This window comes from Pagrus pagrus (genome assembly GCF_965226575.1).
Source record: "Pagrus pagrus genome assembly, chromosome: 4".
Classification (NCBI taxonomy): Eukaryota; Metazoa; Chordata; class Actinopteri; order Spariformes; family Sparidae; genus Pagrus; species Pagrus pagrus.
The window spans coordinates 12,526,378-12,597,923 of NC_140188.1; the positions used below are offsets into that span (position 1 = coordinate 12,526,378).

The following is a 71,546-nucleotide window of genomic DNA, read 5'->3' on the forward strand; positions in this document are numbered from 1 at the left end:
ACAATAATTACTTTATCTGATTTGAGGACTAGACTTGATAAAAACTCAGAGAATTCAGATAAAAATTCTGAGTAAGGACCAGGTGCTCGATACACTACAACAAATAGAACTGGCTGTAAAGTTTTCCACGTTGGATGTGAAAGACTCAGAACAAGGCTTTCAAATGAGTTATAATTTAATTTAGGTTTAGGAATGATTGACAGACTTAAGTCATAAATAGCTGCAACACCACCTCCTCGGCCGGAGCCTCGAGGAATGTGAGTATTAATGTGACTGGGTGGAGTGGATTCATTCAGGCTGACATATTCTTCAGGATGCAGCCAAGTTTCAGTAAGACAGAATAAATCAATATTACAATCTGAAATTAAGTCATTTACTAGTACAGCTTTCGATGACAGGGATCTGATATTTAGGAGTCCGCATTTAATTCTCTTGTCTTGTTTTGAGATTGCAGAGTTGCTGTTAATTTTTATTAGATTTTCATGCACAACTCCTCTTCTGTGGACTTTTGATTTGATTAATTTAATTAATTTAGGTGGTCGGGGGGCAGACACAGTCTCAATGAAGTTTTGGGTGTGCAACTGATCTAATGGAAGCTCAGAGAAGCGTGTTAGACTGCAGCTCTGCCTCCTGGTCTCAACTCTGGGTTGTCAGGTTGGTTGTTGGCTAATGAAATGGGTTAAATTTCTAGAGATGAGAGCCGCTCCGTCCAAAGTGGGATGGATGCCGTCTCTCCTAATGAGACCAGGTTTTCCCCAGAAAGTCCGCCAATTATCAACAAAGCCCACATCGTTTGCTGGACACCACCTCGACAGCCAGCGGTTGAATGATGACATGCGGCTGAACATGTCATCACTGGTTAGGTTTGGCAGGGGCCCAGAGAAAACTACGGAGTCCGACATTGTTTTGGCATAGTTACACACCGACTCAACATTAATCTTAGTGACTTCCGACTGGCGTCGCCGGCAGTCATTACCGCCGACATGTATTATGATCTTACTATATTTACGTTTAGCTTTAGCCAGCAGTTTCAAATTTGATTCGATGTCGCCCGCTCTGGCCCCTGGGAAGCATTTCACTATGGTCGCTGGTGCCGCTAACTTCACGTTTCGTACTATGGAGCTGCCAATAACCAGAGTTTGTTTCTCAGCGGGTGTGTCGCTGAGTGGGGAAAATTTGTTTGAAACGTGAAGCGGTTGGTGGTGTAACGTGGGCTTTGGTTTGGTATTATGCTTCCTTCGTTCAGTCACCCAGCCGCCCTGCTGTCCCGGCTGCTCGGGAGTTGCCGAGGGACGGCTAGCTGAAGCTACAGTTGCTCGGTCCGCACTAGCTAAGTGGCTAACTGCAGCAGTTACAGTCGGAGTTTCCATGCTGCGGAGCCGAGCCTCCAACTCACTGAGCCTCGCCTCCAACACTACAAATAAACTACACTTAATACATGTACCAGTATCACTAAGGGAGGCAGAGGTGTAACTGAACATCTGGCACACTGAGCAAGAGAAAAGAGGAGAGCGAGAGGGAGAGAGAGAAGCCATCGCTAGCTGATAGTGGCTAAGCTAGGACACGATAGATTAGCCAGCAGAGCTAAGAGAGCTACAGACAGCAGCAAGCCCGGCGACCAAGCTATAAACACAGAGTATTGTTGAATGCCTTAGTGGACCAGCAAGTGCCCGATCACAAGCGGGATCTCGGTCGCTGCAGAAAGGAATACAACAATAATCTGCTTGGACGAGCCGGAGCAGCACAGTTACGCTATCAGTCAGTAACACAACAACAGGAAATGACGCAATGACGCAACACGCTTACCGTAGTACGTAGATCAGTCCACCAGCGAGTTGTTAGGTTGCCACCACAACAGGCACCAATGACCACAGCTCCTAGCAGCTGCCTCTACAATAGATACTTTTGACATGGCCTTCTCAGATTCCACATCCTCATCCTCCCCTGTGATGAGCGTGAAACTCATCCAGAGATGGGAGTTGAAGACACAACGGACCAGGTCCTTAGCCAGACGTTCCAAGTTCACCTTCACAACTTGTTTCGGTTGATCAAGTCTGTCCGGCAGCCTCCCCCGCCATCTGATCCAACTTACTTGACAATTCAGCTCCTGTCTTCACCCAATTGTCCAAGACATATGGCCACAAATCTGGTGACATGACCACAAAGTCATCTGCCTTTGGGATCGAGGAGCCTAGTACCAAGTACACTTACGGACAGTCTTATGCTCAGACTTGGTGTTTGCTATGGCCAATCTGACACTACTCCCGAGATGGCACCCCTTCCACAACGCCACCCAATCAAGGACTCCCAGAAAGTCGGGTATTCAGAGCTTCCATTCAGTGCATAAGAACAAACAACAGTCAGAGCTTTCCCCTAAGCGACTTTCAGTCACACAAAGGCAACCTTCTCATTCGCCTAGTAGCACTCCAACACTGCGATGTCCAGCTGGGGCCTTATTAGTATCCCCACACTTGCCCAGCACCTCTCACCCTAGGCAACTCCTGAAAAGGAGAGTCCAGCCCCTCTCCAGGAGTTTGGTTTCTGTGAGTGGAGGTGAGTCCATCTTTTTCTACTTGGTACCTCTCTACCCTCTGCACCAATTCTGGCTCCTCCCCCGCCAGAGAGGTGACATCACTTACCAAGAGCTAGTCTGCGAAGCCAGGGGTCAGGACGCCCAGGTCCCTGCCCTCACCCATCGCCCGTCACACACTGCACCCAACCCAATTTATCTCCACTTCAGGTGGTCAGTCCACAGAGGGCCAGCTCTATGTTCTTTCTTTGGATTGAGAACAACGAGGACTCATGAGCTAAGGCCTGGCAACCAGGCGCTGGCTGGCTGCCCTGCATGAGGGGGCCCCGATGGTTTTAGATTTGTTTTACTGAATACAGCTTGTTACGACTGATGGGAGTAAAAGTGAATTCAACAGTAAAGTTTCCTGCCTTACCATCAAAGAATGAACAACAGATGGACTAGTGTTGTGAGACATAAAAAAATACATTACCCTTCTGTTAATATCTCAAATACAGTACAAAATACACAATTAAACTAAAATATATAACCTCAACAATATTTATATGTTTTACATTTCCATACTTCTGGGATGGGTGCTCTGGATGAAATCATAGATCCCCCCAATAGCAAGATCATCATCCTGAGCCAATTCAGCTAGTAGTGCTGAGCTTTGCAGTTGTCGGGATTTCTTGTCCCCATTAGCAAAACCAAAAGAAACAGCCTTAGATTCAGATTGGGTCAATCAGCTATACAGCTAACGTTGGGATTTGACAGCAAGGGGCAAGTTCTCATTGTTAAAATTAAGCTACAGGAGTCAATATGAAACCATAGAAGTCAATTTCATTCTTTGATCACAATCCAAAAAACATGACAGCTGGCGAATATGTAAGGAATTATGGGTTGTGTTTTTCTTACATCTTTTTTACTTAATTATATGTATTGGTTAATAGGAATATGTAAAACATTTCTTTAAATTCTGTCAGAGTGATACAATGCAAGTCCTCAATGAAATGAAGTCTGGTTACCAATTATTCTGTACAAAATTATGATGGTAATAGAAATACTTTGTCACCACATTATTTAGAGTTTTCTGACTTATTTTGGTGCGCCCTTCCACATCATGTTCTTTTTTGTATTTTTCTGTGGTTTCAGTAAGATAATGTAACATTTTGGAATAAAAATGCAAATGAGCAGTCCAAAACTTGAAGCCAGAATAGCAAATATCTCCACAGCAACACTGAACTTCCCAGGAGAGCTGACATACGCTGGGATAAAAGTGATCCATACTGCACAAAATATCAGCATGCTAAAGGTGATAAATTTGGCCTCATTGAAATTATCAGGCAGTTTCCGAGCCAGAAAAGCAAGAATAAAACATAACATGGCCAGAAGTCCAATGTACCCAAGTACAGCCCAAAAGCCTACAGCTGAGCCCAGAGCGCACTCTAAGATGATTTTGTCCTTGAATTCCTTAAAATTCTTAAAGGGAAAAGGAGGAGAAATTGTTAACCAGAGGATACATATGACAACTTGTATCAGAGTGAAGCCAAGAACAGTGAGTTTCTGCTGTGCAGGCCCAAACCATTTCATCACATTACTACCTGGGAGGGTGGCCCTGAAGGCCATTAACACCACTATTGTTTTCCCCAGAACACAAGAGATACAGAGGACAAAGGTGATGCCGAATGCTGTGTGTCGCAGCATGCAGGACCACTCAGAGGGCCGGCCGATGAAGGTCAGAGAACACAGGAAACACAGAGTCAAGGAGAAGAGCAGCAGGAAGCTCAGCTCAGAGTTGTTGGCCCTGACAATAGGAGTTTGCCTGTATCTGAAGAAAATGAATGCCACAACAGCAGTCATGCATGTTCCAAAGAGAGAAGCTGCAGTGAGCAGTGCGCCCATAATCTCTTCATATGAGAGAAACTCTGCCTCCTTCTGTACACAGGTATCTCTTCTTTCAGTCGACCAGAACTCAGGGTGGCATCGCACGCAGGTGATAGAATCTGAATAATAATATAAAAGCACATTTAAGACTTGCTCATTACATTTGAATTGTCCTTTGCCTATGATTTTACTTTTTCCATAAAAAGTTGTAGTGGCACTGTGCAAAGTCTCATTAAATCAGGATGCAAAAGTTTGCATCCTCTTCGATATATATTGAACAGAAACCAGATCAAAGACAATGTACTGTATGTAATGTTTCACCTCATCATCTTCATATATTTGAGAAAATATATGCTATTTCTGAATTTGAAGCCAGCGATATGTTTCAAAATAGTTAAAAAATACTGGGAAGGTTGAGGAATGCATAATGTAGGAATGTACAAAACTCTTGTGCAGCACATTCTATATGTAAACTGGTTGATTGTTAAAAAGGAGGTTGTATCATGATTGGGTATGAAAGCGGAATCCTCAAAAGACTTTCATTTGGGGTACTTGGGGGCGAGGTTCACCAGTTTGTGAAAAAGTATGTGTGGAAACACACGTGATCTAAGAACATTAACAACATGTACAATTGCAAGGGATTCACCATCTACAATCCAAAATAATCTTAAAAGATTAAAAGTATAGTTTTTAAAATATACACTGGATGGCTGCAACGCGTTACCAACAAGTTGAATGGTGAACATGAAAACTTATAGCTTTTTGATTTGTCTTGCATTAATTATGACTACACCTGTAATGTTGCTGATTTCTCCCTCTGCACATCTTAAACAGTCATAGCAGCAGACAGGCTTTCCTTTTTGGAGAATCTTGCGAGTTCCTGGGGGACATTTCTCACTGCAAACTGACAAAGGCACCTGTGTGGATGAAATAGCAATAAAAAAAGAAAAACTGTCTGTGCATTCACTTTGACAACAGGTTTTCATTGCAAATATTAATTATACATTTGAATTATGATGTATGGATGAAATTATGACACAGTGACAATACCTACGTATATAATCAATTCAGAATATCGACAGATTATAACTTGCCTGTTGTGAGTTCTGTGCCCAAATTAAAGGCTTATTTTGCAGTTTCATCTGATTGTCTGCAGGTAAAGAAGCATCATAAAGACCAACTGTGACAAAGTCCACAATGCCATTTTCTGTTGGCTGCCAGTTTATAATTTCATATTTTGCGGCTGGGTCTCCAGTCTCAGTAAAGTAAACTTCATCTCCTTCCTTTGTTGTGAACTGAATCTTTCTTATGTGCTGTAAAATCTAAGCAAATTTGAATGAATGTAGTTCATTATCCAACAAATATTTTGTGGATCTACTGTCTCAATAACAACAATTTATTTTTCAAAAATATAAAGTATTTTTTGGGTTGTTGATGTGATTCAATGTATAAACTGATTGAAGCATCAACTCACCATAAATGGATCTAACTGCACCTTGTTGTTACATGTTTTATTACAGCTGAGAATATTATGAAGTGCATGGGCCACAGCATACACTCCTTTATAGATATTGTTAAAGATAGGCATGAGCGACATATCAGTGAAGCTGTTTTGGACTTCAGTCACATCTTCATGTCCAGTACATTCTCTCTGATTCCCGTCTGAGGACTCTGACAGCTTGAACTTGCAGTCAAACAATTTCTCCCAAAACTTTGTAAACAATTCATTACTAGATGAATTGAGTGGCTTCACATCCAAAATGAACTCTCTCATGCCACTGACATGTGCTTTCGGGATGGACAGGCCAATGGCACCATCCAGAATGTGATGCCTGTCCATGGCTGCAGTGTGGAAATCAAAGATCCAGCCTTCATTACCTACCCACTGGTACCCAGTCAAGTTGTGGAGAGACAACTCCTGTATTATCACATACAAATCCGTGGGGGAGAGGAAAGTGACAATCACCTTGGAAGTGGAAGACTTGATAATGTCAACAATCTGTCGTATTTTGTCTGGTGGATCTGTTCTAAAGACAGATATAGAGTACTCCAGACAGATGCCCAGCTGCTGGGCAGTTTCTGTGAATGTGGCCATGCCATTATTGCCATAATCATCATTTGTTCTAATAGTTCCAACCCAAGTCCAACCAAAGTACTTGACCAACTGGGCCAGGGCTCTGCTCTGGTAGTAGTCACTGGGTATTGTTCTGAGGAATGATGGGTACTTGCTTTTGTCACTGAGACAAGCACAAGTAGCAAAGTGGCTGATCTAAAAAAAATAAAAAAGATATCCCATGATAAGATTCAAAACATTTAAAAAGCACAATACAATTATTTTAAAACCTGTTTTGCTATGACCATCCAGCAGAATAATAATCAATTTCCACAAGTATAATTGAATTTCTACCAATACCCACCAGCGGAATATAAAAAGGTCCGATAACAGTAGATATAGCCATAGAAGGAGATGAAAAGGTCTCTCCCATAATGGCCTGCACTTGGGCAGGTCTGGTACATCCTCCCATGGAGGGTGCAAATACTACTTCATTACCATTAGCCAAGGCCAGTGCAACTGTGACACCTCTGGCAATGGAGGCACATGCATCATGGATCTTATATCCCAGAGAGATGCCAGGCAGTAGGTCTGTGCTGTTATTAATCTCCTCTACGGCAAAGAGCATAGCCTGGGCAAACTGGAACCCTCTGAAATTTAAGCTTCATGTGGAACGATATATTTAGTTGGAATTGCAGGCAATTTGTCTTTTGAATGAAACAATAGCACAATAAATGAAAACATTTGATGGTATTAATACACACAAAACAGAAAACATCTAATTCTAATACTCAGTTTAATTATCCCTTTTGTAGCTGTTTTAAATACTCAGTTGCTTTTACATATTTGAAATCTAAATAGAATTTTTACAGTATAATTTACCTGGTGCATTGCAGTGGCAGTGGTTTGTGCATGTATGTATCCTGTCGGTCCCTCCACTTGTTGTGGAAAGAGAAAATTCCCCCCAATATGATGTCCCCATCCTTAGATAGCTGTGGATTCTCTGGATCCCCTCTCCTCCTGCATGGCAGCTCCTCAGCCTGAGCGACAGACGCCACCAACAACAGTTGAAAGAGTACCCAGCCCTTCTCTGACCACCCATGTGTGGACGTCATAATGTCTAAGAGAGCTAAACTACTGGGTTGCCTCACATGTACCATAATTTAATCAAATGTTCCCTCTGATATTTATACATTTCAGAGTGGCATAAAACAGATTGGAACAGTGATGTTATATCTCTGTGGACATACCAGGTGGATTGAGAGGAGGGAGATGGCCTGACACAGTCTTGGGCCATAGCCTATAATTTATTCTAGCCTATTTTATTTTGGGTTCAGAACAAGTTCAAGATCTGGAAAATTAGAATTTGGATCATCAACACTATAGTGGGATTATGGAAAAATTTAAATTAGAGCCAACAGTACACTTATGTCACTCATGAAAATATTAGAACAAGAAGCTAATCTGGGAATAGAATGACTGAAAGTCTGTCTGTGAAACAGTGGATTTTATTATTTCATTACAACTGTATTAATATTTGTGAAATCTCAGTATATTGGTATGATGGTATGGTGAAATGATTGTATATTATATCGTATTAAATTCTGTCATGTTACAAATACCATGATATACAGTGTAAAATAGTACAGGTGTACAGTTTGAGAAAATGAAGGTAGAGAACTGGACAAACATTGCCTAGTCTGGCCATCTTGATTTCTGAATGAATGTGTAGCCGACGATCATGCCAACATGGACCAGAATCTCAAAGGAACATTTGCAGTACACAAAGATTCAGGCTGTCCCAGGGGAACATGGAGACGTACGCATGATTAGAAAGGTGTACCTAATAAAGTGGCCACTAAGTGTATGTCTTTGTTTTAAAGCATTCAGGTGGATTTTGGTGCAACCTTCCCCATCATATTCTTTTTTGTATTCTTCTCTGGTTTCAGTAAGATAATATAACATTTTGGAGTAAAAATGCAAATGAGCAGTCCAAAACTTGAGGCCAGAATAGCAAATATCTCCACAGCAACACTGAACTTCCCAGGAGAGCTGACATACGCTGGGATAAAAGTGATCCATACTGCACAGAATATCAGCATGCTAAAGGTGATAAATTTGGCCTCATTGAAATTATCAGGCAGTTTCCGAGCCAAAAAAGCAAGACTAAAACACAATATGGCCAGAAGTCCTATGTACCCAAGTACAGCCCAAAAGCCTACAGCTGAGCCAAGAGCACACTCTAAGATGATTTTGTCCTTGAAAGTCTTAAAATTCTTAAAGGGAAAAGGAGGAGAAATTGTTAACCAGAGGATACATATGATAACTTGGATAAGAGTGAAACCCAGGACACTGAGTTTCTGCTGTGCAGGCCCAAACCATTTCATCACATTACTACCTGGAAGTGTGGCCCTGAAGGCCATTAATACCACTATTGTTTTCCCCAGAACACAAGAGATACAGAGGACAAAGGTGATGCCGAATGCTGTGTGTCGCAGCATGCAGGACCACTCAGAGGGCCGGCCGATAAAGGTCAGAGAACACAGGAAACACAGACTCAAGGAGAAGAGCAGCAGGAAGCTCAGCTCAGAGTTGTTGGCCCTGACAACAGGAGTCTGTCTGTATCTGAAGAAAATGAACGCCACAACAGCAGTCATGCATGTTCCAAATAGAGAAGCTGCAGTGAGCAGCGCTCCCATAATCTCTTCATATGAGAGAAACTCTGCCTCCTTCTTTACACAGGCATCTCTTCTCTCATTTGACCAGAACTCAGGGTGGCATCGCACACAGGTGATGGAATCTGAAAAATAATATCAAAGCAGTTGTTAGACTAGCTAATGACATTTATCTCTATTTTGCATCTTTTCTGTCCATACAAGACAGACACCACATGATTACTAGCCAATGAATGGAATCACTGACAGTTTGATCAGTCGCTGGAGAGATTGTCTATTCACTCCCTGTTGTATCCCTATTCCCTATTGTATCACGACTAACTATCCACTCCATTACATAGTCCTATGTCCAGGGTAACTATAAGTGTGAGGAGAGAATGCTGTCCGCAAACAAGGGTGACCCAAGGAAACCAATAAAGGCCCTGAAAGACACAAAGACCAAACCTTCAACTGGCCACTCAGGAATGCCAGCAAGCCTGACGAAGGGAGACAACAAAATGGTGAAGAATATGGAGCCCACATGGCCTAGTCATCTACAGGCCCTGAACCCTATTGCTCCCTGAAGGAGGGACTAGCTGCTACATTTACAGTAGAACCTCAACAGTATTGACTGGCAGCCATAACAGAAGTCAAGTGCATCGAAGCCTCTGAATTGTGTCCACGACCTGATAAGACAGCCTAGGTTTTAACAAAGGTCTGCCCAAATGACTGGATTCGAAGTCAAATGCTTGCCAGTCTTCCTCTGGGCCATTGTGAAAAGGCCCTGACAGGGCATTGAATTGACTGGTGCCGCTCAACCTCCTGTCCTCCCTCAGGAGAGGAGAGTACCTGCAGCTTGGCTTGCTGGGTCAGGTGGAACTTAGCTATTTGTTATTTGAGTAAACTGACCCTTTAATTTCTTTTTCAAAGCTTTCATTGCAATATTAATTCAAATATATTATAATAAACTTTACGGTTAGTCATCTCAACCTCATGGCTTATAGTTGCTAGAACCAGCAATTCATGCCACAACCCCTTCCCTCTCCCATGGACGTGACGCAAGACGCCTGAGAATGAACGGGCTGGAAACATAACAGACTGCACCAATCTTGCTCAGGATTTTCTGATTTCTCTTTAAACAATTAAAATTGGAGTAATTTTAAGTATACTTAATTTATATAAGAGTTTCACATAGGGCTTTAACCTTCCAAGACTGCATACATTTATATCACTAATCTCGGAAATATGTTTGAATATATGTTTAGGATATTTTATGCATTAATTTTAGATGCAATGATTTAGTTTGATAAAAAAATAAAAATACACAATCACTATGCAATCCCTACAGGGGCTCCCCTAATGCTTTTGAAATAACATTACTAAATACAAAACTGTGCCATTCTTTAACATTTGCACGTGAACGTGGCAAATTTTTTCTCGCATTTAATATTATTACACCTGTATCGTTGCTTATTTCTCCCTCTGCACATCTTAAACAGTCATAGCAGCAGACAGGCCTTCCTTTCTGGAGAACCTTACGAGTTCCTGGGGGACATTTCTCACTGCAAACTGACAAAGGCACCTGCATGAACAAAAAGAAAATGAGAAAAAATGTGTGGGCATTCACTTTGACTTTGTTTTTAAAAGCATGTACTGTTAATACAGATACAGCGGAACAAACCTTATATATCCAGTTACATCAACTATTCTAATAATTATTATGACAATTAAAATAGATCAACATAAACAATTACAGTAATCACATGGTAGCTTACCTGTAGCGAGTTCTGTGCCCAAATAAGAGACTTATTTAGCAGATTCAGCTGTTTGTCTGCAGGTAAAGATGTATCATGAAGACCAACTGTGACAAAGTCCACAATGCCATTTTCTGTTGGCTGCCAGTTTATGATTTCATACTTTGCTGCTGGGTCTCCGTTCTCATTAAAATAGACCTCATCTCCTTCCTTTGTTGTGAACCGAATCTTTCTTATGTGCTGTAATATCTAAGAAAATATGCATCAATGTAGATCATCAGCTGATATATTGTGGGTCTACTTTTCCAAGAGAATGAGAGACAGATTGCAAATATTTAAACCTTTTTCTTTGTTGACATAACTGAAAGTAGAAATTGAGTCATGGTGTTCAACTCACCGTAAATGGATCTAGTTGCACCTTGTTGTTACATGTTTTATTACAGCCAAGAATATTATGAAGTGCATGGGCCACAGCATACACTCCTTTATAAACATTGTAAAAGATAGGCATGAGCGACATATCAGTAAATGTGTTTTGCACTCCAGTCACATCTTCATGCCCAGTACATTCTCTCTGATTCCCTGCTGAGGACCTTGACAGCATAAACTTACAGTCAAACAATGTCTCCCAGAACTCTGTAAACAATTCATTTCTAGATGAATTGAGTGGCTTTACATCCAAAATGAACTCTCTCATCCCACTGACATGTGCATTGGGGATGGACAGGCCTATGGCACCATCCAGAATATGATGCCTATCCATGCTCGCTGTTTGGAAATCAAAGATCCAGCTCTCAGTGCCCACCCACTGGTACCCAGTCAAGTTGTGGCGAGACAGCTCGTGTATTAAGATGTCTATGTCCATGTGAGCAAGGAAAGTGACAATCACCTTGGAAGTGGAAGTTTTGATAATGTCAACTATATATTTTATTTTGTCTGGTGGATCGGTTTTATAGAAAGATACAGAGTACTCCAGACAGATGTCCAGCTGCTGGGCAGTTTCTGTAAATATGGCCATGCCATTATTGCCGTAATCATTATTTGATCTAATAGCTCCAACCCAAGTCCAACCAAAGTACTTGACCAACTGGGCCAGGGCTCTGCTCTGGTAGTAGTCACTGGGTATTGTTCTGAGGAATGATGGGTACTTTGTTTTATCACTGAGACAAGCACAAGTAGCATAGTGGCTGATCTAAAAGGGAAAAAAAAGACATCCCATGATAAACATATAGATAATATATAATATATATATAAAATATTGACCCAACTCACAACATTTCCTTTAAATCTCCTTATGCTATGACCAACTGGAAGAACACACTCACAATTACAATTTAATTTTCACCAACTTACCCACCAGTGGGATATGAAAGGGTCCAATGACAGTAGAGATAGCCATGGAAGGAGTGGAATGACCTACACCCACAATGGCCTGCACTTGACCAGGTCTTGTACATGCTTCATCAGAGGCGGCAGATATCTCTTCATTACCATTAGTCAAGGCCAGTGTGACCCCCACTCCTCTTGAAATGGAGCCACAGATATCATAGATCTTATATCCCAGAGAGATGCCAGGCAGCAGGTCTGTGCTACTATTAATCTCTTCTATGGCTAATAGCATAGCCTGGGTATACTGGATCCCTCTTAAATTGAAACTTGATGCAGACAATTATGAAAAAAATAAAAATAAATTAAACAATTTGTTCTTGAAAGAGAAACAAGAGCACAGTAAATGAAAGCATTCTGATTGTATTAACACACACAGCATGTTAATCCTCAGTTTGATAACCATTTTGTACCTTTTCTATCTGCACTCCCTTCTTCTTAGATATTTCAAATCTAAATATATTTCTCTAGTATAATTTACCTTGTGCATTGCAGCGGCAGTGGTTTATGCATGTAGGTATCCATTCTGCCTTTCCATTTGCTGTGGAAAAAAAACATCCCCCCCAACATAATGTCCCCATCTTTAGATAGCTGTGGGTTCTCTGGATCTGATCTTCGCCTACAGACTGGCTCCACAGCCTGAGAGACAGACACCACCAACAAAAGCTGTAAGAGTGCCCAACCCTTCTCTGACCGGCTCTGAGTGGGCGTCATACTGTCTAAGAAAGGTTAACCAGTGGGTGACCTTACATAAACCATAATGTAAGTCATGAACTCGCTCTGATATTTATACATTTTGGAGCAGCATGAAACAGAATGGAACAGTGATGTTTTATCTCTGGGGACATACTGGGTCAATTGAGAGGAGGGAGATGGCCTAACACAGTTTTTTTCTTTTTTTTGTATTTGGAGTTGGGAACAAGTATAAAAAAAATCTGAATTTGGATCTTCAATACAATGGTGGTGGATAATGGAACATTTTAAATTGTGCTAACAATACACTCATGTCATGTTTTTAGTAAAATTGAGATCCTCAAATGACCTAGACATGAAATAGCGGAAATACAAAATACAAAGCTCTGTAGATTCCACAGGAAATTGAGGTCAAAGTGAGAACAGGGGAGAATTAGCATTGATCCTGTCTTGTTTTTCCGAGTGCTGCTCTGAAGGACTCTCCATCTAACGTTTTCTTCGGCTTAGAAAAGAAAAAATGGACAGAGCAGGCCAAGCCATGCCCTGCACTCTGAAACAGGAGAGGTGTTGACTAAGCCTATTGCTATACCATTGAGAGCTGTGAATTTCCACAGTCGGCTGTATGCCAGTGAATATGAAGATGACCTGCTGTTTGACTCTCTTTGCAAAAATCTCTTAAATTGCTGACAAAAAGTCAGTTTGGAAATAGAATCTCTGAGTCTGTCTGTGAAACCGTGAATTTTATTCTTTCATTGCAACCTTATGAGTTATTGTGATATCTCTATATATTGGTTGATATGATTGTTTATTACACTGTATTAAAGTATGTCATCTCAATATGATCTGTTGCAAATATAATCATATACTGTGGAAAAATATTACAGTGGTACCACTAGATAAAATGAAGATAGAAGTCCACTTGTCAGTCAATTGCCACTCTTTAGCTGTACATCTTCTCATTAATGCAAATATCTAATCAGACAATAATATGGCAGCAACTCAAATGCATGAAGGCGTGCAGATGTGGTCAAGAGGTTGAGTTATTGTTCAGAGAAAACACCAGGATGGAGACGAAATGTGATCAAAATGATTTGGACTGTGGAATGATTGTTGGTGTAAGACAGGTAGGCGTGAGTATTTCAGTAGCAACTAATGTCCTGGAATTTTATGGCACAGCATTCTCTGGAGTTTACAAAGAATGGTATTGTTCATACATTTTTGTTCATCTGACCAATCCAGGTGAGAAACGAGACTTAGGAGACGTGATGCCTTAAGTTGAAGTATTCACTGAAGCCCGATAGAGGAGAACAGGCTGGACACTACATGTAGTAACACAGTGTACTGCCCTGCCAGTTCTGAAGGACACTTCTCCGTCTGTGACAACTTAAGCTTAGTGAAGAATATGCATATAAGGCTATGCCTGAACCCCAAATATATCATAAAACCGCTACAGAATACTATGTGGAAACGTGGTTACCTAAGTCACATTGTAATTGATGGGAGTATATGGAGTTTGGTCTATCGTGGAGCCAGTGCTTCTCTCGTATGAGATATGGTGAAGGTTATAATGCAAGAAGAACAGGATTGTGACCTCGGTTTTTTGGGAGACAGCACATCTTATCGGCCCAGCTGCCACAGCAACTGTTCCTCTTCTCCACTACAGATGAGATACGGTGTAGGGTGGGGAAGAGGAACCTCTGCACAAACAGAAAACCTGTGACCCTGAGCATGACCTCAGGGTAACTCTACCTCCAAGGAGAACAGAGTGGGAGACATACTTTATATCGACACATTTACGTACGGCGATGAACTTATGCGACTTAACATATGGAAATTGCTTTATAGTAGGACAAAAAAAGTTATCCTCTGAGCGAGACTTCGGTGGGAAAAAACGCTTTGTAATGAGAGTTCAGCGGAGAATGGCCTTACTGATGAAAGCTGATTGGAAGGCGACAATGACCCAAATATCCATGCCTTACAGCAATGCTATACAAAAGACCATCTCTAAACACACAACACACTTGGTGTGTATTGGCTTCAGCAGCAGAAAATCTTGTAACTGAGTTAATGCCTAGCTGGTGATCATGTCAACATGGACCAGAAACTCAAAGTAACATTTCCAGTCTTATTGAAACCATGTCACAAAGATTATAGCTGCTCCAGGACAAAAGGGAGTCCTACCCATGATTAGAAAGGTGTTCCTAATAAAGTGGCCCCACCAAGTGTATGCCTTTGTTTCAAGCCTTCAGGAAGATTTTTGTGCCCCCTTTCCCATCATATTCTTTTTAGTATTCTTCTCTGGTTTCAGTAAGATTATATAACATTTTGGAATAAAAATGCAAATGAGCAGTCCAAAACTTGAAGCCAGAATTGCAAATATCTCCACAGCGACACTGAACTTCCCAGGGGAGCTGACATATGCTGGGATAAAAGTTATCCATACTGCACAAAATATCAGCATGCTAAAGGTGATAAATTTGGCTTCATTGAAATTATCAGGCAGTTTCCGAGCCAGAAAAGCAAGAATAAAACATAACATGGCCAGAAGTCCTATGTACCCAAGTACAGCCCAAAAGCCTACAGCTGAGCCGAGAGCACACTCTAAGATGATTTTATCGTTGAACTTTTTAAAATTCTTAAATGGAAAAGGAGGAGAAATTGTTAACCAGAGGATACATATGATAACTTGTATCAGAGTGAAACCCAGAACACTGAGTTTCTGCTGTGCAGGCCCAAACCATTTCATCACATCACTACCTGGGAGTGTGGCCCTGAAGGCCATTAACACCACTATTGTTTTCCCCAGAACACAAGAGATACAGAGGACAAAGGTGATGCCGAATGCTGTGTGTCGCAGCATGCAGGACCACTCAGAGGGCCGGCCGATGAAGGTCAGAGAACACAGGAAACACAGAGTCAAGGAGAAGAGCAGCAGGAAGCTCAGCTCAGAGTTGTTAGCCCTGACAATAGGAGTCTGTCTGTATCTGAAGAAAATGAACGCCACAACAGCAGTCATGCATGTTCCAAATAGAGAAGCTGCAGTGAGCAGTGCTCCCATAATCTCTTCATATGAGAGAAACTCTGCCTTCTTCTTTACACAGGCATCTCTTCTCTCATTTGACCAGAATTCAGGGTGGCATATCACACAAGTGATAGAATCTGAAAAACAATGAAAACAGGTGTTAGACTTGCTCATGAATTTGTCTCTATTTTGCATCATTGCTGTCAAGACAGACACTGCACCAATACTTGATTTATAGAAGTGCTTCACACTGGGGCTTTAACCTTGACACACACACACACACACACACACACACATATGTATATATATATATATTTTAGACTAAAAAAACGACATAATCGCTATACAATGCCTGCCCCTGCAGGGGACTACCTCGATGCTTTTGAACTCAGATGATAAATCTATGACATTCCTTAACGTTTTCATGTGGTCATGGCAACTTTTTGTCATATAACTAATATTACCACACCTGTGGTGTTGCTCATTTCTCCCTCTGCACACCTTAAACAGTCATAGCAGCAGACAGGCTTTCCTTTCTGAAGAACCTTTCGAGTTCCCGGCGGACATTTCTCACTGCAAACTGACAAAGGCACCTGCATGAACACAATGACAATGAGAAATATGTATGTGCCTTCACTTTGACAAGGGGTCTGTGTAAGCATATACTGTTGACGCAGATGCAGCAAAACAAAACATTGTTTATCCAGTGATATATTATTTAAATTAAAATAAATTAATATTAACAATTACAGTAATCACATGGTAGCTTACCTGCTGTGAGTTCTGTGCCCAAATTAAAGACTTATTTTGCAGTTTTAGCTGTTTGTCTTCCGACAAAGAAGCATCATAGAGACCAACTGTGACAAAGTCCACAATGCCATTTTCTGTTGGCTGCCAGTTTATAATTTCATATTTTGCTGCTGGGTCTCCATTCTCGTTAAAGTAAACTTCATCTCCTTCCTTTGTTGTGAACCGAATCTTTCTTATGTGCTGTAAAATCTAAGAACATATGGATCAATGTAGGTCATCATCTGACAAACTTTATATAGGACTCTTGATCATTCAGAATGATAGACAGCAACCATTTTTAAAAATGAACTTAAACCATTTTCTTTCTCAGCATGACTAGATGTAAAAATTAAGTCTTTGGTGTTCAACTAACCGTAAATGGATCTAGCTGCACCTTGTTGTTACATGTTTTATTACAGCTCAGAATATTATGAAGTGCATGGGCCACAGCATATACTCCTTTGTAAACATTGTAAAAGATAGGCATGAGTGACATATCAGTATATGTGTTTTGCACTCCAGTCACATCTTCATGTCCAGTACATTCTTTTTGACTTTCTGCTGATGACTTTGAATGCTTGAACTTACAGTCAAATAATGTCTCCCAGAAATCTGAAAACAATTCATTTCTAGTTGAATTGAGTGGCTTCACATTCAAAATGAACTCTCTCATGCCACTGACATGTGCTTTTGGGATGGACAGGCCTATGGCACCATCCAGAATATGATGCCTATCCATAGCTGCTGTTTGGGAATCAAAGATCCAGGCCTCAGTGCCTACCCACTGATACCCAGTCAAGTTGTGGCGAGACAGCTCATGTATTAGCATGTCTATGTCCATGTGAGCGAGGAAAGTGACAATCACCTTGGAAGTGGAAGTTTTGATAATGTCAACTATCTTTTTTATTTTGTCTGGTGGATCTGTTCTATAGAAAGATACAGAGTACTCCAGACAGATACCCAGCTGCTGGGCGGCTTCTGTGAATGTGGCCATGCCATCATTGCCATAATCATCATTTGATCTAATAGCTCCAACCCAAGTCCAACCAAAGTACTTGACCAACTGGGCCAGGGCTCTGCTTTGGTAGTAGTCACTGGGTATTGTTCTGAGGAATGATGGGTACTTTGTTTTATCACTGAGACAAGCACAAGTAGCAAAGTGGCTGATCTAAAAGAAAAAAGATATGATATTCCAAGAAGACTATTATATAAAACTCACAGCAACTTTTTCAAATCTCCTTATTATTACCAACTGGAAGGACACACTCAGACATGCAATTTAATTTTCACCAACTTACCCACCAGTGGGATATGAAAGGGTCCAATGACAGTAGAGATAGCCATGGAAGGAGTTGAATGACCTACACCCACAATGGCCTGCACTTGGCCAGGTCTTGTACATGCTTCATCAGAGGCGGCAGATATCTCTTCATTACCATTAGTCAAGGCCAGTGTGACCCCCACTCCTCTTGAAATGGAGCCACAGATATCATAGATCTTATATCCCAGAGAGATGCCAGGCAGTAGGTCTGTGCTATTATTAATCTCTTCTATGGCTAATAGCATAGCCTGGGTATACTGGATCCCTCTTAAATTGAAACTTGATGCAGACAATTATGAAAAAAAAAGAAATTTTAAACAATTTGTTCTTGAAAGAGAAACAAGAGCACAGTAAATGAAAGCATTCTGATTGTATTAACACACACAGCAATGGATATCTTAATCCTCAGTTTGATAATCATTTTGTACCTTTTTTATCTGCACTCCCTGCTTCTTATATATCTTACATCTATGTATATATATATATGTTTCCAGTGTAATTTACCTTGTGCATTGCAGTGGCAGTGGTTTATGCATGTAGGTATCCATTCTGCCTTCCCATTTGCTGTGGAAAGAAAAGACTCCCCCCAACATAATGTCCCCATCTTTAGATAATTGCGGGGTCTCTGGATCTGCTCTTCGCCTGCACACCGGTTCTTCAGCCTGAGAGATGGACGCCACCAAAAAAAGTAGTAAGAGTGCCCAACCCTTCTCTGACCACCTCTGTGTGGACGTCATACTGTTATCAAAGAACATCATCTGTACCAATAGCATAAATCAAAATATCTCCCTGGTATTTATACATTTTGGAGAACCTTAAAAAAATAATGGATGTCTTATCTCTGTGGATCCAGAAGGTGGAGCGAGAGGAGGGAGGTGCCCAAACAGGCCTCATCCTAGTTCAAATATCTAAACTGTGTATGCTGTAAAATAGGAATATTTAATTGTGCTTCACAAAAGTTTTTTTTAATTTTTTTATTTTCTACATAACATTTCAACATTATTGGGGCACAATCTGCACTTTAAATCAATAATAATATAGAATGATGGTGATGTGAAGTTGATTATTAGACTCAGTGGGCTAAATAAAATGCCCCACTGTAACAAAGGTTCAGTTCTCGGCCCTTTATTAAGTACTGTACACATAAATTGCCCTGGACAGAATATTCCAAACTGAGCCTTTTTATTTCAACACTGATAATACAGTACAAGTACAGCTTTGACAACTCCAACTTAATGCAGATAAAACAAAACCTGTTTTCTGTACCACTTGAAAAACAGTAAGATCTACATTGTCTGAGAAAAATGTGACCAGAACAACAAATTGAGTTGCAACCCACTTGGGGTCTCATTTATAAAACTCTGTGGAGAATCCACACTTAATGTTTTTGTACGTTCAAATGATTAAATGTACGTTCGACAAAAAAAGTTCTGATTTATAAAACCTGGCATTCCTTTTATAAATCCCAAATCAACTTGGAAATGTTCGCACATGGATCCGCCCCTTATCCCACTCTCTCCACACCCACCTTCCACCATAAATGGTCAATGCAAAGGGCCTTATCAATGTTAATGCATGGAACTGAGCCTATTTGATGGTTCTTTACAGTGAATCATGGCCACAACCGAGAGGAAGGAGAGAGAAAGAAGAAATCGCACAGAAAACGAGGTGTTTGTGGATGAGGCAGACATTAAAAAGCACACATTGTTAACTCTTTCATTAACGTAGTCCTCCAGCCGTACAAGGACACTGAAAGCGTGCGCATCCATCACGCACAAGTGTATTTATATGTGTACAGCGATCATACCCGCCAAAATGACCACGACAATCAGTGGTAACCCCCACCCTAGGATATCATTTGAAAATGTAAGTTTGATGCTTGAATACAATTTATTTATTAAGTTTAGTTATGATAAACTCGGCCTGCATTAGATTAGGACTCACAATGAGGATTTGGAGTGTAACGATTGTGTGAGAGGGCCGTCACTGACTTTATTCCAGGCTTCGACAATTTATACAATCCATTCAGTGTGCTCCGGTTGCCTGACAGCAGTCATGTTTATCCCAGCAATTTTACACACAAAACTACATGGACACTAAAATTCTATTTAGCAGTATATCCACAGTATTAGAAGATATTATTAATTCTAATTAATATCTAGCGGTATTAGGGTGATTTGATATCAGGCTTTGCTTACATCGTTTACAATTGAAAGGTGGTTTTGGAATAAAAATAGCGCAAGTACACATAATGCGGCTGGTTTTAATGTTCATCATGAAGTGGATCTACGCTTAATGTTTGATATTAAGTGGGATTAAATGTGTGAGGCATCATTTTACAATCTGGCTTTAATTCACCAACTCGCCATATGCGTCAACAATACCCCTCATCTCCAAATATTCATATGCATGGGTCAGAGTTTGCTTACAGGTGCGCACATTCTCCCATTTTGTTTTTATAGATCACAGCTTTTGCGTTGGAGGTGGCGTACGCCTCTTTGAGGCTCCATTTTGTGCATACACAATGTTTCGAAATGAGACCCCAAGGCTTTTTGTTCGATAACTACTAGTCTTTTAAGTCGCATGTCCAACGTATTAAAAAAAGCTATTAGGATTCCATTATAGAAACAAGTCTTGTGAGCACAAGGCGCTAGTTAACTACTGTCAACTACTGAAATTACAAATAATTTGGGGCCCGACAGGATTTTCTTTTCTTTTTTTTTTATTTTACCGTTACTTCTCTACTGTAATTGAACCCCAATCTTTTATGATGTCACATTCATGGCTGACTACCAATATAATTTATTGAATGTCTGCTTTTGCCAATGGAACAATTAAAATGTGTCCAGTATTTAGCTGCAAATGATAAATCACACAGATTAATTCTGCTAAAACGTGAGATGGCTCTTGATTATATTTTGGCAAAAACTGGAGGTCTATGCATGGCATTAAACTTAACAGGTGAGGCATGTGTCACACTTATCCCTGATAATTCAGACAATATCACCAGTGTGATCACAGTGCTTGAGAAGATTTGCGATGCATATGGTCCTTCTGAATCAGCAGTTTTTAGTGTCAACAAATTGTTCCTGGTATTACTTTATGCTTTTGTACCTGTGTGCCGACGCGTATGCAAGCCCTTATGTATAGATTGATAGGCAGAGTAGTTGGAGGAGGAAAGACATCATTATATCTTAAATTAGCACTTCAATCAACCAATGATAGCGAACCAGATTTTCATTCCATGTCAGAATAGGCCCCAGGAAACCCATATAATGATTCAGATGATGAGTTGGCATAGTAAGGCTTTGTTCTTCTAGTGTGATTTGTTTGTTGTTGTATTTTTCCTTGTATTGTTGCAGAAAGTCATACAATATTGAGTTCCAATTGAATGTCTGTAGAGTAGTATGGAATTATATGAGCTGTGATATTTTAACCAAACATTAAGTGCTGAAATTTTTGTTTTATTGAAATCTTGATCGAATTCCTAAATATGTTGTGTTGACACTTTATGTCAAAAGGGGGGAATATGGGAATGTAACATTATTTTAGATTTAGAAACCAATGCATGGATTATAACAAGTCAGGAATTCAGATGAGGGGCAGTTATCTTGGCCTTAGGTGTGGGGAGTTGTCAGGAAGTCAGATGAGAAATCATTCTCTTTGCCTAAAGTGTTGTCAGATGTTAGATAAGCTCATGGTCATCATCTTGCAAAATATCAGAGGGTCATTGCCGTGGGGAAGGCATGTCAGGAGGTCTGCATCTGTTGTCCTGTTGTTATCTGACAGTATATACGTGAAGACAATCTGAAAGTCTACAACATTCTGCTTGGGTCTTCTCTCCATGCTGCATGAATTAAAGAGATCTGATTCAGTGTATGTATTATGTATTATATAAACATTATGATGTCATGGCTAAAATATTGTTATAAGTCTTCACAATGATTTTGGTGCCCCTTTCCCCATCATGTTCTTTTTTGTATTCTTCTCTGGTTTCAGTAAGATAATATAACATTTTGGAATAAAAATACAAATGAGCAGTCCAAAACTTGAAGCCAGAATTGCAAATATCTCCACAGCAACACTGAACTTCCCAGGAGAACTGACATACGCTGGGATAAAAGTGATCCATACTGCACAGAATATCAGCATGCTAAAGGTGATAAATTTGGCTTCATTGAAATTATCAGGAAGTTTCCGAGCCAGAAATGCAAGAAAAAAACACAACATGGCCAGAAGTCCAATGTACCCAAGTACAGCCCAAAAGCCTACAGCTGAGCCCAGAGCGCACTCTAAGATGATTTTGTCCTTGAACTGTTGAAAATTTTTAAATGGAAAAGGAGGAGAAATAGTTAACCATAGGATACATATGATAACTTGTATGAGAGTGAAACCCAGGACACTGAGTTTCTGCTGTGCAGGCCCAAACCATTTCATCACATTACTACCTGGAAGTGTGGCCCTGAAGGCCATTAACACCACTATTGTTTTCCCCAGCACACAAGAGATACAGAGGACAAATGTGATGCCGAATGCTGTGTGTCGCAGCATGCAGGACCACTCAGAGGGCCGGCCGATGAAGGTCAGAGAACACAGGAAACACAGAGTCAAGGAGAAGAGCAGCAGGAAGCTCAGCTCAGAGTTGTTGGCCCTGACAATAGGAGTCTGTCTGTATCTGAAGAAAATGAACGCCACAACAGCAGTCATGCATGTTCCAAACAGAGAAGCTGCAGTGAGCAGTGCTCCCATAATCTCTTCATATGAGAGAAACTCTGCCTCCTTCTTTACACAGGCATCTCTTCTCTCATTTGACCAGAACTCGGGGTGGCATCGTATACAGGTGATAGAATCTGAAAAATAATATCTAAGCAGGTATTAGATTAGCTCACTGAATTTGCTTTTTTTGTGTGTTGATTTTGCATCTTCTCTGTGCCTATGAGACATGAATTCTAAAAATATAATAACCTCACGACAGCTACATGGGATCATCATGAATGGCTTAGATCACATAAAGAGTAATATCTATGCCCCCATGCTGGTGATAGCTGAGACCGGTGGCATTATGTTTTCAGGTCTTCCGTCCATCCGATCCATTCTTGTGAACACTCAAGGACTTAAAGGTCCTATTTGTAAGAAAAGTTGATTTTTGAATTTCGATTCCCAACTCTTCAAATAATGATGCTTTGGGATTATAAAACAGGCTACCATCCCAAATAGTCAGTTTTTGACGAGTTGGGAGTGAGACTCGAAAATATTTTTTTGTTACAAATAGGGATAAGCTGATTAGATTTTGGTGGTCAAAAAGTCGCTGTGACCTCATGGTATCTCATTCTCATGAACAATATATCTCAGGAATACCCTGAAGTGATAGTTCAGGTCTTTTGATGTGGGGTTATATGATGTATTCATCCCTCATCAGAGTATTACCTGCACTAGATGACCATCAGCTCTCCCCCTGTGTGGAGAAGTAGCTCATAGCACCAACAGGGAAGCAAAGCATTGTACTGCTGTGCCTGCCACGCACTGTATTATGGCCCAGATCAGCTGTTTGGTTTGCACTTTCAGCAGCTGTCTGAGGCGAGGGATAAGTACCTCATCCAACCTCACATCAAAAGACCTGAACTATCGCTTTAAGGGATTTTTTTAACTCAAATTTGCCGCAAACATCCACTTGGGTGAGCTGATTAGAATTTGGTGGTCAAAGAGCAATGTCACTGTGAACTCACAAAACTTTTTATTCTCTTAAAATATTACTACACCTGTGGTGTTGCTGATTTCTCCGTCTGCACATCTTAAACAGTCATAGCAGCAGACAGGCTTTCCTTTCTGCAGAACCCTGCGAGTTCCTGGGGGACATTTCTCACTGCAAACTGACAAAGGCACCTGTAAAAAGGAAAATACTGTGAGAATAAAATATATGGCAAGCATTTATTACTAAGTTTGATTCATCATAACGAAAATGGATGTGATGTGATGACAGTGAACGAATGCTAACAGTGATCAGATGGTACCTGTTGTGAGTTCTGTGCCCAAATTAGAGACTTATTTTGCAGTTTCAGCTGTTTGTCTGCAGGTAAAGATGCATCATAAAGACCAACTGTGACAAAGTCCACAATGCCATTTTCAGCTGGCTGCCAGTTTATAATTTCATACTTTGCTGCTGGGTCTCCATTCTCATCAAAGTAAACCTCATCTCCATCCTTTGTTTTGAACCAAATCTTTTTTATGTGCTGTAAAATCTAAAAAGAAATGCATCATTGTAGATCATTATCTAACTGCAACAAATTATTTGTCAAAATTTAAACAATTAGATAATCTGATTTAACAACTTTAATCTAAAATCTTTGCTGTTCGACTCACTGTAAATGGATCTAGCTGCACCTTTTTGTTACATGTTTCATTACAGCTGAGAATATTATGAAGTGCATGGGCCACAGCATACACTCCTTTATAAACATTGTAAAAGATAGGCATGAGTGACATATCAGTGAAGCTGTTTTGCACCCCACTCAGATCTTCATGTCCAGTACATTCTCTCTGATTCCCTGATGATGACTTTGACTGTCTGAACTGACAGCTAAATAATTTCTCCCAAAACGTTGTAAACAATTCATTGCTAGATGAATTGAGTGGCTTCACATCCAACATGAACTCTCTCATGCCACTGACATGTGCTTTGGGGATGGACAGGCCGATGGCACCATCCAGAATGTGATGCTTGTCCAAGGCTGCAGTGTGGGAATCAAAGATCCAGCCTTCATTGCCTACCCACTGATACGCAGTCAAGTTGTGGTGAGACAATTCATGTATTACCATGTACAAATCCATGGGGGAGAGGAAAGTGACAATCACCTTGGAAGTGGAAGCCTTGATAATGTCAACTATCTGTTTCATTTTGTGTGGTGGATCCGTTCTTAAGACAGATACAGAGTACTCCAGACAGATACCCAGCTGCTGGGCAGTTTCTGTGAATGTCGCCATGCCATTATTACCATAATCATCATTTGTTCTAATAGCTCCAACCCAAGTCCAATCAAAGTACTTGACCAACTGGGCCAGGGCTCTGCTCTGGTAGTAGTCACTGGGTATTGTTCTGAGGAATGATGGGTACTTGGTTTTATCACTGAGACAAGCACAAGTTGCAAAGTGGCTGATCTAAAAGAAAAAGAAATGATATCCCAAGATAAATACATACAATTTTAAAAACTTTGACAGCACAATCCATGCAATCTGTCTCTTAATCTGTTAAAACCCATTTTTGTTATGAAAAATTCCAGAATAATACTTATGTTTCACAAATCTATATGTTTTACCCACCAGTGGGATGTGAAAGGGTCCAATGACAGTTGATATAGCCATGCAGGGAGAGGAAGAGGTCTCTCCCATAATGGCCTGTACTTGGGCAGGTCTTGTACATGGTGCTTCGGAAGGTGCAAATGCCAATTCATTACCATTTACCTAGGCCAGTGCCACCCTCACACCTCTGGCAATGGAGCCACAGGCATCATAGATCATATAGCCCAGAGAGATGCCAGGCAGTAGGTTTGTGCTGTTATTAATCTCCTCTATGGCAAAGAGCATAGCCTGGGCAAACTGGAACCCTCTGAAATGCAAACTAGATGTGGACAGCAAAAAGTAGTTTGAATATCAACAAATTTGTCCCTGAAATACAAACAATAGCATTTTGAATAATAGCCTCTGATGGTATTAATACACACAATAATCAATATTTCTTATTTAACTCTCAGTTTAATAACGTTTGTGCACCACTTTTGTCTCTACAGTAAACTCCCTTTCAGATATTCTAAATCTACATAGATTCTTACCGCATTATTTACCTGGTGCATTCCAGTTGCAATGGTTTATGCATATAGGCATCCTGTCTGTGTTTCCAGCTGCTGTGAAAATAGAAGATTCCTCCCAACATAATTTCCCCATCTTTAGATAGCTGTGGATTCTCATGATCCCCTCTCCGCTTGCATACTGACTCCTCAGCATGAGAGACAGACACCACCAACAATAACTGTAAGAGTGCCCAACCCTGTTCTGGCCAACTCAGTGTCGACATCATACTATCTGAAAGAACTAAACCACTCAGTTGCATTACATATACCTTAATGGAAATGACAAGCTTGCACTGGTATTTATACATTTTGGAGAAGCATAAAGAATGATAATAGAACTGTAATGTTTTATCACTGTGGACCTACAAGCAGGGCGAGAGGAGGGAGGTGTCCAAACAGAAAACGAGTTTTCGGACTTAGCCTATTTTAAACATCTTAACTATAGATACTGTCAAACAGGAATAGCTATTAAATTGTGCTAAACGTTTTTCCATTCCCAAATGAATAGTTTACTATTAACGAAGCACAATTTCAAAAAAGTAATAAAATATGTTTGCTTATTTATGCATCAAGCACACCCAGAGCAATATTAGCATTGATTTGAAATCATGTTTATGTCAACCTGATGAATGTAAATCCAATATTCACTCTTTTTTCAGCTATGTTTTGGTCTCCATCAACTCTTGCGCTGCAAATTGCTCTTCCATTTTCATCACAAATGTGCCAACTCTCTATGCAACATTTGGTGCAGGTAGTTTACACTTGGTTTTTAGATTTGTTATAAGTAGGCCTACAGCCTGCTACAGCTTAAAGTAGGGGTTTCACCATCTAGTCAATTAGTTGGCTAGTCAACCACTTTAATCACTAGTCGGCGCTGTAGGCAGCAGTCAACTAGTCGTGGACAAAACTGGCGGCTATCACAGTAAAGGGTACTGATGTGCAGCTAAAGCCTCTGGCTAAACAGGCTCGACATTCATACGTATCAAAGTACTTCACTGAAGATGACACAAGTTCCACAGCGTGTTGCTTGTGTACAGCTGTATTGATGTATAACAATAGCACTTCTGCCATGCATAACCAACTAAAGATGAAACACCTGATTCCAACAGCAAGCACTAGCAGTAACATTAGCACCAGCGAACAACGCATTGTAGCATACAGAGGGAGACAAGCCTCCATCCCTCCCAAGTTAATGCCCTTATTTTTCTTAACGCTTACCAAAAAGATGGCAGGATGGACGTTAAATGTGAGCAGGAAAATGACAGCAAGTCATGTGTTATTATTGACCATCATACTGGATTTATTGTGCTCTTTAAGTTACCACCACAGAGTTTGGCAACTCAAGTCCAGTTTCTGTTCTTATTGCTGTGGAAATTAACTCATTTCCCTGGTGAGAAATAAACATAGATTCTGACACAAACTATCATTCTGGTTATCTATTAAGGAATATGTTTACAGAGTAATCAGGTTTCAGCTGAAAGGACAGAGCTCATGCATCCAAGATGAGTGTCTGAGGTCTCTTTTCCCCATTGGCAGAACCAAGATGATTAGCCTGAACAATGATATACAGTAGCTCTGCTCTGCTCTTCAGGCCAGGCCAGTCAGCTCTACAGTGTCATCTCAATATGCTATGTCAAAGATTATAATGCGAAAATACTACAGGAGTACAATGGGATTCAACAAAATGAAGAAAGATGTCTACTTGACAGTTTGGTTATAAAATAAGTATGAATTAATTGTGTTCGCAATAGAATGTCCAAGCCAAAACATTATTTTAAGTTTTCACAATTATTTCGGTGCCCCCTTTCCCATCATATTCTTTTTTGTATTCTCCTCTGGTTTCAGTAAGATAATATAACATTTTGGAACGAAAATACAAATGAGCAGTCCATAACTTGAAGCTAGAATAGCAAATATTTCCACAGCAACACTGAACTTCCCAGGAGAGCTGACATATGCTGGGATAAAAGTGATCCATACTGCACAGAATATCAGCATGCTAAAGGTGATAAATTTGGCTTCATTGAAATTATCAGGCAGTTTCCGAGCCAGAAAAGCAAGAATAAAACATAACATGGCCAGAAGTCCTATGTACCCAAGTACAGCCCAAAAGCCTACAGCTGAGCCCAGAGCACACTCTAAGATGATTTTGCTCTTGAACTTCTTAAAATTTTTAAAGGGAAAAGGAGGAGAAATTGTTAACCAGAGGATACATATGATAACTTGTATAAGAGTGAAACCCAGGACACTGAGTTTCTGCTGTGCAGGCCCAAAATATTTCATCACATCACTACCTGGGAGTGTGGCCCTGAAGGCCATTAACACCACTATTGTTTTCCCCAGAACACAAGAGATACAGAGGACAAAGGTGATGCCGAATGCTGTGTGTCGCAGCATGCAGGACCACTGAGAGGGCCGGCCGATGAAGGTCAGAGAACACAGGAAACACAGAGTCAAGGAGAAGAGCAGCAGGAAGCTCAGCTCAGAGTTGTTGGCTCTGACAACAGGAGTCTGTCTGTATCTGAAGAAAATGAACGCCACAACAGCAGTCATGCATGTTCCAAAGAGAGAAGCTGCAGTGAGCAGTGCTCCCATAATCTCTTCATATGAGAGAAACTCTGCCTCCTTCTTTACACAGGCATCTCTTCTCTCATTTGACCAGAACTCAGGGTGGCATCGCACACAGGTGATAGAATCTGAAAAATAATTAAAACAGGTGTTGGACTTGCTCAGGTCATTTGTCCTTTGCTGTCTCAACATTCCCTATTTTTTAGGCTTGCAAGTATGAGATACAGTACAGTATAAAGAGGTATTACTTGTTAATCTTTGTTTGGCAACAACAACTTAAATGAATACATGTTGCCAAGTTTCCTTAGGGTCTCTGGAATGTTCAGGACAAATTTCAACCCAATCCAGTGAAAAATAAGCAATTGGTGAAGCTTTGAATAAAAATACAAAGAATCACAAAAATGCTGAAATTTTGCTCAGGGTGCCAAACCTCAAACATTTCATAACTTAAACAATATTTGGAGTACAGCAAGAAGATTTTGTAAGGTCCCATGAATTAAATGGAAGTCTCAACATGATTTTTTTCAAGAAAATCCATGACATACACTGGGAGGCCCGAGATGAGTTGGTTTGGAATGACCCATAAGCTAGTAGGCAACGACATTCACGGTGGGTGTTAGTGTCTGTGTGTTTGTGTTCAGTTTAGCCTCTGACTAAAGTTGCCTCTCACCAGAAACCACAGTTATATCTGTTATCCTGCCTTTTCTTTTCTCTCCTTTTTAAATTTGTGATGTGCCAAATCTAACTTGCCTGGGGTTACGTTTGAATCTCAGGTTTCAGGGAAGTGCACAGATATCCCCCTTCAGTAGAGGAATGTGAAAACACCTCCGTAGTGAGAAACATTGCACAGATAAGCCAGTATAGTCAAGGCCAGACAAATTAGGGTGCTAACCTTCACATGCATTTCTGAGAGTTTGCAAAAATGTATGTACCTGTTTCCAACTCATGTATCCTTATTTGATTAGTGTGTTCAGACATTTAGTGTGATTTTTAATATGGTGATATTTTGAGTTTTGGTTTGTATAAAAGAATTCATTAAAATTTGCATAGGAACATGACAATTTTTACATGTTTTGTTGTCTATCATTAAATATTACTATACCTGTAATGCTGCTTATTTCTCCCTCTGCACATCTTAAACAGTCATAGCAGCAGACAGGCTTTCCTTTCTGCAGGACCTTGCGAGTTCCTGGAGGACATTTCTCACTGCAAACTGACAAAGGCACCTGCATGAACAAAATAACAATGAAAAAGAAAATGTAAAGGCTTTCACGTTGATGCAATTAAAAAATATTCAATTTTAACAATTCAAATTTCAGTAACAATTAGTGATCACATAGTAGCTTGCCTGTGGTGAGTTCTGGGCCCAAAATAAAGACTTATTTAGCAGATTCAGCTGTTTGTCTGCAGGTAAAGATGCATCATAGAGACCGACTGCAACAAAGTCCACAATGCCATTTTCAGCTGGCTGCCAGTTTATAATTTCATACTTTGCTGCTGGATCTCCATTCTCATTAAAGTAAACCTCATCTCCTTCCTTTGTTGTGAACCGAATCTTTTTTATATGCTGTAAAATCTAAGAAGATATGCATCAATGTAGATCATTAGCTGACTAACTTTAATAGGTCTACTGTCTCAACAGCTTGATAGATAGACTGCAACAGTGTATTTACCATAATATACACCGTTTAATTTATCAATGTAATTCAATGTAGAAACTATCATTAAGGAGTTCAACTCACCATGAAAGGATCTAGCTGCACCTTTTTGTTACATGTTTTATTACAACTCAGAATATTATGAAGTGCATGGGCCACAGCATACACTCCTTTATAAATATTGTAAAAGATAGGCATGAGTGACATATCAGTATATGTGTTTTGCACTCCAGTCACATCTTCATGTCCAGTACATTCTCTCTGCTTCTCTGCTGATGACTTTGACTGCTTGAACTTACAGCTAAAAAATGTCTCCCAAAACTCTGTAAACAATTTATTACTAGTTGAATTGAGAGGCTTCACATTCAAAATGAACTCTCTCATGCCACTGACATGTGCTTTGGGGATGGACAGGCCTATGGCACCATCCAGAATGTGATGCCTGTCCCTTGCTGCAGTTTCAGAATCAAATATCCAGGCCTCAGTGCCGACCCACTGGTATCCTGTCAAGTTGTGGAGAAAGAACTCGTGCATTAACACATACAACTCAGTGGGGGAGATGAAAGTGACAATGACCTTTGAGGTGGAAGCCTTGATAATGTCAACTATCTTTTGTATTTTGTCTGGTGGATCTGCTCTGAAAACAGATACAGAGTACTCCAGACAGATGCCCAGCTGCTGGGCAGTTTCTGTGAATGTGGCCATGCCATTATTGCCATAATCATCATTTGTTCTAATAGCTCCAACCCAAGTCCAACCAAAGTACTTGACCAATTGGGCCAGGGCTCTACTCTGGTGGTAGTCACTGGGTATTGTTCTGAGGAATGATGGGTACTTTGTTTTATCACTGAGACAAGCACAAGTAGCAAAGTGGCTGATCTACAAGAAAAAGAAATGATATCTCACAATAAACAGAGAGAGGTTTTTATAGAAATATTTTCAGAAATGTAATTTCTTTTTTTTATCAATTTTACCCACCAGTGGGATGTTAAAGGGTCCAATGACTGTAGATATTGCCATGCAGGATGAGGAAAAGCTCTCTCCCATAATGGCTTGCACTTGGGCAGGTCTGATGCATGGTGCCTCAGAGGGTGCAAATACCACTTCATTACTATTAGCCAAGGCCAGTGCAACCCTCACACCTCTGGCAATGGAGGCACAGGCATCATAGATCTTATACCCCAGAGAGATGCCAGGCAGTAATTCTGTGCTGTTGTTAATCTCCTCTATGGCAAAGAGTATAACCTGGGCATACTGGAATGCTCTAAAATTCAAACTTGATATGGAAAGAAGTGTAAAGTGCAATCAATTTCTCCTTAAAACAGAAACAATAACCATAAAAAAAAAAATGGATGGTATTCATACACACAAGCAATTATTCTTATTTTTAAATCTCAGTTTAAGAACCTTTTTGCAAATGTTAAATGCCGATTTTATGTGATTTTTGTGGTATGATTTACCTGATGCATTGCAGTGGCAATGGTTTGTCCATGTAAGTATCCTGTCTGTTTTTCCACCGCAAGTGGAAAGATATGATTCCCCCAATCATAATGTCTTCATCCTTCGATAGCAATGGAATCTCAGGATCCCCTCTCAGCCTGCACCTCGGCTCCTCAATTGAAAAAACAGAAACAGAAGCCACCAACAACAGCTGTAACAGTGCCCAACCCCTCTCTCGCCACCTCTGTGTGAGTGCCATACCGTCCAAGAACAACAGCTGTGCTATGATGTGATCAAAACCTCTCACTGGTATTTATACATTTTGGAGTGCCATCAAAAATAATAATAGAACGGGGATGGCTGAGGGGGGAGAGGAGGAAGGTGCACAAGCAGAAAAAGAGTTTTCGGCTTTAGCCTCCCAGTGGACAATTTCTAATCTAAAAGACGTAAAAAAAAATCTTAAAGATATGCCTAGACTTAAATTGGGTTAAATGTGGTTAAAAAGTTAAAGTTTAATCGAGGTCTAGATCACACCTAGCTGTCTTTTTAACATCATTTCAGTGGCTATACATTTAAATAAATCAGAAGAAAGGATACTAAAGAAACAGCTAAGCTACGATATACAGTAGACGTCTATTAAACATTCACTTTTGAACCACATTTAACCCAATTTTTGCCTAAACGTTTACTAGACACTGTTTAGATTTCTAATTTAAAATATATTTATTTTACAGCCTCACAATGCACTCAACAATCTTCTGTGCAACAGCCTGCATGAAATGCATATCTCCATTTCTTTTGATCGAAAGATGAATTATATCTGGGAGGATAGTTACATCAGGCATCGTCACTGACCATACCTGGATGCCTCTAACAAAAGAGGCCTTTCACATTATGTTCTGATGAATATATCAATAAAAAATGTAATATTATTTTGGTGTCCAATGTTGGAATTAATGGTAGGGCAGGTGTTGTTATTGGAAATGAATAATTATTCATACTAATTATTAAAATCAAATTAACACAAATTCATGATCAACGTTATTATAATGTTAGCAAACTGATCAAATCAATAATACTCCAATCAATAAAAATCCATCATTCAACTACAGCAGCTAAACTATGAAACTAAAACACTAAGACAAACTCAAGCACAAACAAGCATGCAGTGTGTGTGTATGTGTGTGTGTGTGTGTGTGTGTGTGTGTGTGTGTGTGTGTGTGTGTGTGTGAGTGTGTGTGTGTGTCAGAGGGACAAAGAAAAAAAGCCAAGATGGCGAGCGTGGAGAAAGAGAGCCAAGATGGTGAAGAGCCAAGATGGCTGACGCGATCTCTTGGAAGCTCTTGGTTAATTCTGAAAATTTAAGTATAATGCTGGGCGTTGCAGCGCTGTTCAAACAGCAGCGTTGACATGGGCAAAGAAAACGGGTCAAAGCGGGCGTCTTCTGAGGGGAAACCTCCTCCTGCAGGAATGAGAGACTGGGTTGCGCAGGTCTTCTCTGGATCCGGAACATGTTAAACACGAGGCAGTTTTGGCTCGTCCAGCAAGGTTAAAGACTGCGGCCTAGGTGGGTTAAATCCAAGCGTTTGTGTGCTTCCTTTTAGTAATGGCTGCACAGGCGAAAGCTGATGCTTCCAGCGACACGTTACGAAGGGACTGCTATGAAACGGATGTGCAGTTGTTTTTATTTTCCCTGTGTATCCGGCTGCTGCAGAACTGACTATGTGTTCAGGTGCACCCTCAGACAATGGGAGATGGAAGTTTTCAAACCTGGGGGGACTGTGACAATCAGGAGCCACCTATTGGACATTAGGGTCGGTGTACTTTCCTTTGCTTACCAGGCTTTGTTAGTGCAAGGAGGACACATCTGAGCTTTGGCCTACATGCAGGCCGCTCTATTGTCAGAACCATGTTGGTGAGGGTCCCAACACCGACTTGATCTGGTTAGTGGAAAAATTATTTGCCAGTGTTTACTTTACTACTACACAGAAATTAGTAATGATCACCAATGGTTATAGAAGCTATGTTTGAAGAGAACATCCAATGCAAGGCCTCTTTTGCAGCTCCTTCTTGCCAAGCATCCCTCTGCATGACATTAATTTGTGAATTAAATAGTGGAATTAAAACTATTGCCCATTTTTGACGGGGATCCCCTCCAAAAACTTTGTCAATGATATCAGCCCAGGCCTCAGTGTTCTTTCCAAGTATATACATTACACTTCGACGGCTTCCCTTTTTCCCCTCAAGCAAGCGTGTGTTGTGGGCCATTTTAAATATCTGAACTGTATATTTGCCAGCCGTGACAGCTTGGCTGGTGTTTTTACCCATTTGTGTGTGTATCATCATGTGTTCCAGGAGAACCCTATCTTAGTGGAAACTACCACAGAACCAGTTTTGAGTGCTTTGCCAGGACTTCACGTCTGTTTGTGGACAAACTATGTTTTTGTCAGCGTGATAGCGTGACAACTGTGTGAGATGCAGTCACCAGTGTGTAGGTGCTGTCCAAACAAAGGCAGAGCTAGAAAATGTGGTCCGAACAAGGGTGCCGGAAGTGCAGGTGGATAGGAAGTACATATTGGGCCGATGGCTCCCTTCACTTTATACCCCTGACCTGCTTTCATTTTCAGGCAACTTTTACAAAGACCTAGTTGGAAGATGGGCATGGTCTCACTGTTGTGTATACTGAGTACTGAGGGGCCTATACTCATATAATAATAGAGAAGAAGAGATTTGCATATGATTTCTTAGCTCTAGGTCAAGGTAGGCATATTATTTGACTAATTGTTTCAGCAGTAGTGTAATTTTAATTGTGCTATTTGTAAGTACAACCTAAACAACAGCCTGATCAAACTGTCTGACATGCAACGTTAAGAAGTTTCTGGCTTGAAAAAGGTCTTTGTGACCGAAATGTCTTTATAAATAAATGAATGCGGATGTTGAAAAAAAAAATAAAAATGTTAGCAGGAATTACTATTTTTCATTCAAATGAAAAAGTTGCCATGGGTCAGGTCATGTGGTTGTGCTGAGTCTTGAAGTTTGCACAGAGTCTCCTTTCTTTATCAGCAGAACCAAGGTGGTCAGGCTAAACAATTTCATGTTCTGCTCTGGTATTCAGTCAGGGTCAGTCAGCTCTATAGCTCATGACAGGGCTTTATACACATTCAACAAGTACAAAGTTATGATTGTTAAACTTTATAGGAAATAAAAGGAAACCAAACAAGTCAGACCAAAGAGTGATTGCGTATTACATGCTGTTATCTCGATATTCTATGTCATGAATGGCATGATATACAGTGAAAAGACATGTGGAAGTGCAATGCAGTTCTTTACGAAAATGAAGATAGGTGTTTGCTCTAGACTTTGGTTGACAAATTAATATGTTAAAAAATATGTTTGCAGTAGAATGCCCATGCCATCACATTATTTGAAGCCTTCACAATGATTTTGGTGCCCCCTTTCCCATCATATTCTTTTTTGTATTCTTCTCTGGTTTCAGCAAGATAATGTAACATTTTGGAATAAAAATACAAATGAGCAGTCCAAAACTTGAGGCCAGAATAGCAAATATCTCCACAGCAACACTGAACTTCCCAGGAGAGCTGACATACGCTGGGATAAAAGTGATCCATACTGCACAGAATATCAGTATGCTAAAGGTGATAAATTTGGCTTCATTGAAATTATCAGGCAGTTTCCGAGCCAGAAAAGCAAGAATAAAACACAACATGGCCAGAAGTCCTATGTACCCAAGTACAGCCCAAAAGCCTACAGCTGAGCCCAGAGCACACTCTAAGATGATTTTGTTCTTGAACTTCTTAAAATTTTTAAATGGAAAAGGAGGAGAAATTGTTAACCAGAGGATACATATGATAACTTGTATGAGAGTGAAACCCAGAACACTGAGTTTCTGCTGTGCAGGCCCAAACCATTTCATCACATCACTACCTGGGAGTGTGGCCCTGAAGGCCATTAACACCACTATTGTTTTCCCCAGAACACAAGAGATACAGAGGACAAAGGTGATGCCGAATGCTGTGTGTCGCAGCATGCAGGACCACTGAGAGGGCCGGCCGATGAAGGTCAGAGAACACAGGAAACACAAAGTCAAGGAGAAGAGCAGCAGGAAGCTCAGCTCAGAGTTGTTGGCCCTGACAATAGGAGTCTGTCTGTATCTGAAGAAAATGAACGCCACAACAGCAGTCATGCATGTTCCAAAGAGAGAAGCTGCAGTGAGCAGTGCTCCCATAATCTCTTCATATGAGAGAAACTCTGTCTCTTTCTTTACACAGGCATCTCTTCTCTCATTTGACCAGAACTCAGGGTGGCATCGCACACAGGTGATAGAATCTGAAAAATAATAAAACAGGTGTTGGACTTGCTCAGTACATTTGTCCTTTGTTGTCTCAATATTCCCTATTTTCTATGCTTGCAAGTACAAGATACAGTACAGTATAAATTGGCATTATTTATTAATCATGATTCATTTGATTTGTTTTATAAGTTCCCTCCCAAACATGAAAAAAAAGAAGAAAAACTCTGAAAAGAGGCTGATATTGACTGTAGTTGGCAGAGCTATCATGACTTCACCCATGTTTCTTTGAATAGCCAATGTCAAGCTCAAAGTGGGCGGCTCTGGCTGTCCCCATATTTGCTGTGCCTCACTGAATTTGGGCAAGGAGGTGGAGCATGTGTGGAGCAAAGATGTGCTGAATGAATACTGGATACTGAATCATGCAGAACCCTTGTATTAATTTGAGTTACTCAAGTGAGTTTGGCTGTGTGTTAATTCATCCCGAACAGCCAGAACATTTCATGGGTCATTCCATGCCAACTCACTCAAAATCCAGAACTTTTCCCAGTTCATGTCATGGATTTTCCCCAAAAATTGCATGTTGAAATGTATATCAAATTCATGGGACCAACTTCTTTTATGATTTTTTTAACTTTGGCCCTCTGAGCTAAATGTGCTTATAATTAACAGTTTTTTATTGAAATTTGTCCAGAACAGACAAGAGACCCCAAGGAAAGTTTCCAACATGTATTCATTTAAATAGTTGTTGCTGAATGGTTACAATAATTCATAATTCTACAATGAATGTATAATTTTCAAAAATTCATACCTTTTCACTGCATAAAAAATGAATGCCACAGAATTTGTACAGAACAGTACTTTTCACTGGTTGTAATGTTACATTCAGTGTTTTTATTTCATCTGTAGATATTTTAACTGTGTTGACTTTAAGGTTTTCCATCTGTGTGTTACCCATTGAGCCTGTTTTTTATTGGGTTCTGGAAATTTGCAAGTTAAAGTTTGAAATGGCTTGGTTTCTTACAGCGATTATTTCATCCTGTTCTGTGTGAACACAATGTCAGAAAGTTTGAAATTTTGAAATAATGTGTGTATTGAGCTATACATTCATGTTTGGGTCTGTGTGTTTGTGTTCAGTTTTGCCCTCTGACTGAAGTTAGCTCTCACCAGAAACCACAGTTATATACACTGTAAACCCGAATAAGTTAGCAGTACTCAAAAAAAGTGAGGTAATCAGTTGCCACAATTTTTTTGAGTTCATAAACTCAAACATTTGAGTATATCAGAACTTATATATTTGGAGTTTATGGTAAATGTAATTTTAAATTATAATGAAATTAAATTTACTGATTAAGCCAACTCAAATATTTTCAGGTTCTGCTACTTAGAATATTTATTTATCTTTCTCATTGCAATAACTGAAGTGAACTTAATAATTTCAAGCATGAAAACTCAGGATTTTTATGTTTCATGAACTTAACATTTATTAGTTTTTTCAATCAATCTTTTGATTACTCATAACTCAAAAACATAGACTTGCACAAATCAAAATCATTTACCTCCAAACGTAAAATATTTGTGGCAACTGATTGCCTTAAACATAATAAGTACACTTGACTTAAAAGTCAAACAAAAGAAACCCACATCAAATTAAAAGGTTTTTTTTTTCTATTCAGATGTTTAGTATAAAATTTTCTTGCCCAGACTCTTAGCAAAAAAAATGAAATAAAAAAACAAACAAATAAATAAATGCATAAATGAAAAATAAAAATGATCAAGTCTACTTCTGGCCTTTTTGTTTATACTTTAAGATGAACCATGTAATAGTAGACAATATTCAAACTCAGAAAAGCTAAAATTCGATTAAGAAAATATCTTTATGTCACAAATAGCTTATAAACTGTTAATACAACATTACCTGGGGGGCATCAGCCCCCCAGGTAATGTCAACATGGACCTGACATTACATATTCTCATTGTGGACTGTGCTCTAACAGAGTGAGCCATCAGAATCCACCACTCCTTATTGGATCTTGAGTTACACATACAACATCAGGTCATTTTTAAGAGTCTGCAGCTTGGGTGACAGTTTAGAGTCATCAAGACCAAGTACGATTTTCTGTGTGAACTCAAAAGTGTTTGTCAGTCCCTTGGGATAACTGAGATGTAATGCATAGATCAGGCCGAACATTACCAGGAAGGCATCAGCAAGCCTGGGGAGGCTGACAACCACATCACCCTCTAGGACGACAGAGACTCTCACTGGGTGGTAGTGAACTGGGCTTGTTGCATCATCGCTGACGGTTGTAAGGAGGACCACTGATGCATCCCCCAGGCCTGGCTCATCCATATCATCCTAAAAAATGAAAGGGAGATCATATAATCACATTTACTGAAACTATGGCTGTGGCAATTTTGATTACAGTTGGATGTCATATAAGTAACAAGAAATACACAAGTCTGAAAGACTCCTGTTAATTCTGTTGCGTTGTGCTCTCATTGCTGAGAAAGTGAGATGACTTTTATGTGTTCCACTGTTAGGCTAATGACGGCTACTTGATTTTCTTTGCAGTTGATTTTTTTTGATGCCGTAATGGGCCCAAAATGACACTTCACACTTATGAACATCTTGCCAGAGGTTTGAAGTTGAAATACTGGTACATATACAGGAATTCTAGTGTGTTGGAAATGAAATGAAAATATGAATTGGTTAATTTACAGTACAATAGGCCTGATATCTCTTTACTTGGACTTACCACACATGTTCTGAAAAATCCAGAGACTTCCTCACGTAGATACACAGGAAGGGCATGGAGAACAGTGGTACGCCTTGTGTGGACATCATGTAATTCCTAAGAAGATTAAAATAGTGTTGTGACAAGTTTACAATTCAAACCCAATGCTAAACAGTACCAACTAATTATTAGTTAATTAATTTCCAGTATCTGCACATAAATCCACTAATTATCTGCTGACTCATCTGGTGCAATTGTGGAATTTAAAAGCTTATTTGAAGCACTAAACTCCCAACATTACACTAAGACTCTACCTGTGAAATGTACTGTATAATCACCTGTGTATCATGGACTTTGAAAATGTCTGCCAAAGCATCTGCCGTCTTTCCAGTTTTGGAGGCTTTCTGCCTAAATAAGGCCATCAAACGAGGAGTGTGGCGATCAAGCTCCGCGTAGAAAGTGTTAGGTAGGTTCTGGTTAGTTATCCGTTGGAACTCTGCATACACCTGCATTGGAGGAAAGGACAGTAACAGCAATTATTTATTTTATGATGAATGAAATTAGGCAACATTACAGACAATGTGACATAAGTAGCAAAGATAAAAACTGAAAAAGAACTTACAAAATGAATTTATTTATTAAATGTATTTAGCAAAGATAAAAACAGATGAAAGAGTTGACCCATATTACCTCAGACTGCATATGAAGAGCAGGCCAGAGGTCCATTAGCTCTTTCACCGGAGGACATGACATCACAGTGGTCTGGCGTCGCAAAGCAAACGTGTTCTGCATCATCTTACTAATAAGGGGTTGGTTTTTCTCAGTCTTCTTTACTTCCTAAACAATAGCCTGCCTCAAAAGGTCAAGACTTGAGGGATCCTCTCCTTGAGGAAAGTTAGGCAGGAAGTTGACCTCTGCACGCTTAGGTCTTTTGATGTTGGAGTGTGAAGGTTCATTCTCTGGGTTTTTTCGGCTCCTTTTCCCAGCATTTACAGCGACCTCCTGACATCTAGCTCTTCTCATCTTGGTCCTGTAATTGCCCATTTTAAACTTGATGCTGTTCTTCCAGCCATTCCATCCATTGTCAGATCCTGCTTCTTTTAAACAGGGGTGTTTCCTTACAAGAGCTTCAGCCACCATTGCTATCTCTTTATCAGCGGGGTATGCCTTAAAACCATATATGGTGGATGCCAGTTTGTCTAAAATATTGTGCTTCTGGTCCCTTGACAACTGAAGAGGTCTTTCATTCTTTTCAAATTCAGCATTCCCATCTCTAAGTGTCAGCTCAACGTCAAACGCAAATGTGGGAATTTGAAAAGGACCTGGAGGCCATCTGCTCAGACGTTCTGGGGATGACACATCTGAAAGGGTATCAGTTGATGCAAGAGAACTGGAATCCTGTGGAAGTGAAATATGAACACAGGCTTTTTGTGGTAACTCCTCGATGTCAACAAGGCAAGTGAGTTTTCCATCGAAGTCTGGATCTTCATATTGCAAACTGAAGTCACAGTCCAGTTCCAGTTGTTCTTTTAAAATCTCAATCAGTGCATCAACAGAGGCTGGACGGGAGCTGAGTTTTACTTTTCTTACACGGTCTGCCTCGATGACACGAAGGATCATGTTTTGTGGGGCTTCAGCTGCCATCACTTTAATAAATGAAGAGATTGTAAGGTCAAAAACACATCAGCACACAGACATTATAGTGCATTTATAAGTCTTACTAATTGTTTATAATCATTAATGACAACCTCCAATGTGTTCAGCATTCATAATGCTTTATACCTCCATGCCAAAGTGACTGTGTTTGAAAGAAAAATCTGAGACCTGGGTTCCACAGTACATTATGTCTACCATGACATTGGCCAGTTATATTTGTGCTTTTAATGCATTATAGACATGTTCTTTAGAATGTGTTACCAAAGAGTGCAATTCCAAAATGCAGGTAATGTATGTCGATGTATATAATGATTGGTTATACTGAGCACATTTTCCAATAAATGAACAATTAATGATTTATGAAGAATTACTCACCATAGAGTGGTCTTAATTTTGTCTCACTTGTATGAACTTCTTGGGAGTCAACAGCAGCAAGCCATCAATCTTGTATGCAGAGAGTGGGGTTGTATCATTGAAGTCAGACTGCAGGTGGATAGACTGGCTTCCCTGTGTGCCTGACAGCTCGTAGGATCGAAGATGCTCTATATACCAGGAGTCATAATCACAACAGAGAAAAGAAACATTGTGATTCACAAGGTAGATCTTTGTTAGTCTGCAAAATTTTGACAGTCCCCCACTGTTTCCAACTGACACAAACATGCCACTAGTATAGTCTGTGCCATCAATGGTCACCTTTGATGTACAATAGACAGTGTCACTAGTTGTTTGTCCTCTAATGTGAGCCTGAGCTACTTCTGGTAGAGCTGAAACCAAAACAGAGTCAACCCTGGATGTTTGTGTTTTTGGTTTGAAAAATGATGGTGAACCAAGGTGAAATGCCATCATGTTTTGGTGTCTGATTGCCAGTGTCTTCAAGACATTTTTGAAGTTTTGAGCATCATGCACCACTCTCTTAAAGAAACGATGTTTACCTTCAAATCGCATGGTCCAAACATGCACCAGGGGCCCGAAGCACTTAACTAAGGTGGGATAGTGCTCCACATAGTGATGCTTAGGACGAAGCCTAAACTCAGGGAAAGCCTCTTGTAGGATCTGTCTGTGGTCACTGATTTTGCAAACAAAATAGTCCAATGTTTCATCAGAAAATGATGGGCACAATGCTAATTCCACCAACTCTTTCAAGTCCATCAAAACCTCCCATGCAACATTACCCTCTGGTACTTTACTGCCTACAAGTAACGGAAGTAGTCTTAACAGCGTAGCATTTTCATGCCCGTTGCCTCCTATTGTTCTCCGGGTCATGAATGTTTTGGGAACTGGATGAGGTTTATTTACTTTATCAGTGTGCTGATATGGGAATGATGTGATCCTTTGGTTCAAATATTCTAAAGTGAAGTACTTAAGCCGAATCATTTCTCTGATGCAAAGTGCCAGTTCAACTGGAACGATTCCTTCCAAAAGATCGTGTAGTAGATCTGGAGGAAAACCTGTGATAGGGTGGAAGTGCTCAAGTGACTCACGGAAGACACAATCACCTTTAACCCCAAATTGGCTGCTTGAACTCTCATCTTGGAGGACGTTTTGTACATGAATGTCATGACTCGCTTTGGTTCTCTGGACAAATTCCTCCTTTTTTACCTCAGTTGTTTGAAACTGTTCACTTGTGGCCATGCAGAATCTGCAAACATAATCTGCTCTGAATGACTCCAAAAAGCCACCTAACCCATGTGCAGCCAGATTGTCAGCAGAAACACAGAAGATGGTGCCTTTCACATTCTGACCAACAGATTCAATGAAAACACCATCCTGTTCAAGTGTGTGAATATCACGAACCAGTGGAGCAAGTACAGCTGCATATCCATATTTCTGGAGGTCTGTCACTTTAGCTAGCATGGCCAACTGTATAGTGTGCATTGCTGATCTATACTTGGGCGGCACATTTGCTAGGACCCAGTATACAGCACAAAGTTTGTGAACTTTACGTGATGTGCCGAGAGGGTTAGCGATTTCAAGATCGTCAATGTATAGCTGTATTGCTAGGTGTAGATCTTCTGTTGAGAGCAATTCATTTTCCTGGAAATGAGAGCCATCACGATATGACACATAATAACCAGGCTCAGTGTTTGGTTCTCTGATCTTGCTCAGGATATCTGTGTTTTTAAACAGCTCCTGAATCATTTGAAGGATTGGAACATACATCATGGTATGACCAGGTGCTTCTAAATGGTACTCTACTGGCATTACCAATGGATAGTTGCGCTCTATAAATGTCTTTCTTCGCTTACAAGAGGACAACTCTGCACCTTTGGAGGTAGCACTAAAAACAACATTAGAGTCCATGACAGCACTGACAACTTCATCGAGTGTGGAATCTCTTATATTGTGACCATGTCTCTGCAATATATCATTAATTGCATCCTTGATCAGTGGCTGAGATAAAGAGAAGATCTGATTCAAGTGATCAACTATTTCTTGTGTAGCTGTGTTTGACACATGAAGGATAGTCTGCATCTTTAGAAATAAAGATGCTGCATTAAGTTTGAGCTGATCTTTTAGTTTTGAAGTATCATCCTGCATTTCTGTGCTCTGAACTGGACACTCTTCATCCAAATCAATAGTGACGTTAGAGCTGGTGGCTTGGAGATTCTGAGTATGCTCATAGACAATGTCACTACCAAAGTCTGACGCAAGACTCGCTTGATGCACTCTACTTTTATGGGTGTTAAATGAAGAGTATACATTTGTGCTATAGTTGCATCCCTTGTATGGGCATACCACTGTCTCATGCTTTTTTAAGTGTGTTCTTATGTGACTGAGGAGCACAGACTCAGAAAAAGGTTGCTGAAATGTGCATAAAGGACACTTGAAAGTCACAAGTTCCTGAATCTCCTTTGCACTGCTGTTATGTTCTTGTGTATGATATCTTGACAGATGAGTACTCAGTGCACTAAGTGTCTGAAACGTGCACATACAATCATCATGGAGGCATGGGAGTGGGCTAGTTTTTGAAAAGTGGCTGTGCTGCAGTCTACAGTGTTTAAATAAATATGTTCTAGTTGTAAAAGAAGCTGAACACAACTTACAGTGCCAAGTCATATTTGTCGCAGCAACCTGAAAACACATACAAAAAAAAATAATTATTTTACAGGACACCTGTCATGAAATTTAAACCTCCATCAGAACTATCAAAAACTGCAGTCATATTCTTCATAAGAGTACAACAATACACCAACATTGAATAAAACAAAGTAGATGTTTAAGATGCCTGATAGACTATTCAAAACATTTTATTACACAAATAAGTCAAAGTTAGGTCAAGTTGGGCTGGTAGCACTCTGGTAGCTAGCTTACTTTAACTTGGAGAGAATGACTTTCAGCTAGTCTAAGGCACGTGGAGTTAGCTTCTGCTTTCACTCACAACACTGACACAGCTCCAACACAGAATTTTTATTGAGCAGTCTAATACATGATACCTTACTATCCACCACTGCACGTTGGTCTCCACCAGAACTACACACCACAACAGAGCAACCGCTCTGCATTAGCCTAGCAGCTAACTGTTGACGTTGCATGCTAGCTTGCTAACCTAACGGTTAACCGTTTTACATTGCAAACGTGACTCACTTCGTCCGTTTTAAAAACACGTTGAACCTCCAGAAACAAACATTCAAGCAAGTTTTATGTTGACTACTTACATTCACAACTCAGTGTTACCGTGCTCCGGTCGGTTAGTCTCCCGCTCTTCTCCTCCTCGGCTCCGGTGACGGTCGTCTGCTGCCAGTGCCTGAAGAGGAAGTGCACGCAAATACTACAAAATAAAATATGTGAGCGGTTCCGGTGGAAGCCTGTTTTTTTTCCCCTTGTTAAAAAAAATTTAATTTATTAACCAGCCAACCTAACATGCAAACTATTAACAATGAATTATTTATAAACGTATTTAATAACGTGTGTGTGATAATTCATTCAAATCTATCTGATGCAATTGATTTATTTCTTAATTTGTTCTTGATTTTATTTATTTATTTGTTCTTTCAAAATAAGACATAAATTCATGTTTAATCCATGTAGTTTTAAGTAACGCTGAGTTAATAATTTTAAGTAGCAGTTACATAAAAATGCAAAAAGTTCATATTAATCAAAAATTACAAGTTTGATAAACTCAAAAATAAGCAAATTGCTACTGGCACTCAATTTTTTTAAGTAAGAACAACTTTTAAGAAGATTTTGAGTTTACACTACTCATTCCAATTAATTATTTTGAGCATTCGGGTTTACAGTGTATGTTACCCTCCAGTGCCTTTTCTTTTCCCTCCTTTTTAAATTTGTGATGTGTCAAATCTAACTTGCCTAGGGTATGTTTGAATCTCAGATTTCAGGGAAGTGCACAGACATCCCCCTTCAGCAGAGGAATGTGAAAACAGCTCCCTAGTGACAAAGTGTCAGACACATTGGGGCATTAACCTTGAGATGCATTTCTAAGACTGTGCACACATTTATGTCCATGTTTCCATCTCATGTATCTGTATTTGATTAGTGTGTTCAGTGTGATTTTTACTGTGGTGATATTTTGAGTTTTGGTTTGTATGAAATAATTCATTAAAATTTGCATAGGAACATGACAATTTTTACATGTTGTTTTGTCTTGAATTAAATATTACAACACCTGTGATGATGCTTATTTCTCCCTCTGCACATCTCAAACAGTCATAGCAGCAGACAGGTTTTCCTTTCTGCAGAACCTTGCGAGTTCCTGGAGGACATTTCTCACTGCAAACTGACAAAGGCACCTGCATGAACAAAATGGCAATGAAAGATATAATACATAGGATTTTATTTGATAAGGTGTTATCTTTAAAAGATTATATTAATATTAATCAAAGCCAAACATTAAGATGCAACTAAAAAATGTTCAATTTTAACAATTCAAATTTCTGGTAACAATTAGTGATCACATAGTAGCTTGCCTGTGGTGAGTTCTGGGCCCAAAATAAAGACTTATTTTGCAGGTTCAGCTGTTTGTCTGCAGGTAAAGATGCATCATAGAGACCGACTGTGACAAAGTCCACAATGCCATTTTCAGCTGTCTGCCAGTTTATAATTTCATACTTTGCTGCTGGGTCTCCATTCTCGTTAAAGTAAACCTCATCTCCTTCCTTTGTTTTGAACCAAATCTCTTTTATGTGCTGTAAAATCTAAGAAGATATTCATCAATGTAGATCATTGTCTGACTAACTTTTTTTTACAGGTCTACAGTTTCAACAGCTTGATTAATGGACTGCAACAATGTATTCACCATAATATAGACCTTTTTTTTTTTTTAAAAGGAAATACTATAATTTAGTCTTTAGTGTTCAACTCACCGTAAACAGATCCAGCTGCACCTTGTTGTTACATGTTTTATTACAGCTGAGAATATTATGAAGTGCATGGGCCACAGCATACACTCCTTTATAAACATTGTAAAAGATAGGCATGAGTGACATATCAGTGAAGCTGTTTTGCACTCCAGTCACATCTTCATGTCCAGTACATTCTCTCTGATTCCCGTCTGAGGACTTTGACTTCTTGAACTTGCAGCTAAATAATTTTTCCCAAAACTCTGTAAACAATTCATTACTAGATGAATTGAGTGGTGTCACATCTAAAATGAACTCTCTCATGCCACTGACATGTGCTTTGGGGATGGACAGGCCTATGGCACCATCCAGAATGTGATGCCTGTCCCTTGCTGCAGTTTCAGAATCAAAGATCCAGGCCTCAGTGCCTACCCACTGGTATCCAGTCAAGTTGTGGTAAAAGAACTCGTGCATTAACACATACAACTCCGAGGGAGAGAGGAAAGTGACAATCACCTTTGAGGTGGAAGCCTTGATAATGTCAATTATCTTTTGTATTTTGTCTGGTGAATCTGTTCTAAAGAAAGACACAGAGTACTCCAGACAGATGCCCAGCTGCTGGGCAGTTTCTGTGAATGTGGCCATGCCATTATTGCCATAATCATCATTTGATCTAAGAGTTCCAACCCAAGTCCAACCAAAGTACTTGACCAATTGGGCAAGGGCTCTGCTCTGGTAGTAGTCACTGGGTATTGTTCTGAGGAATGATGGGTACTTGGTTTTATCACTGAGACAAGCACAAGTAGCAAAGTGGCTGATCTGAAAGAAGAAGAAAAAGAAAAGAAAAAAATATCCCATGATAAGATACAAAACAATTAAACAGCACAATACAATTATTTTAAAACCTGTTTTGCTATGACCATCCAACAGAATGATAATCAATTTCCACAAGTATAATTTAATTTCTACCAATACCCACCAGCGGGATATAAAAAGGTCCGATAACAGTAGATATGGCCATGCAAGGAGAAGAAAAGGTCTCTCCCATAATGGCCTGCACTTGGGCAGATCTGGTACATGGTACCTCAGAGGATGCAAATACCATTTTGTTACCATTAGCCAAGGCCAGTGCAACCCTCACACCTCTGGCAATTGAGACACAGGCATCATAGATCTTATATCCCAGAGAGATGTCAGGTAGTAGATCTGTGCTGTTATTAATCTCCTCTATGGCAAAGAGCATAGCCTGGGCAAACTGGAACCCTCTGAAATTCAAACTTGATGTGGACAGTAATACAAAGTTAAAGGTGCAACCAATTTACCCTTAAAATAGGAACAATAACAATAAATAAAACAAAATATTTTATGGTATTTATTTACACATGAAATACTAACTTTTTGCCTTTCAATATATGTAAGAAATTCTTCTTAGATATTATAATCTATTTTTTTCATGGTATAATTTACCTGTTGCATTGCAGTGGCAATGGTTTGTGCATGTAGGTATCCTGTCTGTTTTCCCACTTGTTGTGGAAAGAAAAGATTCCTCCTAACATAATGTCTCCATCTTTTAATAACAGAGGATTTGTAGGATCCCCTCTCCTCCTGCAGTCCTCCTCCTCAGTTGAAGAAACAGATGCCACCAACAACAGCTGTAACAGTGCCCAAGTCTTCTCTACCCATCTCTGTGTGGATGTCATACTGTTCAAGACCATCACCTGTGCCATTATGTAAAATCAAAATCTCTCACTGGTCTTTATACATGTTGTAATGCCATGACAAATTAATGATAGAAGAGGGATGTTTGATCTCTGGGGACCAACAAGGTGGGACAGGAGGGAGGAGGTTACGCTTCAGGCCATTTTAAATATCTTAAGCGTACAAACGGTCCGGTCTGGCAGCTTTCCTCTGCTTGAGCCTCTCCAGCTCTCTCTTCACTTCACCTGGCTGGCTGTGATGTTAAGTCCCCCCACCCCCCAGACCGGACTTAAAATCACAGCCAGCCAGGTGAAGTGAAGAGAGAGCTGGAGAGGCTCAAGCAGAGGAAAGCTGCCGGACCGGACCGTATCAGCCCTCGCGTGTTGAAGGCCTGCGCCACCCAGCTCTGCGGAGATCCCCAGCACCTCTTCAACCTGAGCCTCCACCTTCAGAAAGTGCCAGTTTGGAAAACATCCTGCCTCGTCCCAGTGCCCAAAAACGGACGTCCTGTGGCACTGGATGACTACAGGCCGATCGCACTGACCTCTCACATCATGAAGGTCATGGAGAGGCTGGTTCTAGCACACCTTAGACCCATAGTGTGCCCATCACAGGACCCCCTACAGTTTGTATATCAGCCCCATGTTGGGGAAGATGATGCAATCATATACCTGCTGCAGGAAGCCTACTCCTCCCTGGACAGACCCAACACCACTGTCCGCGTCATGTTCTTCGACTTCTCCAGCGCCTTCAACACCATCCAGCCCAGGCTGCTGAAGGCCAAACTGGAGAACATGCAGGTGGATTCTCCCCTCGTCACATGGGTCGATGACTATCTGATGGGCAGACTGCAGTTTGTGAGATTACAGAACTGTGTGTCTGACCGTCTGATCAGCAACATAGGCGCCCCTCAGGGAACTGTGCTGTCTCCCTTCCTCTTCACCACCTACACTGCAGACTTTAAGTACCGCACTGAGTCCTGTCATCTGCAGAAATTCTCTGATGACACAGCCATTGTGGGGCGTGTAGAGGGTGGCAGGGAGGGTGAGTACAGGGACCTGGTCGACAATTTTGTTAAGTGGTGTGGGGAAAACCACCTGCAGCTGAACGTGGCGAAGACGAAAGAGATGGTGGTGGACTTCAGGAGAAACACCCCTGCCCTGTCCTGTCTGCATCGGTTGGACAGATGTTGACATTATGGACTCATACAAATATCTGGGTGTGGTGCTGGACAATAAACTGGAGTGGTCTTCAAACACGGAGGCAGTCTACAAAAAGGGCCTGAGCCGGCTTTACTTCCTGATGAGGCTCAGGTCATTTAATGTCTGCAACCGGATGCTCCAGATGTTTTATCAGTCTGTTGTTGCAAGCACCATCTTCTTCGCTGTGGTGTTCTGGGGTGCTATCTATCTATCTATATATCTACAATGTGCAACTTTTGCCACTAGGGGGCTCTCTATCAAAACAAAAGATGTTTGCTGAGTAATCAGCAAAATGAAACGATGCTTCCAATTACAATATACCTTTGTGGACCAATTGAAGAAACCACTCAAATCATGCCAAAGGTGTTTTGTCTGTATAAATGTGGATTTTATTCTTTGATCACGATTTTTAAACTGTCGTGATATTGCAAAATGTTATGAAATAAGAAGTCTTGTGCATATCATGTCCTGAAAGTAGTCACATAAGGTGGAAAATTAGTATCAAGCAAGTCTGGAGGAAAGTAAAGAGACGTCTACTTGACAGTCTGGTGAGCCCCCTAAGGGTCATGGCAAGACAATCCTTAGGACTACTTTTGCAGTACCTATGCCAAAGGTGTTTTGTCTGTATAAATGTGGATTTTATTCTTTGATTACGATTTAGAAACTGTTGTGATATTGCAAAATGTTATGAAATAAGAATGCCATGATATATAAGTCTTGTGCATATCATGTCCTGAAAGAAGTCACACACAGTGGAAAATTAGCATCGAGCAAGTATGGAGTATACCGGTTTGGCAAGGGCTCACAATCTGCTGCATCAGCTCCGCCGCTGGCTTATTTACAAACCAACCATGAGAAAACCACAAACATAACCCATTAACACCACTTAACATCCAGTTAGGAAAAAGTATGCTAGATAGTTCATTCTTGTCCCTTTTGTGATGTGATTAAACAGTAAATTCATCATGGCCCATGACTCCCTCCCTCCCTCTGGTTACTTCATAAACTGAACTAAGAGAGATCCCTGTGCTGTGTAGCGCCCCTCTCCCAGAGCTTTAGGCAACAGCTTAAGGCGTGCTCCAGTGATCCTCTTCTCTGGCACAGCGGGCATGCTGGGGTTTCTGCTAGGCTCAGACAGAAGAGGTTGGATGGTCTGGGGAGGATATCATAGATCGACTAGGATCAGGAACTTTATCTGGTGTGGCTCTGCCCTTTTCATTACCTCACAATACTTTTGCGTACCCTCGCAATAGCTTTGCCTTACCTCACAATACTTTTGCCACGGGATGAGGATCAGTGGGACCAGCACTCACAGCCTAGTGCCTGATCTAGGCTGTCCTCTTGTGTACACCCCCCTGATCCCTTGGGGAGTCACGATATAACCAGAGGGAGGGAGGGGGTCAGGGGCCATGACGAATGTACTGTTTAATCACATCACTAGATCCATAATATGCCGGCTCAGAAGTAACAGAAGGAAACAAGTATCACAAGGGAACAAAAAAGTATTGAGAGGTGACACAAAACTATTGCAAGGTAATGCCAAGGTGTTTTTAAAAGAATGTCTTGCCATGACCCTTAGCAGGCTACGTAGGTTAACAAATGATTATGTAATAATTATGATGGCAGGAAAATTACTATTATATTATTTTCTGTTTTCATCATAATTTTGGTGCCCCTTTGCCCATCATGTTCTTTTTTGTATTCTTCTCTGGTTTCAGTAAGATAATATAACATTTTGGAATGAAAATACAAATGAGCAGTCCAAAACTTGAAGCCAGAATTGCAAATATCTCCACAGCGACACTGAACTTCCCAGGAGAGCTTACATATGCTGGGATAAAAGTGATCCATACTGCACAGAATATCAGCATGCTAAAGGTGATAAATTTGGCTTCATTGAAATTATCAGGCAGTTTCCGAGCCAGAAAAGCAAGAATAAAACATAACATGGCCAGAAGTCCAATGTACCCAAGTACAGCCCAAAAACCTACAGCTGAGCCGAGAGCGCACTCTAAGATAATTTTGTCCTTGAATGCTTTAAAATTCTTAAATGGAAAAGGAGGTGAAATTGTTAACCAGAGGATACATATGATAACTTGTATGAGAGTGAAACCCAGGACACTAAGTTTCTGCTGTGCAGGCCCAAACCATTTCATCACATCACTACCTGGAAGTGTGGCCCTGAAGGCCATTAACACCACTATTGTTTTTCCCATGACACAAGAGATGCAGAGGACAAAGGTGATGCCGAATGCTGTGTGTCGAAGTATGCAGGACCACTCAGAGGGCCGGCCGATGAAGGTCAGAGAACACAGGAAACACAGACTCAAGGAGAAGAGCAGCAGGAAGCTCAGCTCAGAGTTGTTGGCCCTGACAACAGGAGTCTGTCTGTATCTGAAGAAAATGAACGCCACAACAGCAGTCATGCATGTTCCAAAGAGAGAAGCTGCAGTCAGCAGTGCTCCCATAATCTCTTCATATGAGAGAAACTCTGCCTCCTTCTTTCCACAGGCATCTCTTCTCTCATTTGACCAGAACTCAGGGTGGCATTGCACACAGGTGACAGAATCTGAAAAATAATTAAAACAGGTGTTGGACTTGCTCAGTACATTTGTTCTTTGTTGTCTCAATGTTCCTTATTTTCTTTGCCTGCAAGACAGACACTATACAATCAAGTACAATTGTTTTTTTTTCTTAAAGTTCCCCTCTAGACATGTGTTAAACTATGTAAAAATGATCTGCTATGAATAACATTTCTTGTCAACATGGTCTTCCTGCTTGAAAAGTTAAAAAAGTAACAAGAAAGACTCTGAAAAGGTGGTTAACTATTGTCTGTAAAAAAAAAAAAAATAAAAAAAAAAGTGTACACAGCTACTGTGAATTCACCCATAGTTCTTTAAAGAGCCAGTGTGAAGCTCAAAGTGGGTGGCTCAGCATCTGTCCCTCTGCCCCGCAAGCCATATTATTTGTCTGATATTTGCCTTAGAAATTCTCCAAAGGGCACTGACAGGTCGAGCTGAGTGACTCAGATTAGCTGAGTTGAAGCCACTGGTGAAACCTAGCAGACAGTCCGTGGCTAGTTGTCCTTTGAAGGGCCCTGCCCACTGCTGCTGCCGCTAAGTTGGTGTTGATAGAGCAGCAGCATTATGGCTACTTTTAGAGGATAGTTATCGGAAACATCAGGGAGATTCAGCCAGTCATACCCAGCCAGACCCAGACTAAGATGAGGAGTCTGTTGTCCACCATAATCGGCGACAAGCATTGCATTGCATTTGCATTTCAATGTTAATCCCCGGAAATCCATGACTGTGTATACATTTTTGCTGTTGTTTCAGACTCATGTATCAGTATTGACTTGGTGTGGTTAGAGATTTGTATATGTCATGTATTGATTTTTGATGTAATGATACTAAATTGCTTTAAAAAAGTTGTGAAAGTTGTAGATTTTGTCTTGTCGTGAATGTACTATACCTGTGATGTTGCTTATTTCTCCCTCTGCACATCTTAAACAGTCATAGCAGCAGACAGGCTTTCCTTTCTGCAGGACCTTGCGAGTTCCTGGGGGACATTTCTCACTGCAAATTGACAAAGGCACCTGCATGAACAAAATGACAAAGAGTAAAATGTATGTGCCTTAACTTTGACAAGGTGTTGCCTTTACAAGGATATTTTATTATTAATTGAAACCACACACTATGATACAGCAACAAGGACTTTAAAAATATTCAATATTAACAATTCAAATACAGTTTCCGTAACAACTAGTCATCACATAGTAGCTTGCCTGTGGTGAGTTCTGGGCCCAAAATAAGGACCTATTATGCAGTTTCAGCTGTTTGTCTGCAGGTAAAGATGCATCATAAAGACCAACTGTGACAAAGTCCACAATGCCATTTTCAGCTGGCTGCCAGTTTATAATTTCATACTTTGCTGGTGGATCTCCATTCTCATTAAAGTAAACCTCATCTCCTTCCTTTGTTTTGAACCGAATCTCTTTTATATGCTGTAAAATCTAAGAAGATATTCATCAATGTAGATCATTGTCTGACTAACTGTTTTATAGGTCTACTGTCTCACCAGCTTGATTAATGGACTGCAACAATGTATTCATCATAATATAGACCATTACATTTTTTTTTTAAAGGAAATACTATAATTTAGTCTTCAGTGTTCAGCTCACCGTAAACAGATCTAGCTGCACCTTGTTGTTACATGTTTTATTGCAGCTGAGAATATTATGAAGTGCATGGGCCACAGCATACACTCCTTTATAAATATTGTAAAAGATAGGCATGAGTGACATATCAGTGAAGCTTTTTTGCATTCCAGTCACATCTTCATGTCCAGTACATTCTCTCTGATTCCCGTCTGAGGACTTTGACTTCTTGAACTTGCAGCTAAATAATTTTTCCCAAAACTCTGTAAACAATTCATTACTAGATGAATTGAGTGGTGTCACATCTAACATGAACTCTCTCATGCCGCTGACATGTGCTTTGGGGATGGACAGGCCTATGGCACCATCCAGAATGTGATGCCTGTCCCTTGCTGCAGTTTCAGAATCAAAGATCCAGGCCTCAGTGCCCACCCACTGGTATCCTGTCAAGTTGTGGTAAAAGAACTCGTGCATTAACACATACAACTCCGAGGTGGAGAGGAAAGTGACAATCACCTTTGAGGTGGAAGCCTTGATAATGTCAATTATCTTTTGTATTTTGTCTGGTGGATCTGTTCCAAAGAAAGACACAGAGTACTCCAGACAGATGCCCAGCTGCTGGGCAGTTTCTGTGAATGTGGCCATGCCATTATTGCCATAACCATCATTTGATCTAATAGCTCCAACCCAAGTCCAGCCGAAGTGCATGACCAACTGGGCCAGGGCTCTGCTCTGGTAGTAGTCACTGGGTATTGTTCTGAGGAATGATGGGTACTTGGTTTTATCACTGAGACAAGCACAAGTAGCAAAGTGGCTGATCTAAAAGAAAAATAAATGATATCCTATGATAGATATAAACGATAAACGATTTAGACAGCACACTACAATTTGTTTAAAACAACTTTTTGGTATGGTCTGGATGAATTAAAAAATAACAATTTTACACCAATGTAATTTCATTTTTACTAATTTTACCCACCAGTGGGATATGAAAGGGTCCAATGACGGTAGATATTGCCATGCTAGGAGAAGAAAAGGTCTCTCCCATAATGGCCTGCACTTGGGCAGATCTGGTACATGGTACCACAGAGGGTTCAAATACCATTTTGTTACCATTAGCCAAGGCCAGTGCAACCCTCACACCTCTGGCAATTGAGACACAGGCATCATAAATCTTATATCCCAGAGAGATGTCAGGTAGTAGATCTGTGCTGTTATTAATCTCCTCTATGGCAAAGAGCATAGCCTGGGCCAACTGAAACCCTCTGAACTTCAAACTTCATGTGGACAGTAATAAAAAGTTGAAGGTGCAACCAATTTATCCATAAAATAGGAACAATAACAGTAAATAAAACAAAACATTTGATGGTATTTCTTCACACATAAAATACTGACTTTTTGCTTTTCAATATCTGTACTCAATTCTTCTTAGATATTATAATCTATTTTTTTCATGGTATAATTTACCTGTTGCATTGCAGTGGCAATGGTTTGTGCATGTAGGTATCCTGTCTGTTTTTCCACTTGTTGTGGAAAGAAAAGATTCCTCCCAACATAATGTCTCCATCTTTAGATAGCAGAGGATTTGCAGGATCCCCTCTCCTCCTGCAGTCCTCCTCAGTTGAAGAAACAGAAACAGATGCCACCAACAACAGCTGTAACAGTGCCCAAGTGTTCTCTACCCATCTCTGTGTGGATGTCATACCGTTCAAGACCATCACCTGTGCCATTTTGTAAAATCAAAATCTCTCACTGGTCTTTATACATTTTGCAATGCCATAAATATTAATGATAGAAGAGGGATGTTTGATCTCTGGGGACCAACAAGGTGGGAGAGGAGGGAGGTGATTTAGCCTATTTTAAATATCTTAAACGTTTGTTCGTTAGTTCGTTTTCTTATCCGCTTATCCATAAGGGTCACAGGGTTGTTGCCCCTCTATCCCCCACTTTCAGGGGGTTGCGGGGGATTACTGGGGCCTAATCCAGTTTTCAATGGGCGAAAACGTACAATGTGTATCTTACACTCAGATGTTTGCTGAGTAATCACTGTTACAGAGGCTGTGTCTGAAATCATTTATACATTTACATTTTACATTTAGGGCATTTAGCAGACACTTTTAATAAGTACATTTGTCACAAGAAAGAAACCACAACATATCTCTGTTGATAAAGTAGAAAGGATAGAAACAATATTCAAGCCCTCGTCAGAGCCAAGTATTTGCTTATTCATCAAGGATGCCATCGATAAGTGCCATGATGAAAGTGCTGAAGGTAGGAACATACAAGTGCATATAAGTCCTTTTTTTTGGAGGGGGGGGGGGTTGGGGCTATGCAGGGATGAGGTGAAGTCTGAACAAGTGAGTCTTGAGTCTTTTGCGAAAGATGGCGAGCGATTCTGCTGTCCTGACGTTGGTCGGAAGTTCATTCCACCACTGGGGTGCCAGAACAGAGCTGAGTCGGGATTTCGCTGTGCGTTTTTTGTTTGCTCTCAGCGATGGCAGTACCAGCCGGCCGGCAGATGTAGTAGAGCGAAGTGCTCGTGATGGGGCGTGTGGTCTGATCAGTGTTTGGAGGTAGACAGGTGCAGTTCGTTGACGGCCTTGAAGGCCAGCACCATGGTCTTGAATCTGATGCGGGCCGCAACTGGAAGCCAGTGGAGGTCACGGAGTAGGGGGGTCACATAGGTGTTGGAGGATGGGGGAAAGGAGAGGAACAGCTGGGTGTCATCAGCATAACAGTGATAAGAGAATCCATGTGATGTGATTGCAGAGCCTAGTGATGTAGTGTATAGTGAAAACAGAAGCGGTCCGAGTACTGAGCCTTGAGGGACACCAGTTTCCAGGGAGCAGGGTTTGGACAAGGAGCCATTCCACATGACCTGGAAGCTGCGTTCTGTGAGGTATGATGTGAACCAGGTTAAAGCAGAGCCAGTAATGCCAAGTTTGGCCAGAGTGGAGAGGAGGAGTTATTGGTTGACTGTGTCAAACGCAGAGGATAAGTTGAGGAGGATGAGGACTGAAAAGTGGGATGAGGCTCTGGCGGCCCGGAGCGACTCAGTCACTGTGAGGAGGGCCGTCTCAGTGGAGTGAGCAGCCCTGAAGCCTGACTGAACCAGATCCCCTCCGGCCCATGACTGCGCCTAGAAATTCTGTCCATAAAAATAATGAACAGAACCGGTGACAAAGGGCAGCCCTGCCGGAGTCAAACATGAACTGGAAAACAGGTCTGACTTACTGCCAGACTCCTGCTCCGGTCGTACAGGGACCGTACAGCCCTTAGCAGAGGGCCCCCGACCCCGTACTCCCAAAGCACCTCCCACAGAATGCCACAAGGGACACGGTCAAATGCCTTCAAAAAACCACAAAACACATGTGGCCTGGTTGGGCAAACTCCCATGAACCCTCGAGCACCCTGCGGAGGGTATAGAGCTGGTCCAGTGTTCCACGACCAGGACAAAAACCGCATTGTTCCTCCTGAATCCGAGGTTCGACTATCGGCCGAATTCTCCTCTCCAGTACCCTGGAATAGACTTTACCAGGGAGGCTGAGGAGTGTGATCCCCCGATAGTTGGAACACACCCTCCAGTCCCCCTTTTTGAATAGAGGGACCACCACCCCGGTCTGCCAGTCCAGAGACACTGTCCCCGACTGCCACGCGATGTTGCAGAGACGTGTCAGCCAAGACAGTCCCACAACATCCAGAGACTCGAGGTACTCAGGGTGGATCTCCTCCACCCCCGGTGCTTTGCCACTGGGCAGCTTCTGAACTACCTCAGTGACTTCAGCTTGGGTGATGCATGGATCAACCTCCGAGTCCCCAGCCTCTGCTTCCTCTATGGAAGGCATGTCAGTGGGATTGAGGAGATCCTCGAAGTATTCCTTCCACCGCCCAACGATATCCCCAGTCGAGGTCAACAGCTCCCCACCTCCACCATAAACAGTGTTGGTGGAGGGCTGCTTCCCCTTCCTGAGGCGCCGGATGGTTTGCCAGAATTTCCTCGAGGCCGACCGGTAGTCCTCCTCCATGGCCTCCCCGAACCTTTCCCAGACCCGAACCTTTGCTTCCGCGACCGCCCGCAATGCAGCACACTTGGCCTGCCGGTACCCATCAGCTGCCTCAGGAGTCCCCCGAGCCAACCAGGCTTGATAGGACTCCCTCTTCAGCTTGACAGCATCCATTACTTTCAGTGTCCACCACCGAGTTTGGGGATTGCCGCTACGACAGGCACCGGAGACCTTACGGCCACAGCTTCGAACGGCCGCGTCATCAATGGAAGCGGAGAACAAAGTCCATTTGGACTCAATGTCCCCAGCCTCCCTCGGGATCTGGTCAAAGCTCTCCCGGAGGTGGGAGTTGAAGACCTCCCCGACAGAGGGTTCCACCAGATGTTCAGACCCTCACCATACGGTTAGGTCTGCCAAGTCTGTCCAGCTTCCTCCCCTGCCAATGGATCCAACTCACCACCAGGTGGTGATCAGTTGACATCTCAGCCCCTCATGCGGCCTGAGGTCAGATGACCACAAAGTCGATCATTGACCTCCGGCCTAGGGTGTCCTGGTGCCACGTGCACTGATGGACACCCTTATGCTTGAACATGGTGTTCGATATGGACAAACTGTGACTAGCACAGAAGTCCAATAACAGAACACCGCTCGGGTTCAGATCGGGGAGGCCATTCCTCCCAATCACACCCCTCCAGGTAACACTGTCGCCGCCCACGTGAGCGTTGAAGTCCCCCAGTAGAACGATGGAGTCCTCAGTTGGAGCACTCTCCAGTACTCCTCCCAGGGACTCCAAGAAGGCCGGGTACTCTGCACTGCCGTTTGGCCCGTAGGCCGAAACGACAGTGAGAGACCTATCCCCGACCCAAAGGCGCAGGGAAACGACCCTCTCGTTCACCGGGGAAAACTCCAACACATGGCAGCTGAGCTGGGGAGCTATGAGCAAGCCCACACCAGCTCGCCGCCTCTCACCGCGGGCAACTCCAGAGTAGAAGAGAGGCCAGCCCCTCTCAAGGAGTTGGGTTCCAGAGCCCAGATTGTGCGTGGAGGCGAGCCCAACTATCTCTAGTCGGTAGCACTCAACCTCCCGCACTAGCTCAGGCTCTTTCCCCCCCAGCAAGGTGACATTCCATGTCCCCATGGCTAGAGTCACCGTCCGGGGATTGGGTTGCACCATTGGTATGATCGCCTTCGCCAATACAACTACACTCTGCAGTTTACCCCTGGCCGGGATAATGTCGCTGCAGACCTTCTCTCTCGTTCAGTTCCTGCCCAGGCCCCGCCCACCAGCGTCAACTACATCGAAAGTGAGATTATTCACATACTACACACTCTGCTCAAGTCCACGGTCGCTCTACAGGACCTGGAGGAAGCCTCAGAGCAGGATCCAGCCATCTCCCAGCTGTGCACCTACATTCAAGGATGGCCAAGGGAATTGCCAGAGGAGCTGTTAGCCGTTTCTCGTGTCAAGCAGGAGCTCTCTTGTTGGAATGACACGTGTGGCACGGGGGCTTTGCACTGTGATTGGAGAACAGGGGGATTCGACACATCCGCACAGCCCTGTATCACCCACAGGCAAACGACGGGGTGGAACGCTTCCATCAATCCCTAAAAAATGGCATCAGAGCACATCAGGCCCAGGGCTGTTCATTTAAACAAGCCATACGTCTGACACTGTTACACTACCATGCTACCCAGCATTCGACCACGGAGGTCTCCCCAGCCTCACTCATGCTAGGCAGGGAGTTAAACCTACCACTGGACAGGCTCCGCCCCACCGCAGCCCAGAACTCACTCACACCAGTCAAAGCCTCCATCACCCGCCGTCAGAAGCAGATGAAACAGTGGTTTGACAAGAAAAAGAGGGTCAGGGTGCCAGATATCACTGTGACAGACTGGGTGAGAGCTCGCCAACCGCACTGGAAGAACAAGATGGCATCATTTTGGTCCACTCCACAACAAGTGGCCCGCCGACTGGGCCCAGCCACATACCTCCTTGATGACACCCGCTGGCACACTAGCTGACTTCAGAAGGTGCCAGTACCTCCTGCAACGTCAACTCAGAGCAGCGGGGACATGATGCCACCCAGAGCTGAGCAGGAGGACTCCATACCTCGATCAGCCGCACAGTCTGAAGATACTCCCTCGTCATCACACCCAGGGCCCCCGTCACCATCGGCGGTGCCCCAGTCCCCAGCCCCCACACCACTGTTTGCCTCACCTGCAGCTGTGTGTTCTCCACGGCCAGTGCGTGCCAGGGCACGGCCTGATCACCTGAAGGACTTTGTGTCTACCTGTCATATTTGAACCCCCCCCCGCAGAGAGGGGAAAATGTTACGTTCGTTCAGGACAAATTAATCTGTGTTCGTTTGGTAATGCCTCGCTGCATGTTTAGGATGCAGCTGTTTTTGTCTGAATTTGTTAGTTTCGTTTTCATCGAAAGTAAAGAGACTTGCGTGCATAAACCTCTCGTCCAGCGTCCTTTTTGTAGACACCAAATAGATGGATAAATAGATAGATACTTTATTCACTCCTTAGGGGAAATTCAGGTGTCCAGTAGCTCATAAAAACATACATGAATAAAAAAGTTAAAAATAGCTCATTAAAACACACACGAATAATGCCTTCGTCTGCCATTTTTCTCTCAGCGCAATGCATGATGGTAAATATTGCTTGGTTAGTGACCATTGGTTGTACACTACTTTTCGCGATGCATTGTGGGATACTTTGAGTCCACTATGTAGGGTATAATAATTCCCACTAGACATTCAGACAGCACTACAAAATGGCATACTCACTATGTAGTGCACTATATAGGGAGTAGTGAGTGATTTCCGACACAGCCAGAGTGTTTGATTAGTAACCTATGTCTCTCCTCCCCCTGCTAATACAATAATAGAGAAATATGTACTACGTACATTTGCATGCTTCTGTAATTGTCTGAAATGTGATATTTACATAATATTGTCCCGTGCAAAAATAAAAGATACTTCTGATTACAATATATACTAGGGCTGAAACGATTCCTCGAGTAATTCGAGTACCTCGAATAAAAAAAATGGTCCGAGGATTTTTTTTTTTTTTCTGCCTCGAGGAATCGTTTATTTAATTGTAGTTTAAGCGGCCGCACGGACTACTTTCAATGTGGCACAACGTGCTTACGTCACGTACGCAAGGGAAGACTGGGGAAGAAAGGAGGAGGAGGAGGAAGCGGACGTACAGGTGTTTGACTGAGGGAGCGGGAAAATGGCAGAGGCGAGGAGAAATAGCGACGATGAAACAGAAGAAAAAGGCGATAAAAAAAGACAGAAAATGTCGAAAGTGTGGGAGCATTTCCGACTGAAAAGAAAGGAGAACACCGTGACGTGTATTCGTTGTAACACGGCCCTTGCATACCACAACAGCACGTCTTCCATGTTGCAGCATCTCCGCAGAAAACACCCGGACTCGAGCGGAGGACCGGAGACAAGGTAATATTAACGTAGCAAATCAGTGTGATCAACGTTAATGTATAAAATACGTTTTATCCGATTACTCGATTAATCGATGTCATTTTCAGTAGAGTACTCGATTACTAAAATATTCGATAGCTGCAGCCCTAATATATACCTTCATGGACCAGTTGAAGAAACCACACAAATCATGCCAAAGGTGTTTTGTCTGTATAAATGTGGATTTTATTCTTTGATCACGATTTAGAAACTGTTGTGATATTGCAAAATGTTATGAAATAAGAATGCCATGATATATAAGTCTTGTGCATATCATGTCCTGAAAGAAGTCACAAACGGTGGAAGATTAGTATCAAGCAAGTCTGGAGGAAAGTAAAGAGACGTCTACTTGACAGTCTGGTGAGCCCCCTAAGGGTCATGGCAAGACATTCCTTAGGACTACTTTTGCAGTACCTATGCCAAAGGTGTTTTGTCTGTATAAATGTGGATTTTATTCTTTGATTACAATTTAGAAACTGTTGTGATATTGCAAAATGTTATGAAATAAGAATGCCATGATATATAAGTCTTGTGCATATCATGTCCTGAAAGAAGTCACACACAGTGGAAAATTAGTATCAAGCAAGTATGGAGTATACCGGTTTGGCAAGGGCTCACAATCTGCTGCATCAGCTCCGCCGCTGGCTTATTTACAAACCAACCATGAGAAAACCACAAACATAACCCATTAACACCACTTAACATCCAGTTAGGAAAAAGTATGCTAGATAGTTCATCCTTGTCCCTTTTGTGATGTGATTAAACAGTAAATTCATCATGGCCCATGACTCCCTCCCTCCCTCTGGTTACTTCATGAACTGAACTAAGAGAGATCCCTGTGCTGTGTAGCGCCCCTCTCCCAGAGCTTTAGGCAACAGCTTAAGGCGTGCTCCAGTGATCCTCTTCTCTGGCACAGCGGGCATGCTGGGGTTTCTGCTAGGCTCAGACAGAAGAGGTTGGACTGTCTGGGGAGGATCAGGAACTTTATCTGGTGTGGCTCTGCCCTTTTCATTACCTCACAATACTTTTGTGTACCCTTGCAATAGTTTTGCCTTACCTCACAATACTTTTGCCACGGGATGAGAGGGAGGAGGATCAGTGGGACCAGCGCTCACAGTCTAGTGCCTGATCTAGGCTGTCCTAGTCGCGATATAACCAGAGGGAGGGAGGGGGTCATGGGCCATGACGAATGTACTGTTTAATCACATCACTAGATCCATAACATGCCGGCTCAGAAGGAACAAGGAAACAAGTATCACAAGGGAACAAAAAAGTATTGCGAGGTGACACAAAAATATTGCAAGGTAATGCCAAGGTGTTTTTAAAAAAATGTCTTGCCATGACCCTTAGCAGGCTGTGTAGGTTAACAAATGATTATGTAATAATTATGATGGAAGGAAAATTACTTTGCTATTATATTATTTTCTGTTTTCATCATAATTTTGGTGCCCCTTTGCCCATCATGTTCTTTTTTGTATTCTTCTCTGGTTTCAGTAAGATAATATAACATTTTGGAATGAAAATACAAATGAGCAGTCCAAAACTTGAAGCCAGAATTGCAAATATCTCCACAGCGACACTGAACTTCCCAGGAGAGCTGACATACGCTGGGATAAAAGTGATCCATACTGCACAGAATATCAGCATGCTAAAGGTGATAAATTTGGCTTCATTGAAATTATCAGGCAGTTTCCGAGCCAGAAAAGCAAGAATAAAACATAACATGGCCAGAAGTCCAATATACCCAAGTACAGCCCAAAAGCCAACAGCTGAGCCGAGAGCGCACTCTAAGATAATTTTGTCCTTGAATGCTTTAAAATTCTTAAATGGAAAAGGAGGTGAAATTGTTAACCAGAGGATACATATGATAACTTGTATGAGAGTGAAACCCAGGACACTAAGTTTCTGCTGTGCAGGCCCAAACCATTTCATAACATCACTACCTGGAAGTGTGGCCCTGAAGGCCATTAACACTACTATTGTTTTTCCCATGACACAAGAGATACAGAGGACAAATGTTATGCCGAATGCTGTGTGTCGAAGTATGCAGGACCACTCAGAGGGCCGGCCGATGAAGGTCAGAGAACACAGGAAACACAGACTCAAGGAGAAGAGCAGCAGGAAGCTCAGCTCAGAGTTGTTGGCCCTGACAACAGGAGTCTGTCTGTATCTGAAGAAAATGAACGCCACAACAGCAGTCATGCATGTTCCAAAGAGAGAAGCTGCAGTCAGCAGTGCTCCCATAATCTCTTCATATGTGAGAAACTCTGCCTTCTTCTTTCCACAGGCATCTCTTCTGTCATTTGACCAGAACTCAGGGTGGCATTGCACACAGGTGACAGAATCTGAAAAATAATTAAAACAGGTGTTGGACTTGCTCAGTACATTTGTTCTTTGTTGTCTCAATGTTCCTTATTTTCTTTGCCTGCAAGACAGACACTATACAATCAAGTACAATTGTTTTTTTTTCTTAAAGTTCCCCTCTAGACATGTGTTAAACTATGTAAAATTATCTGCTATGAATAACATTTCTTCTTAACATGGTCTTCCTGCTTGAAAAGTAAAAAAAGTAACAAGAAAAACTCTGAAAAAGTGGTTAACTATTGTCTGTAAAAAAAAAAAAAAAAAAAAAGTGTACACAGCTACCGTGAATTCACCCATAGTTCTTTAAAGAGCCAGTGTGAAGCTCAAAGTGGGTGGCTCAGCATCTGTCCCTCTGCCCCGGTCTGTTCAATTCACTGCACAGCAAGCCATATTATTTGACTGATATTTGCCTTAGAAATTCTCCAAAGGGCACCAACAGGTCAAGCTGAGTGACTCAAATTAGCTGAGTTGAAGCCACTGGTGAAACCTAGCAGACAGTCCGTGGCTAGTTGTCCTTTGAAGGGCCCTGCCCACTGCTGCTGCCGCTAAGTTGGTGTTGATAGAGCAGCAGCGTTATGGCTACTGTTAGAGGATAGTTATCGGAAACATCAGGGAGATTCAGCCAGTCATACCCAGTCAGACCCAGACTAAGATGAGGAGTCTGTTGTCCACCATAATCGGCGACAAGCAGATGTATCAGAATTGTTTTCACATCGGGGCATTGTATTTGCATTTCAATGTTAATCCCTGGAAATCCATGACTGTGTATACATTTTTGCTGTTGTTTCAGACTCATGTATCAGTATTGACTTGGTGTGGTTAGAGATTTTTATATGTCATGTATTGATTTTTGATGTAATGACACTAAATTGCTTAAAAAAATGTTTTGTGTGAGCATGAAAGTTGTAGATGTTGTTTTGTCTTGAATTTACTATACCATACCTGTGATGTTGCTTATTTCTCCCTCTGCACATCTTAAACAGTCATAGCAGCAGACAGGCTTTCCTTTCTGCAGGACCTTGCGAGTTCCTGGGGGACATTTCTCACTGCAAATTGACAAAGGCACCTGCATGAACAAAATGACAATGAGTAAAATGTATGTGCCTTAACTTTGACAAGGTATTGCCTTTATAAAGATATTTTATTATTAATTGAAACCACACACTATGATACAGCAACAAGGACTTTAAAAATATTCAATATTAACCATTTAAATACAGTTTCAGTAACAACTAGTCATCACATAGTAGCTTGCCTGTGGTGAGTTCTGGGCCCAAAATAAGGACCTATTATGCAGTTTCAGCTGTTTGTCTGCAGGTAAAGATGCATCATAAAGACCAACTGTGACAAAGTCCACAATGCCATTTTCAGCTGGCTGCCAGTTTATAATTTCATACTTTGCTGCTGGGTCTCCATTCTCATTAAAGTAAACCTCATCTCCTTCCTTTGTTTTGAACCAAATCTCTTTTATGTGCTGTAAAATCTAAGAAGATATTCATCAATGTAGATCATTGTCTGACTAACTTTTTTTTACAGGTCTACAGTTTCAACAGCTTGATTAATGGACTGCAACAATGTATTCACCATAATATAGACCTTTTTTTTTTTTAAAAGGAAATACTATAATTTAGTCTTTAGTGTTCAACTCACCGTAAACAGATCCAGCTGCACCTTGTTGTTACATGTTTTATTACAGCTGAGAATATTATGAAGTGCATGGGCCACAGCATACACTCCTTTATAAACATTGTAAAAGATAGGCATGAGTGACATATCAGTGAAGCTGTTTTGCACTCCAGTCACATCTTCATGTCCAGTACATTCTCTCTGATTCCCGTCTGAGGACTTTGACTTCTTGAACTTGCAGCTAAATAATTTTTCCCAAAACTCTGTAAACAATTCATTACTAGATGAATTGAGTGGTGTCACATCTAAAATGAACTCTCTCATGCCACTGACATGTGCTTTGGGGATGGACAGGCCTATGGCACCATCCAGAATGTGATGCCTGTCCCTTGCTGCAGTTTCAGAATCAAAGATCCAGGCCTCAGTGCCGACCCACTGGTATCCAGTCAAGTTGTGGTAAAAGAACTCGTGCATTAACACATACAATTCCGAGGGAGAGAGGAAAGTGACAATCACCTTTGAGGTGGAAGCCTTGATAATGTCAATTATCTTTTGTATTTTGTCTGGTGAATCTGTTCTAAAGAAAGACACAGAGTACTCCAGACAGATGCCCAGCTGCTGGGCAGTTTCTGTGAATGTGGCCATGCCATTATTGCCATAATCATCATTTGATCTAAGAGTTCCAACCCAAGTCCAACCAAAGTACTTGACCAATTGGGCCAGGGCTCTGCTCTGGTAGTAGTCACTGGGTATTGTTCTGAGGAATGATGGGTACTTGGTTTTATCACTGAGACAAGCACAAGTAGCAAAGTGGCTGATCTGAAAGAAGAAGAAAAAGAAAAGAAAAAAAATATCCCATGATAAGATACAAAACAATTAAACAGCACAATACAATTATTTTAAAACCTGTTTTGCTATGACCATCCAACAGAATGATAATCAATTTCCACAAGTATAATTTAATTTCTACCAATACCCACCAGCGGGATATAAAAAGGTCCGATAACAGTAGATATGGCCATGCAAGGAGAAGAAAAGGTCTCTCCCATAATGGCCTGCACTTGGGCAGATCTGGTACATGGTACCTCAGAGGATGCAAATACCATTTCATTACCATTAGCCAAGGCCAGTGCAACCCTCACACCTCTGGCTATTGAGACACAGGCATCGTAGATCTTATATCCCAGAGAGATGTCAGGTAGTAGATCTGTGCTGTTATTAATCTCCTCTATGGCAAAGAGCATAGCCTGGGCAAACTGGAACCCTCTGAAATTCAAACTTGATGTGGACAGTAATACAAAGTTAAAGGTGCAACCAATTTACCCTTAAAATAGGAACAATAACAATAAATAAAACAAAACATTTTATGGTATTTATTTACACATGAAATACTAACTTTTTGCCTTTCAATATATGTAAGAAATTCTTCTTAGATATTATAATCTATTTTTTTCATGGTATAATTTACCTGTTGCATTGCAGTGGCAATGGTTTGTGCATGTAGGTATCCTGTCTGTTTTCCCACTTGTTGTGGAAAGAAAAGATTCCTCCTAACATAATGTCTCCATCTTTTAATAACAGAGGATTTGTAGGATCCCCTCTCCTCCTGCAGTCCTCCTCCTCAGTTGAAGAAACAGATGCCACCAACAACAGCTGTAACAGTGCCCAAGTCTTCTCTACCCATCTCTGTGTGGATGTCATACTGTTCAAGACCATCACCTGTGCCATTATGTAAAATCAAAATCTCTCACTGGTCTTTATACATGTTGTAATGCCATGACAAATTAATGATAGAAGAGGGATGTTTGATCTCTGGGGACCAACAAGGTGGGACAGGAGGGAGGAGGTTACGCTTCAGGCCATTTTAAATATCTTAAGCGTACAAACGGTCCGGTCTGGCAGCTTTCCTCTGCTTGAGCCTCTCCAGCTCTCTCTTCACTTCACCTGGCTGGCTGTGATGTTAAGTCCCCCCACCCCCCAGACCGGACTTAAAATCACAGCCAGCCAGGTGAAGTGAAGAGAGAGCTGGAGAGGCTCAAGCAGAGGAAAGCTGCCGGACCGGACCGTATCAGCCCTCGCGTGTTGAAGGCCTGTGCCACCCAGCTCTGCGGAGATCCCCAGCACCTCTTCAACCTGAGCCTCCACCTTCAGAAAGTGCCAGTTTGGAAAACATCCTGCCTCGTCCCAGTGCCCAAAAACGGACGTCCTGTGGCACTGGATGACTACAGGCCGATCGCACTGACCTCTCACATCATGAAGGTCATGGAGAGGCTGGTTCTAGCACACCTTAGACCCATAGTGTGCCCATCACAGGACCCCCTACAGTTTGCATATCAGCCCCATGTTGGGGAAGATGATGCAATCATATACATGCTGCAGGAAGCCTACTCCTCCCTGGACAGACCCAACACCACTGTCCGCGTCATGTTCTTCGACTTCTCCAGCGCCTTCAACACCATCCAGCCCAGGCTGCTGAAGGCCAAACTGGAGAACATGCAGGTGGATTCTCCCCTCGTCACATGGGTCGATGACTATCTGACGGGCAGACTGCAGTTTGTGAGATTACAGAACTGTGTGTCTGACCGTCTGATCAGCAACATAGGCGCCCCTCAGGGAACTGTGCTGTCTCCCTTCCTCTTCACCACCTACACTGCAGACTTTAAGTACCGCACTGAGTCCTGTCATCTGCAGAAATTCTCTGATGACACAGCCATTGTGGGGCGTGTAGAGGGTGGCAGGGAGGGTGAGTACAGGGACCTGGTCGACAATTTTGTTAAGTGGTGTGGGGAAAACCACCTGCAGCTGAACGTGGCGAAGACGAAAGAGATGGTGGTGGACTTCAGGAGAAACACCCCTGCCCTGTCCTGTCTGCATCGGTTGGACAGATGTTGACATTATGGACTCATACAAATATCTGGGTGTGGTGCTGGACAATAAACTGGAGTGGTCTTCAAACACGGAGGCAGTCTACAAAAAGGGCCTGAGCCGGCTTTACTTCCTGATGAGGCTCAGGTCATTTAATGTCTGCAACCGGATGCTCCAGATGTTTTATCAGTCTGTTGTTGCAAGCACCATCTTCTTCGCTGTGGTGTTCTGGGGTGCTATCTATCTATCTATCTATCTACAATGTGCAACTTTTGCCACTAGGGGGCTCTCTATCAAAACAAAAGATGTTTGCTGAGTAATCAGCAAAATGAAACGATGCTTCCAATTACAATATACCTTTGTGGACCAGTTGAAGAAACCACTCAAATCACGCCAAAGGTGTTTTGTCTGTATAAATGTGGATTTTATTCTTTGATCACGATTTTTAAACTGTTGTGATATTGCAAAATGTTATGAAATAAGAAGTCTTGTGCATATCATGTCCTGAAAGAAGTCACATAAGGTGGAAAATTAGTATCAAGCAAGTCTGGAGGAAAGTAAAGAGACGTCTACTTGACAGTCTGGTGAGCCCCCTAAGGGTCATGGCAAGACAATCCTTAGGACTACTTTTGCAGTACCTATGCCAAAGGTGTTTTGTCTGTATAAATGTGGATTTTATTCTTTGATTACGATTTAGAAACTGTTGTGATATTGCAAAATGTTATGAAATAAGAATGCCATGATATATAAGTCTTGTGCATATCATGTCCTGAAAGAAGTCACACACAGTGGAAAATTAGCATCGAGCAAGTATGGAGTATACCGGTTTGGCAAGGGCTCACAATCTGCTGCATCAGCTCCGCCGCTGGCTTATTTACAAACCAACCATGAGAAAACCACAAACATAACCCATTAACACCACTTAACATCCAGTTAGGAAAAAGTATGCTAGATAGTTCATTCTTGTCCCTTTTGTGATGTGATTAAACAGTAAATTCATCATGGCCCATGACTCCCTCCCTCCCTCTGGTTACTTCATAAACTGAACTAAGAGAGATCCCTGTGCTGTGTAGCGCCCCTCTCCCAGAGCTTTAGGCAACAGCTTAAGGCGTGCTCCAGTGATCCTCTTCTCTGGCACAGCGGGCATGCTGGGGTTTCTGCTAGGCTCAGACAGAAGAGGTTGGATGGTCTGGGGAGGATATCATAGATCGACTAGGATCAGGAACTTTATCTGGTGTGGCTCTGCCCTTTTCATTACCTCACAATACTTTTGCGTACCCTCGCAATAGTTTTGCCTTACCTCACAATACTTTTGCCACGGGATGAGGATCAGTGGGACCAGCACTCACAGCCTAGTGCCTGATCTAGGCTGTCCTCTTGTGTACACCCCCCTGATCCCTTGGGGAGTCACGATATAACCAGAGGGAGGGAGGGGGTCAGGGGCCATGACGAATGTACTGTTTAATCACATCACTAGATCCATAATAATAATATGCTCAGAAGGAACAGAAGGAAACAAGTATCACAAGGGAACAAAAAAGTATTGCGAGGTGACACAAAGCTATTGCAAGGTAATGCAAAGGTGTTTTTAAAAAAATGTCTTGCCATGACCCTTAGCAGGCTGCGTAGGTTAACAAATGATTATGTAATAATTATGGTGGAAGGAAAATTACTTTGCTATTATTTTATTTTCTGTTTTCATCATAATTTTGGTGCCCCTTTGCCCATCATGTTCTTTTTTGTATTCTTCTCTGGTTTCAGTAAGATAATATAACATTTTGGAATAAAAATACAAATGAGCAGTCCAAAACTTGAAGCCAGAATTGCAAATATCTCCACAGCGACACTGAACTTCCCAGGAGAGCTGACATACGCTGGGATAAAAGTGATCCATACTGCACAGAATATCAGCATGCTAAAGGTGATAAATTTGGCTTCATTGAAATTATCAGGCAGTTTCCGAGCCAGAAAAGCAAGAATAAAACACAACATGGCCAGAAGTCCAATGTACCCAAGTACAGCCCAAAAGCCAACAGCTGAGCCCAGAGCACACTCTAAGATGATTTTGTCCTTGAATGCTTTAAAATTCTTAAATGGAAAAGGAGGTGAAATTGTTAACCAGAGGATACATATGATAACTTGTATGAGAGTGAAACCCAGGACACTAAGTTTCTGCTGTGCAGGCCCAAACCATTTCATCACATCACTACCTGGAAGTGTGGCCCTGAAGGCCATTAACACCACTATTGTTTTTCCCATGACACAAGAGATACAGAGGACAAAGGTTATGCCGAATGCTGTGTGTCGAAGTATGCAGGACCACTCAGAGGGCCGGCCGATGAAGGTCAGAGAACACAGGAAACACAGACTCAAGGAGAAGAGCAGCAGGAAGCTCAGCTCAGAGTTGTTGGCCCTTACAACAGGAGTCTGTCTGTATCTGAAGAAAATGAACGCCACAACAGCAGTCATGCATGTTCCAAAGAGAGAAGCTGCAGTCAGCAGTGCTCCCATAATCTCTTCATATGAGAGAAACTCTGCCTCCTTCTTTCCACAGGCATCTCTTCTCTCATTTGACCAGAACTCAGGGTGGCATCGCACACAAGTGACAGAATCTGAAAAATAATTAAAACAGGTGTTGGACTTGCTCAGTACATTTGTTCTTTGTTGTCTCAATGTTCCTTATTTTCTTTGCCTGCAAGACAGACACTATACAATCAAGTACAATTGTATTTTTTTCTTAAAGTTCCCCTCTAGACATGTGTTAAAGTATGTAAAATTATCTGCTATGAATAACATTTCTTCTCAACATGGTCTTCCTGCTTGAAAAGTAAAAGAAGTAACAAGAAAAACTCTGAAAAGGTGGTTAACTATTGTCTGTAAAAAAAAAATAAAAAAAAAAAGTGTACACAGCTACCGTGAATTCACCCATACTTCTTTAAAGAGCCAGTGTGAAGCTCAAAGTGGGTGGCTCAGCATCTGTCCCTCTGCCCCGCAAGCCATATTATTTGTCTGATATTTGCCTTAGAAATTCTCCAAAGGGCACTGACAGGTCAAGCTGAGTGACTCAGATTAGCTGAGTTGAAGCCACTGGTGAAACCTAGCAGACAGTCCGTGGCTAGTTGTCCTTTGAAGGGCCCTGCCCACTGCTGCTGCCGCTAAGTTGGTGTTGATAGAGCAGCAGCGTTATGGCTACTGTTAGAGGATAGTTATCGGAAACATCAGGGAGATTCAGCCAGTCATACCCAGCCAGACCCAGACTAAGATGAGGAGTCTGTTGTCCACCATAATCGGCGACAAGCAGATGTATCAGAATTGTTTTCACATCGGGGCATTGCATTTGCATTTCAATGTTAATCCCCGGAAATCCATGACTGTGTATACATTTTTGCTGCTGTTTCAGACTCATGAATCAGTATTTACTTAGTGTGGTTAGAGATTTGTATATGTCATGTGTTGATTTTTGATGTAATTGTACTAATTTGCTTAAAAAACGTTTTGCGTGAGCAGGAAAGTTGTAGATGTTGTTTTGTCTTGAATTTACTATACCATACCTGTAATGTTGCTTATTTCTCCCTCTGCACATCTTAAACAGTCATAGCAGCAGACAGGCTTTCCTTTCTGCAGGACCTTGCGAGTTCCTGGGGGACATTTCTCACTGCAAATTGACAAAGGCACCTGCATGAACAAAATGACAATGAGTAAAATGTATGTGCCTTAACTTTGACAAGGTGTTTCCTTGACAAGGATATTTTATATTAATTGAAACCACATACTATGATACAGTAACAATGACTTAAAAAATATTCAATATTAACAATTCAAATGCAGTTTCAATAACAACTAGTGATCACATAGTAGCTTGCCTGTGGTGAGTTCTGGGCCCAAAATAAGGACCTATTTTGCAGTTTCAGCTTTTTGTCTGCAGGTAAAGATGCATCATAAAGACCAACTGTGACAAAGTCCACAATGCCATTTTTAGCTGGCTGCCAGTTTATAATTTCATATTTTGCTGCTGGATCTCCATTCTCATTAAAGTAAACCTCATCTCCTTCCTTTGTTTTGAACCGAATCTTTTTTATGTGCTGTAAAATCTAAGAAGATATTCATCAATGTAGATCATTGTCCGAGTAACTTTTTTATAGATCTACTGTCTCACCAGCTTGATTAATAGACTGCAACTATGTATTCATCATAATATAGACCATTAAATATATTTTTTAAAGGAAATACTATGATTTAGTCTTTAGTGTTCAACTCACCGTAAACAGATCTAGCTGCACCTTGTTGTTACATGTTTTATTACAGCTAAGAATATTATGAAGTGCATGGGCCACAGCATACACTCCTTTATAAACATTGTAAAAGATAGGCATGAGTGACATATCAGTGAAGCTGTTTTGCACTCCAGTCACATCTTCATGTCCAGTACATTCTCTCTGATTCCCGTCTGAGGACTTTGACTTCTTGAACTTGCAGCTAAATAATTTTTCCCAAAACTTTGAAAACAATTCATTACTAGATGAATTGAGTGGCGTTACATCTAAAATGAACTCTCTCATGCCACTGAC

General features: G+C 41.4%; 7 protein-coding genes and 1 pseudogene across 8 annotated transcripts in view; all 8 read right to left on the reverse strand.

Moving 5' to 3' along the window:
- Positions 1–3,607: 3,607 nt before the first annotated feature.
- On the reverse strand, positions 3,608–12,957 carry LOC311255847 (uncharacterized protein; the record flags this gene model as incomplete). Its single annotated transcript, XM_084350499.1, has 12 exons — positions 3,608–4,515; positions 5,190–5,313; positions 5,491–5,718; positions 5,871–6,665; positions 6,814–7,111; positions 7,332–7,569; positions 8,344–9,249; positions 10,562–10,685; positions 10,879–11,106; positions 11,255–12,049; positions 12,215–12,512; positions 12,725–12,957. 12 exons carry the CDS (start codon positions 12,955–12,957, stop codon positions 3,608–3,610), a joined length of 5,175 nt encoding a protein of 1,724 aa, XP_084206625.1.
- Positions 12,958–15,181: 2,224 nt separating this feature from the next.
- On the reverse strand, positions 15,182–18,805 carry LOC311255848 (extracellular calcium-sensing receptor-like; the record flags this gene model as incomplete). Its single annotated transcript, XM_084350500.1, has 6 exons — positions 15,182–16,095; positions 16,428–16,551; positions 16,730–16,957; positions 17,121–17,915; positions 18,050–18,347; positions 18,573–18,805. 6 exons carry the CDS (start codon positions 18,803–18,805, stop codon positions 15,182–15,184), a joined length of 2,592 nt encoding a protein of 863 aa, XP_084206626.1.
- A 515-nt stretch (positions 18,806–19,320) lies between these two features.
- Positions 19,321–25,661, reverse strand: LOC311256487 (extracellular calcium-sensing receptor-like; annotated as a pseudogene). Its single transcript, XR_014624883.1, has 5 exons — positions 25,386–25,661; positions 24,429–25,223; positions 24,080–24,307; positions 23,828–23,951; positions 19,321–22,918 (listed from the first exon to the last, which is right to left on the reverse strand). The product of XR_014624883.1 is annotated as an extracellular calcium-sensing receptor-like (transcript).
- Positions 25,662–26,883: 1,222 nt separating this feature from the next.
- On the reverse strand, positions 26,884–29,754 carry LOC311256496 (extracellular calcium-sensing receptor-like). Its single transcript, XM_084351577.1, has 2 exons — positions 29,583–29,754; positions 26,884–28,608 (listed from the first exon to the last, which is right to left on the reverse strand). The coding sequence occupies exons 1-2, from the start codon at positions 29,710–29,712 to the stop codon at positions 27,701–27,703; spliced, it is 1,038 nt and encodes a 345-aa protein (XP_084207703.1). The 5' UTR covers positions 29,713–29,754; the 3' UTR covers positions 26,884–27,700.
- Positions 29,755–30,557: 803 nt separating this feature from the next.
- LOC311256497 (uncharacterized protein) lies at positions 30,558–44,015 on the reverse strand. The gene is made up of 9 exons (XM_084351578.1): positions 43,935–44,015; positions 43,323–43,350; positions 40,654–40,820; positions 39,313–40,268; positions 38,961–39,128; positions 38,644–38,739; positions 38,082–38,243; positions 31,599–31,750; positions 30,558–30,641 (listed from the first exon to the last, which is right to left on the reverse strand). The coding sequence occupies exons 4-9, from the start codon at positions 39,415–39,417 to the stop codon at positions 30,620–30,622; spliced, it is 705 nt and encodes a 234-aa protein (XP_084207704.1). The 5' UTR covers positions 39,418–40,268; positions 40,654–40,820; positions 43,323–43,350; positions 43,935–44,015; the 3' UTR covers positions 30,558–30,619.
- A 6,118-nt stretch (positions 44,016–50,133) lies between these two features.
- LOC311255849 (extracellular calcium-sensing receptor-like) lies at positions 50,134–54,334 on the reverse strand (the record flags this gene model as incomplete). The annotated part of the gene is made up of 6 exons (XM_084350501.1): positions 50,134–51,044; positions 51,947–52,070; positions 52,260–52,487; positions 52,656–53,450; positions 53,611–53,908; positions 54,099–54,334. The coding sequence occupies 6 exons, from the start codon at positions 54,332–54,334 to the stop codon at positions 50,134–50,136; spliced, it is 2,592 nt and encodes an 863-aa protein (XP_084206627.1).
- Positions 54,335–61,557: 7,223 nt separating this feature from the next.
- LOC311255850 (extracellular calcium-sensing receptor-like) lies at positions 61,558–65,814 on the reverse strand (the record flags this gene model as incomplete). Its single annotated transcript, XM_084350502.1, has 6 exons — positions 61,558–62,468; positions 63,430–63,553; positions 63,743–63,970; positions 64,138–64,932; positions 65,094–65,391; positions 65,582–65,814. 6 exons carry the CDS (start codon positions 65,812–65,814, stop codon positions 61,558–61,560), a joined length of 2,589 nt encoding a protein of 862 aa, XP_084206628.1.
- Positions 65,815–68,679: 2,865 nt separating this feature from the next.
- Positions 68,680–71,546, reverse strand: part of LOC311255852 (extracellular calcium-sensing receptor-like) — a gene marked incomplete at both ends in the record, with an annotated part of 4,232 nt that continues 1,365 nt past the window's right edge. Inside the window, 4 exons of the mRNA XM_084350504.1 lie at positions 68,680–69,590; positions 70,530–70,653; positions 70,842–71,069; positions 71,238–71,546. The exon at positions 71,238–71,546 is cut by the window's right edge and continues 486 nt beyond it. Of these exons, the coding sequence (XP_084206630.1) occupies positions 68,680–69,590; positions 70,530–70,653; positions 70,842–71,069; positions 71,238–71,546 (1,572 nt within the window). The remainder of the gene's footprint in view (positions 69,591–70,529; positions 70,654–70,841; positions 71,070–71,237) is intronic.

Bases quoted from the DNA above. Each gene is read 5' to 3' on its own strand.
- LOC311256496 (XM_084351577.1), bottom strand. From the start codon at position 29,712: ATGCAGGTGCCTTTGTCAGTTTGCAGTGAGAAATGTCCTCCAGGAACT. The intron at 28,609-29,582 runs GTATAGTAATAT...ATTATTTTTCAG, and splicing joins AGAAATAAGCAGCATTACAG to ATTCTATCACCTGTGTGCGA.
- LOC311256497 (XM_084351578.1), bottom strand. From the start codon at position 39,417: ATGATGCAGAACACGTTTGCTTTGCGACGCCAGACCACTGTGATGTCA. The intron at 39,129-39,312 runs GTAATATGGGTC...CCTCCAATGCAG, and splicing joins CTCTTCATATGCAGTCTGAG to GTGTATGCAGAGTTCCAACG. The intron at 38,244-38,643 runs GTAAGTCCAAGT...TTCATTTTTTAG, and splicing joins GATTTTTCAGAACATGTGTG to GATGATATGGATGAGCCAGG.